This window comes from Lolium perenne, chromosome 5, assembly GCF_019359855.2.
Source record: "Lolium perenne isolate Kyuss_39 chromosome 5, Kyuss_2.0, whole genome shotgun sequence".
NCBI classification, from domain to species: domain Eukaryota; kingdom Viridiplantae; phylum Streptophyta; class Magnoliopsida; order Poales; family Poaceae; genus Lolium; species Lolium perenne.
The window spans coordinates 9,698,232-9,770,320 of record NC_067248.2 but is presented as its reverse complement, the minus strand read 5'-3'; the positions used below and the strand labels follow the sequence as shown (position 1 = coordinate 9,770,320).

General features: G+C 45.2%; 1 protein-coding gene and 1 long non-coding RNA gene across 3 annotated transcripts; both read left to right on the top strand.

The window, feature by feature from the left end:
* The first annotated feature begins 34,476 nt into the window (after positions 1-34,476).
* LOC139831397 (uncharacterized) lies at positions 34,477-37,563 on the top strand. Its single transcript, XM_071820664.1, has 10 exons — positions 34,477-34,965; positions 35,051-35,185; positions 35,268-35,498; positions 35,590-35,897; positions 36,432-36,522; positions 36,614-36,811; positions 36,896-37,024; positions 37,101-37,216; positions 37,291-37,366; positions 37,447-37,563. Exons 1-10 carry the CDS (start codon positions 34,477-34,479, stop codon positions 37,561-37,563), a joined length of 1,890 nt encoding a protein of 629 aa, XP_071676765.1.
* A 14,829-nt stretch (positions 37,564-52,392) lies between these two features.
* LOC139831206 (uncharacterized) lies at positions 52,393-54,354 on the top strand. 2 transcript variants are annotated; one of them, XR_011745878.1, is made up of 5 exons: positions 52,393-52,500; positions 52,941-53,042; positions 53,452-53,542; positions 53,780-53,836; positions 54,287-54,354. It is a non-coding gene; the product is annotated as an uncharacterized lncRNA (long non-coding RNA). The 2 variants fall into 2 exon arrangements; XR_011745877.1 differs by lacking the exon at positions 54,287-54,354 and having other exon boundaries at positions 53,780-54,065.
* The last annotated feature ends 17,735 nt before the right edge of the window (positions 54,355-72,089 follow it).

Here is a 72,089-nt window from a genome sequence, read left to right as displayed (position 1 = left end):
CCAGAATATTACAATTTCCTTGGAAAACAAGAGTGTCCTAAATTTGTGTACCTCTTACGATATGCTTTTTGTTCTTCCTCACAGCAGCACCGCAACGCCGTGGGCTAACACGTTGTGCCACCTAGCAAAGTGTACAACACATATAACTGATGAGTTCTTGTGTGGAATACTCAAGCTTCCCGGATATAGAGATCTAACTAGTGGCGATTAGTGCAAATCTTTGTGATAAAATAAGGAGGGGACAATCGATTATTTACCCAAACGTTAATCTGCCCTGGATGATCTAACCATAGTTGTAGATTACGCATTAAGGACATGGCGGCCTAAGGACATTATATATACTTGTGTTTATGATCTACCCGAAAGGGGTTTTCGGAGAACTAGAATCTGTTAAGTACGTATAATCTAATAAGTATGAAGCGCCGACTCTATCCAATGAGATTTTGGATGTGTTGATCTGGTCGATTGCCATGGCGGCCTCCCATACCTAATTTGCGATCTATCTCGACGACAAGTCAAATAATATTACGACAGGTGAAAGTCTTGACATACCTGATCCATGGCAAAGGGGTGCCGTCGATGATCAATACTAGTTCTCTCAGATGAACAGGTGAAAGATGTTGCTTGGTCGGCCTCCCAGACGTCGCTGAGATGAAACGGTGTGAAAAGACGACGATGATATAGTTCGTGGGGGTGTGGGTTACCCGTGATGGGTAGTACGTGTTGCCGCAAATTACGCCCTGCACAATTAAAGTTGTTAACTAATATGTTGGGTGAGTGGGCTTGATCGTTTCGTGCCGGAAATTCGTTTCGTGGGCCGGATCATCGTCCAAGCAAGGCAGCCTTTGTTTAATTTTTTTTCTTTTTTATATTTGAGAGGGAAAATATAGGGTTTTAGGCCAAAACATGCACTTTTGGGGCAAATCAAGTGGTTGGGGATGCCAGGGTGAGGCCACACTTGGCACATGGGTGCACCAATGCATGCCCCACACTTCTACCCTTGGAATTTACATGAATAATATGGGGTAGACCATGGTGAGTTGCACCCAGACACCCCAAATATAGGGTTTTAGGCCAAAACATGCACTTTTGGGGCAAATCAAGTGGCTGGGGATGCCAGGGTGAGGCCACACTTGGCACATGGGTGCACCAATGCATGCCCCACACTGCTACCTTTGGAATTTACATGAATAATATGGGGTAGACCATGGTGAGTTGCACCCAGACACCCCAAATATAGGGTTTTAGGCCAAAACATGCACTTTTGGGCAAATCAAGTGGCTGGGGATGCCAGGGTGAGGCCACACTTGGCACATGGGTGCACCAATGCATGCCCCACACTGCCACCCTTGGAATTTACATGAATAATATGGGGTAGACCATGGTGGGTTGCACCCAGACACCCCAAATATAGGGTTTTAGGCCAAAACATGCACTTTTGGGGCAAATCAAGTGGCTGGGGATGCCAGGGTGAGGCCACACTTGGCACATGGGTGCACCAATGCATGCCTCACACTGCTACCCTTGGAATTTACATGAATAATATGGGGTAGACCATGGTGGGTTGCACCCAGACACCCCAAATATAGGGTTTTAGGCCAAAACATGCACTTTTGGGGCAAATCAAGTGGCTGGGGATGCCAGGGTGAGGCCACACTTGGCACATGGGTGCACCAATGCATGCCCCACACTTCTACCCTTGGAATTTACATGAATAATATGGGGTAGACCATGGTGAGTTGCACCCAGACACCCCAAATATAGGGTTTTAGGCCAAAACATGCACTTTTGGGGAAAATCAAGTGGCTTGGGATGCCAGGGTGAGGCCACACTTGGCACATGGGTGCACCATTGCATGCCCCACACTGCTACCCTTAGAGTTTACATGAATAATATGGGGTAGACCATGGTGGGTTGCACCCAGACACCCCAAATATAGGGTTTTAGGCCAAAACAAGCACTTTTGGGGCAAATCAAGTGGATGGGGATGCCAGGGTGAGGCCACACTTAGGACATGGGTGCACCAATGCATGCCCCACACTTCTACCCTTGGAATTTACATGAATAATATGGGGTAGACCATGGTGAGTTGCACCCAGACACCCCAAATATAGGGTTTTAGGCCAAAACATGCACTTTTGGGGCAAATCAAGTGGTAGGGGATGCCAGGGTGAGGCCACACTTGGCACATGGGTGCACCAATGCATGCCCCACACTGCCACCCTTGGAATTTACATGAATAATATGGGGTAGACCATGGTGGGTTGCACCCAGACACCCCAAATATAGGGTTTTAGGCCAAAACATGCACTTTTGGGGCAAATCACGAGTCAGGCGATGCCAGGGTGAGGCCACACTTGGCACATGGGTGCACCAATGCATGCCCCACACTGCTACCCTTGGAATTTACATGAATAATATGGGGTAGACCATGGTGGGTTGCACCCAGACACCCCAAATATAGGGTTTTAGGCCAAAACATGCACTTTTGGGGCAAATCAAGTGGCTGGGGATGTCAGGGTGAGGCCACACTTGGCACATGGGTGCACCAATGCATGCCTCACACTTCTACCCTTGGAATTTACATGAATAATATGGGGTAGACCATGGTGAGTTGCACCCAGACACCCCAAATATAGGGTTTTAGGCCAAAACATGCACTTTTGGGGCAAATCAAGTGGCTGGGGATGGGTGAGGCCACACTTGGCACATGGGTGCACCAATGCATGCCCCACACTGCTACCCTTGGAATTTACATGAATAATATGGGGTAGACCATGTTGAGTTGCACCCAGACACCCCAAATATAGGGTTTTAGGCCAAAACATGCACTTTTGGGGCAAATCAAGTGGCTGGGGATGCCAGGGTGAGGCCACACTTGGCACATGGGTGCACCAATGCATGCCCCACACTGCCACACTTGGAATTTACATGAATAATATGGGGTAGACCATGGTGGGTTGCACCCAGACACCCCAAATATAGGGTTTTAGGCCAAAACATGCACTTTTGGGGCAAATCAAGTGGCTGGGGATGCCAGGGTGAGGCCACACTTGGCACATGGGTGCACCAATGCATGCCCCACACTGCTACCCTTGGAATTTACATGAATAATATGGGGTAGACCATGGTGGGTTGCACCCAGACACCCAAAATATAGGGTTTTAGGCCAAAACATGCACTTTTGGGGCAAATCAAGTGGCTGGGGATGCCAGGGTGAGGCCACACTTGGCACATGGGTGCACCAATGCATGCCCCACACTGCCACCCTTAGAATTTACATGAATAATATGGGGTATACCATGGTGGGTTGCACCCAGACACCCCAAATATAGGGTTTTAGGCCAAAACATGCACTTTTGGGGCAAATCAAGTGGCTGGGGATGCCAGGGTGAGGCCACACTTGGCACATGGGTGCACCAATGCATGCTCCACACTGCTACCCTTGGAATTTACATGAATAATATGGGGTAGACCATGGTGGGTTGCACCCAGACACCCCAAATATAGGGTTTTAGGCCAAAAAAACATGCACTTTTGGGGCAAATCAAGTGGCTGGGGATGTCAGGATGAGGCCACACTTGGCACATGGGTGCCCCAATGCATGCCCCACACTTCTACCCTTGGAATTTACATGAATAATATGGGGTAGACCATGGTGAGTTGCACCCAGACACCCCAAATATAGGGTTTTAGGCCAAAACATGCACTTTTGGGGCAAATCAAGTGGCTAGGGATGCTAGGGTGAGGCCACACTTGGCACATGGGTGCACCATTGCATGCCCCACACTGCTACCCTTAGAGTTTACATGAATAATATGGGGTAGACCATGGTGGGTTGCACCCAGACACCCCAAATATAGGGTTTTAGGCCAAAACATGCACTTTTGGGGCAAATCAAGTGGATGGGGATGCCAGGTTGAGGCCACACTTGGGACATGGGTGCACCAATGCATGCCCCACACTTCTACCCTTGGAATTTACATGAATAATATGGGGTAGACCATGGTGAGTTGCACCCAGACACCCCAAATATAGGGTTTTAGGCCAAAACATGCACTTTTGGGGCAAATCAAGTGGCTGGGGATGCCAGGGTGAGGCCACACTTGGCACATGGGTGCATCAATGCATGCCCCACACTTCCACCCTTGGAATTTACATGAATAATATGGGGTAGACCATGGTGGGTTGCACCCAGACACCCCAAATATAGGGTTTTAGGCCAAAACATGCACTTTTGGGGCAAATCAAGTGGCTGGGGATGCCAGGGTGAGGCCACACTTGGCACATGGGTGCACCAATGCATGCCCCACACTGCTACCCTTGGAATTTACATGAATAATATGGGGTAGACCATGGTGGGTTGCACCCAGACACCCCAAATATAGGGTTTTAGGCCAAAACATGCACTTTTGGGGCAAATCAAGTGGCTGGGGATGCCAGGGTGAGGCCACACTTGGCACATGGTTTGGATAGCTAACAAGAGATAGTTTTTTCTGTTTATTTTTTTAGCACAAGGATTGTCGTGCACACAATTATTAACTTAATGCATATTTACATCATCTACTAGCAACAAAGTCACAATAAAAATAGAAATAGCTAATAAAACAAAACATTTAGTTGATAGCACACTCCTCCGCTAAAACATGAGAGAGGTCTGGAAAACAAAACGTCGACCGTCCATCTTAGTGCATCTAACGCTACGGTGCTGAACTGCATCCGTTGGATCGGTCTTCTAGAAGGAATCAACGGGCTATCCGCGAGAGCGACGATTTGGCGACGTGATTGGCTAGCGTTTTTTTTTCTTCCAGCGTCTCGCGATTTGGCAGGAGACGTCGAAATATCCGTTGGGCTCTGGCTCGCGCCTCCACGCATGCAATCGTCGAACGAGCCCGTCTAGGCCTGCCATGCATGCGCAGCGATCCACCACGTTGCGTGTTGCCATGCATGCGCTCGTTGCAGACGTCGCTCCGTCGCACAAACGCTGAAACTCTGAGACGCGGCGTGCAGATGTGTCGCATGGCAGTGGTAACAGCTTCACGCGGGCGTGTCGGTCGTCGGTCCGTTTTTTCCGTCACGCTGAAAAAGGTTTCGGTTCACACGCGCAGTTCTGTATCCACGCGCCTAATTAATTGACACACTAAACACCGTGCGCCGCTTTGGATGCCGTGTCCTGCGTTTCAATGTGCAGTTAGTGGATAACACGAAAGCAGCTCACAAGCCCCCTCACCTCACCCATCCACGCCTATTTAACGCCACCATTGTGCTCACTCTGTCTCACACTCATCAAATCTATCTCCCATCCCATCTAACCGCCTCCAAATCCAATACACGTGTCACGCCCCGAAACCGGGCCTAGTCGTGACAACGCCACATATTTATAACCTTCCGATTATAAATATGTAAGGCTCAAACTAAGACATATTATAAAGTTAAAAAAAACACTTTATTCAATATCTTTTCGATTACACAAGTCCAGATACAATATTTATTTTCCCATCCCGCGGAACTACGCTACGCTTCTGCATCATCTCCAAACATGCTAACTTCTGTAAAAAAAATGAGGAAGCAAGGGTGAGTATATAAAGTTATACTCAGCAAGTAGATATAGCGGAAGAAAAGATGATCGATAGATTAACAGGAATCAAAAGAATATCAACGAGATAATTAACGGAACTGAACTGAAGGAAATGAGGAACAACGATAAATTTCACAGAGATTGACACGGAAATGATTGGCATCACACATGACAGCAAGCTTCCCAACCCGGGAGTCACAGGGGTTAATATTAACACTTTTACACTCTGCAGAGGGGTACTCCGACATCAACAGTCTTGACTAGGTTGCGCTAGTCAAGCAGTGCTCTTTTACCCGCTAAGACCCGGACACTCTGACCTACTGATGTCGGTCGCTCCTACGGATCCATCACCGACACGTTCCCGAACAGAGGCCGTCCCCAGCGGAGAACACAGACAGTCCCATACCTGAACTGTGACCGGTACAATACGTTTGCCGTCGTGATACCAATACGACAAGATCAGGATATTCGCAGGTAAGTGATACAATCACTGTCATGAGGTCAACAACCTCACGGCTCCACATGAGCTCCCGCAGATTAGACGATTCCAACAAGCCGGAGATAACTACCCGTCTCTTCCGACAACACAATGATCAAACATGACCAAGGATCGAGGTGCCACAATATATTCAACAGATAATCAACGGATCAAAGGAAGTGGATCATGGAAGATATTAATAGAGTGAAATATGGTCCAGTACGTAGCATTCATAGATCAAAGGATTAGGAATGTATCCACTTGCCTCGGTAATAAGATCATAACCATGTTAGCACTACTCTTATCTATCAACTACTCGGCTCCGCTCTCCACGGTATATGGATTAATTTTCTCTGTACAGCAGTATGCATTTGTGCCGTCATGCACGTAGCTCCTCGTCGGACTTCCTCTCACTCTCTGAATATTAGTGGTCTCACTCTCTTTCTCTACGTTCGCTCTTGGTCGATGCAGGGGTAACAACCAGAAACGCTGGTATTTATAGGACTTGAGCACCGTGGGAACTCCAGCTAAATATCTAAGCCAGACTGCCGACTTGCCGCTTAAGGCTTGACCCTTCGACGCTGCTAAGTAAAATATCTGCCGACGGAAAAACGTCTGGGTACCGCCCCTCAACGTGAGTCAAAGATTAGTCACTGTCCACGTGTTGTTCAGTCATAGGATGACAACCATGCACAACCCCACGTAGGCCTTGGCTAGTCGGCTGTTGCATCCAGCAAGAAAGCCACGTCCCATGTCAATGAATATTAAGAACCATGGCCGACCTGATCAATCCAAGGCAAAACTTCATTGCTTTTCCTGTCTCGTCTAGGTACATCTAGTCTAGTACTAATACACAACTAGCTAGCTACTTCAGTTAGTTAGCTCCATCAACATGTATTAGTATTTCTAGTGATCATGTATAAACAATTCAGATACGTGGCATGCAAAGATGAGCAGCTGATTAAACATTAGAGATTTGGTAAAACAGTAATTGGTAACGAATTTTTTTTTTACTCAACTAATTAATAATCTCAAAATTTGGGTTGTCACATCCTCCCCACCTTATTAGAATTTCGTCCCGAAATTCCAAAACAAACTGACAATTTTTAACACTAAGATGCATGATTTTATATAACAACTATGGCAAAAACTACCCATGGTTTTGAACAAGAAACATGCGTCATGCTACGGAGCAAAGTCAAGCTAATGCATATTATACTAGTGTACTATTCTAGCCGAACATAACATCATGGCACTCGATAGCATGGTATTACAATCAAAGGCATTCAGCATGAATAAAAACAAGTAGATTGAATCGTTTCTAACTTACGTGTTAAAACTACCCATTAGTTAAACCCACATTAGTTTCAAAATTTTAATTGTTGTTTAGCCTAAGCTCTGATACCACTAAATTGTCACGCCCCGAAACCGGGCCTAGTCGTGACAACGCCACATATTTATAACCTTCCGATTATAAATATGTAAGGCTCAAACTAAGACATATTATAAAGTTAAAAAAAACACTTTATTCAAAAAAATACTAACATATTTACAAGCTAAAACAAAAGGGAACACTTTTATTCATTATGTTTTCTACTACACATATTCAACTACATACAAACTTCTTTATTTATTTCCCTCCTGTAATACTACTTCTACGCTTCTCCGTCAAGTTCAACAATGCTCACTTCTGCAAAAAGGATAATGAGGAAGCAAGGGTGAGTATATAAAGTTATACTCAGCAAGTAGATATAGCGGAAGAAAAGATGATCGATAGATTAACAGGAATCAAAAGAATATCAACGAGATAATTAACGGAACTGAACTGAAGGAAATGAGGAACAACGATAAATTTCACAGAGATTGACACGGAAATGATTGGCATCACACATGACAGCAAGCTTCCCAACCCGGGAGTCACAGGGGTTAATATTAACACTTTTACACTCTGCAGAGGGGTACTCCGACATCAACAGTCTTGACTAGGTTGCGCTAGTCAAGCAGTGCTCTTTTACCCGCTAAGACCCGGACACTCTGACCTACTGATGTCGGTCGCTCCTACGGATCCATCACCGACACGTTCCCGAACAGAGGCCGTCCCCAGCGGAGAACACAGACAGTCCCATACCTGAACTGTGACCGGTACAATACGTTTGCCGTCGTGATACCAATACGACAAGATCAGGATATTCGCAGGTAAGTGATACAATCACTGTCATGAGGTCAACAACCTCACGGCTCCACATGAGCTCCCGCAGATTAGACGATTCCAACAAGCCGGAGATAACTACCCGTCTCTTCCGACAACACAATGATCAAACATGACCAAGGATCGAGGTGCCACAATATATTCAACAGATAATCAACGGATCAAAGGAAGTGGATCATGGAAGATATTAATAGAGTGAAATATGGTCCAGTACGTAGCATTCATAGATCAAAGGATTAGGAATGTATCCACTTGCCTCGGTAATAAGATCATAACCATGTTAGCACTACTCTTATCTATCAACTACTCGGCTCCGCTTTCCACGGTATATGGATTAATTTTCTCTGTACAGCAGTATGCATTTGTGCCGTCATGCACGTAGCTCCTCGTCGGACTTCCTCTCACTCTCTGAATATTAGTGGTCTCACTCTCTTTCTCTACGTTCGCTCTTGGTCGATGCAGGGGTAACAACCAGAAACGCTGGTATTTATAGGACTTGAGCACCGTGGGAACTCCAGCTAAATATCTAAGCCAGACTGCCGACTTGCCGCTTAAGGCTTGACCCTTCGACGCTGCTAAGTAAAATATCTGCCGACGGAAAAACGTCTGGGTACCGCCCCTCAACGTGAGTCAAAGATTAGTCACTGTCCACGTGTTGTTCAGTCATAGGATGACAACCATGCACAACCCCACGTAGGCCTTGGCTAGTCGGCTGTTGCATCCAGCAAGAAAGCCACGTCCCATGTCAATGAATATTAAGAACCATGGCCGACCTGATCAATCCAAGGCAAAACTTCATTGCTTTTCCTGTCTCGTCTAGGTACATCTAGTCTAGTACTAATACACAACTAGCTAGCTACTTCAGTTAGTTAGCTCCATCAACATGTATTAGTATTTCTAGTGATCATGTATAAACAATTCAGATACGTGGCATGCAAAGATGAGCAGCTGATTAAACATTAGAGATTTGGTAAAACAGTAATTGGTAACGAATTTTTTTTTTTACTCAACTAATTAATAATCTCAAAATTTGGGTTGTCACATCCTCCCCACCTTATTAGAATTTCGTCCCGAAATTCCAAAACAAACTGACAATTTTTAACACTAAGATGCATGATTTTATATAACAACTATGGCAAAAACTACCCATGGTTTTGAACAAGAAACATGCGTCATGCTACGGAGCAAAGTCAAGCTAATGCATATTATACTAGTGTACTATTCTAGCCGAACATAACATCATGGCACTCGATAGCATGGTATTACAATCAAAGGCATTCAGCATGAATAAAAACAAGTAGATTGAATCGTTTCTAACTTACGTGTTAAAACTACCCATTAGTTAAACCCACATTAGTTTCAAAATTTTAATTGTTGTTTAGCCTAAGCTCTGATACCACTAAATTGTCACGCCCCGAAACCGGGCCTAGTCGTGACAACGCCACATATTTATAACCTTCCGATTATAAATATGTAAGGCTCAAACTAAGACATATTATAAAGTTAAAAAAAACACTTTATTCAATATCTTTTCGATTACACAAGTCCAGATACAATATTTATTTTCCCATCCCGCGGAACTACGCTACGCTTCTGCATCATCTCCAAACATGCTAACTTCTGTAAAAAAAAATGAGGAAGCAAGGGTGAGTATATAAAGTTATACTCAGCAAGTAGATATAGCGGAAGAAAAGATGATCGATAGATTAACAGGAATCAAAAGAATATCAACGAGATAATTAACGGAACTGAACTGAAGGAAATGAGGAACAACGATAAATTTCACAGAGATTGACACGGAAATGATTGGCATCACACATGACAGCAAGCTTCCCAACCCGGGAGTCACAGGGGTTAATATTAACACTTTTACACTCTGCAGAGGGGTACTCCGACATCAACAGTCTTGACTAGGTTGCGCTAGTCAAGCAGTGCTCTTTTACCCGCTAAGACCCGGACACTCTGACCTACTGATGTCGGTCGCTCCTACGGATCCATCACCGACACGTTCCCGAACAGAGGCCGTCCCCAGCGGAGAACACAGACAGTCCCATACCTGAACTGTGACCGGTACAATACGTTTGCCGTCGTGATACCAATACGACAAGATCAGGATATTCGCAGGTAAGTGATACAATCACTGTCATGAGGTCAACAACCTCACGGCTCCACATGAGCTCCCGCAGATTAGACGATTCCAACAAGCCGGAGATAACTACCCGTCTCTTCCGACAACACAATGATCAAACATGACCAAGGATCGAGGTGCCACAATATATTCAACAGATAATCAACGGATCAAAGGAAGTGGATCATGGAAGATATTAATAGAGTGAAATATGGTCCAGTACGTAGCATTCATAGATCAAAGGATTAGGAATGTATCCACTTGCCTCGGTAATAAGATCATAACCATGTTAGCACTACTCTTATCTATCAACTACTCGGCTCCGCTCTCCACGGTATATGGATTAATTTTCTCTGTACAGCAGTATGCATTTGTGCCGTCATGCACGTAGCTCCTCGTCGGACTTCCTCTCACTCTCTGAATATTAGTGGTCTCACTCTCTTTCTCTACGTTCGCTCTTGGTCGATGCAGGGGTAACAACCAGAAACGCTGGTATTTATAGGACTTGAGCACCGTGGGAACTCCAGCTAAATATCTAAGCCAGACTGCCAACTTGCCGCTTAAGGCTTGACCCTTCGACGCTGCTAAGTAAAATATCTGCCGACGGAAAAACGTCTGGGTACCGCCCCTCAACGTGAGTCAAAGATTAGTCACTGTCCACGTGTTGTTCAGTCATAGGATGACAACCATGCACAACCCCACGTAGGCCTTGGCTAGTCGGCTGTTGCATCCAGCAAGAAAGCCACGTCCCATGTCAATGAATATTAAGAACCATGGCCGACCTGATCAATCCAAGGCAAAACTTCATTGCTTTTCCTGTCTCGTCTAGGTACATCTAGTCTAGTACTAATACACAACTAGCTAGCTACTTCAGTTAGTTAGCTCCATCAACATGTATTAGTATTTCTAGTGATCATGTATAAACAATTCAGATACGTGGCATGCAAAGATGAGCAGCTGATTAAACATTAGAGATTTGGTAAAACAGTAATTGGTAACGAATTTTTTTTTTTACTCAACTAATTAATAATCTCAAAATTTGGGTTGTCACAACACGCCACATCTCAAGGAGATCGCTACAATGCAGTTCAACGGCCCTATGTTCTGCCGCCCTGGAACCGTGCCGGAGAGACAGTACCCGGCCGGAGTCGTCTGCGAGAACCAGCTACGCGTGTGGGCCATATCGAGGTGGAGGGGCCCAACGGAGCTAGCTTCATGCTTCCTCTCTTCCGGCTACCGCCACCTCCCTCCGGACTCGCCAAGCATGTTCGATCTTGAGAAGTACTACGACGGCAACTCCGACAACGTCATCGGCCTCTTCGTAACTTTCACCAACAGGTTCGACGCTCACCATCTGCTCGGGCAGGTGTTTTGGTGCGGGTGCGAGTTCATCGCATTCACCAACTACAACATCTTCACCAACTTCTACGCCATCTTCCCCACCCCGGGCAACATGCACTGCCTCCCCTACATCATGCCGGAGGACGAGCAAGCGAGACTTGCGTCTGTGAGGGGGCAGCGTCGCCGGCAAGCTCCACCAACGCCAGCGGCCATGCTCCACCGGCGGATGCGCGAAGCTAGGGCGGAGAGGAGGGCAATAAGGCAGGCGTCAAACGGGAGGGACGAAAACGAGGCAGGCCCATCGAGTGCCCCAACCGGCGGCCTGGCCAATTGGGTGTTTCTTTGATGTTTCGTCAGTTGCGCCAACTGACGGCCAGTACATTGCGCCAACTGATGTTGAAACTATATTTTGGGTGTCTATTTGATGTTGGCGCGCCTTTGATGTTTACTGTTCTGTGCAAGTGCTCCAAATTTAAATGCTCCATGAATAAGACTTTACTTTTACTTCTGCTGGCAGCATTAGGGATAACGTGGCTCATGGTGAATCCCTTCGAAAAGTACTGCATAAAGAAATTAAACACATTAACAACAGTTACTTCCTCCGTCTCAAAGGATAAGGCGTAAATATTTTTCCAAAATTTCGTCATAGCATAAGGCGCACGATGCGGTGTATACGTTTTCTCCCAAAACTACCCTTCGATATTATTTATATCGCCTTAAACATCGGAAGTGGAGCAGTAAATTGTGTGGTTGTCATTGGCCTTCCACGACGCATGCGGGAAGCCGAGCCAAAAAATCCGGAAAGGAGCACAATAGATGCTTCATAAACAAACAGATGATAGAAGCAAAGTTTCTTGACAAGCAAATACGTACAAATAATTAACTAGGCATGGATCTTTGGAGAAGTCGTCAGTAATTGCCTGGCTTCGTCAGCCACGGATTATCACTCTTCGGGCTCTGCTGATCACTCATCTCCGTCATCCACGGATCATCACTCTTCTGCTCATCACCAGTCCACGACTTCCTCAGGTTCTGCCAATAATCACTACTCTTCGTCGCATCACTACTCTCCAGCCACTGCTCATCATTCATCTTCCTCCGCTTGCCATGAGGGGGACTTGTCTGCTGGGTGTTGTCGCTGGAAGCTGCTGCCTTCAAGCTTGCTAGTTCAGCCTGCACGCTTGCAAGTTCAGCATTTAACCTTGCTATTTCAGCTGCAGCATTTTTCTGTGCACGTTCAACTTCGATCTCTGCTTTATTGCATTTGTCACACAAATGTCCCCTCAGCGTGTCTTCCTTCTTGCAACCGGGGCAAAAGACAAGGTAACGCAGGAAGAACCATATCTTAACGTAGAGCTGGTAGCTCACGTAAGCATCTTTAGCTGCATACTCCAGGTTTAAATCAGACAACGGCCGCTCTTCCCAGTAATCGTGCCTCTCTGGAGGGAATTTGTCCTTCATCTGGCTGTACGACTCGTCGATGATGCTAGTTGCAAGACTAGCCATTCCATCCCTCATTAATTTTCCTCTCTCGTTGAGACCTTTGATGTTGACAAATTTCTGGATATCGATCCAGTTCTCCCTAGAAATTATAATCTTCTCGTAATATAACTTTATAAAATCGGCTCTATTGTCAACGGTGCAGAACACAATTCCTTGATTTTGAAGGAATGAGCGCAGCGCCGGACATTCCCCGTTGGTCCTGAAAGCAAAAAATTATTACTTGCGAGATCAACACTTGAATAAAATTTGGGACTACGAAGCTAGTCTATATGCAATCTCATAGCTTGAATATAAAATTTGAAACTACATAAGTTTAGTAAGTTCATGATCAACAGTCTGAAAATTATCTAGTCATAATTCATTTGGTACTAATAGAATGCATGAACAACACTTTTATGAAATGTGTAAGTGCAATTGTTTAGTCATTGAAATTTCATTTTGCATCATATAATTTTGAAACTAACAAAAGTCTATTAAATGCAAGATCAAGACTCCGAAAATTTGCTTGTGATAATTAATTTAGTATAATGAAATCCAGTACATGCTAGATGAGCATATGGATAGATTCAATTTGATGCAAAAATTTAGTACTTGCGAGATCAATACTTGAATAAAATTTGGGAATACGAATGTTTAGTCTATGCAATCTCATAACTTGAATAAAATTGACATAAGTTTAGTAAGTGCATGATCAAGAGTCTGAAAATTATCTAGTCATAATCCATTTGATACTAAAAGAATGCATGACCAACACTTTTATGAAATGTGTAAGTGCAATTTTTTAGTCATTGAAATATCATTTTGCATCATTAATTTTGAAACTAACAAAAGTCTATCAAATGCAAGATCAGGACTCCGGAAATTTGCTTTGTGATAATTAATTTGGTATAATGAAATCCAGTAAATGCTAGATGAGCATATGGATAGATTCAATCTGCAAGATCAGGACACCATGCATGCTTTGTGGCTTTTGTTACACAAAACACAGAAACAAAACTAGTTTTGCAGCTAGCACAGTTTGTAGTTTAATTTGTTGCACCTAGCCCAAATGAACCAATTTGTAACTTGCTGTTGCACGAATTCCCAGTTAGAAAACACAGAAATATGACTCGGTCTGAAACTAAATTCACAATTCAACATCATATAGCTAAATACACGGTTCATTAACACAAGAATTATGGATAATCCCCTCTCCACAATTTCTTTCAATAAAATGCACTATCCCATATTCTTGAAACTGCCTTGCGAATTATGGTGCATGTGAGTTGCAATTTTCTCTCAAACAGAGAAAACAGAGCACTTGAGATTAACTAAAACAGAGCAAGATTAACTAAAACAGAGCACTCGAGGGTGACTTGGTTCATGCACTAGCGATTAACTAAAATCTGAGCAAGATTAACTAAATCAGAGCAAGATTAAGTAAATCAGAGCAAGATTAAGGTCTACAAACCAAGAATAGTGGCAGACGAGGACGTGGTTCCTCATGGACAGTTGAACGACGGCGAGGTAGTTGTCTTCTTCGTGGTTGGGGTCCTCCGGAGTGTACTCGAGATCCAATCCTACAAATTTGTTCTCTTCTTCTTCCGCATACCACTGCGCGTACATCTTCAGGTACTTGCTCATCGTCTCCTCCTCGTTTGTGTAGACAACATCGATCTCCTTGCCGCCATGGACGGTGAAGGTCCTGATCTGAGTAAAGGCCTGCATGGCTGACGGCGGAGGAGGCAGAAGCGGTTGTGGAACAGAGGAAGAGGAAGAAGAAGCGTCCATGGCGCGGAGGAGGCAGAAGCGGAGGAGGAGGGTTTTTCGTCTAGTGGGGTGGAACCGGCAAGAAGCGGAGATAAATGAGTGGGAGGAGGAGTGGAACCGTCAAGAAGCGGAGAGGCGGAGGAGGGTTTTTCGTCTGTGAATTTCTGATTTATTAAAATTAGTAAAATCCACGAATGAGGGTTCCATTTTACCTGCTGGCCCCTAATCCACATAAAATTACCGGAAATGGCCCAACCCAGTGGTATCTACGGCTAGATGGCCCCACACGTCAGTGGGTGCCATTTTGCCCCACCCACCCCAAAATGTCCTATACCAAAAGCAACTTTCTCCCCTGTCTCACTCTCTCTCTCCCAACCCAGCCGCCACAGCCGCCTCTTACATGAATAATATGGGGTAGACCACGGTGAGTTGCACCCAGACACCCCAAATATAGGGTTTTAGGCCAAAACATGCACTTTTGGGGCAAATCAAGTGGCTGGGGATGCCAGGGTGAGGCCACACTTGGCACATGGTTTGGATAGCTAACAAGAGATAGTTTTTTCTGTTTATTTTTTTAGCACAAGGATTGTCGTGCACACAATTATTAACTTAATGCATATTTACATCATCTACTAGCAACAAAGTCACAATAAAAATAGAAATAGCTAATAATAAATATAGGGTTTTAGGCCAAAACATGCACTTTTGGGGCAAATCAAGTGGCTGGGGATGCCAGGGTGAGGCCACACTTGGCACATGGGTGCACCAATGCATGCCCCACACTGCTACCCTTGGAATTTACATGAATAATATGGGGTAGACCATGGTGGGTTGCACCCAGACACCCAAAATATAGGGTTTTAGGCCAAAACATGCACTTTTGGGGCAAATCAAGTGGCTGGGGATGCCAGGGTGAGGCCACACTTGGCACATGGGTGCACCAATGCATGCCCCACACTGCCACCCTTGGAATTTACATGAATAATATGGGGTAGACCATGGTGGGTTGCACCCAGACACCCCAAATATAGGGTTTTAGGCCAAAACATGCACTTTTGGGGCAAATCAAGTGGCTGGGGATGCCAGGGTGAGGCCACACTTGGCACATGGGTGCACCAATGCATGCCCCACACTGCTACCCTTGGAATTTACATGAATAATATGGGTAGACCATGGTGGGTTGCACCCAGACACCCCAAATATAGGGTTTTAGGCCAAAACATGCACTTTTGGGGCAAATCAAGTGGCTGGGGATGCCAGGGTGAGGCCACACTTGGAACATGGGTGCACCAATGCATGCCCCACACTGCTACCCTTGGAATTTACATGAATAATATGGGCTAGACCATGGTGAGTTGCACCCAGACACCACAAATATAGGGTTTTAGGCCAAAACATGCACTTTTGGGGCAAATCAAGTGGCTGGGGATGCCAGGGTGAGGCCACACTTGGGACATGGGTGCACAATTGCATGCCCCACACTGCCACCCTTGGAATTTACATGAATAATATGGGGTAGACCATGGTGAGTTGCACCCAGACACCCCAAATATAGGGTTTTAGGCCAAAACATGCACTTTTGGGGCAAATCAAGTGGCTGGGGATGCCAGGGTGAGGCCACACTTGGCACATGGGTGCACCAATGCATGCCCCACACTGCTACCCTTGGAATTTACATGAATAATATGGGTAGACCATGGTGGGTTGCACCCAGACACCCCAAATATAGGGTTTTAGGCCAAAACATGCACTTTTGGGGCAAATCAAGTGGTGGGGATGCCGGGGGTGAGGCCACACTTGGAACATGGGTGCACCATTGCATGCCCCACACTGCCACCCTTGGAATTTACATGAATAATATGGGGTAGACCATGGTGGGTTGCACCCAGACACCCCAAATATAGGGTTTTAGGCCAAAACATGCACTTTTGGGGCAAATCAAGTGGCTGGGGATGCCAGGGTGAGGCCACACTTGGCACATGGGTGCACCAATGCATTCCCCACACTGCCACCCTTGGAATTTACATGAATAATATGGGGTAGACCATGGTGAGTTGCACCCAGACACCCCAAATATAGGGTTTTAGGCCAAAGCATGCACTTTTGGGGCAAATCAAGTGGCTGGGGATGCCAGGGTGAGGCCACACTTGGCACATGGGTGCACCAATGCATGCCCCACACTGCCACCCTTGGAATTTACATGAATAATATGGGGTAGACCTTGGTGGGTTGCACCCAGACACCCCAAATATAGGGTTTTAGGCCAAAACATGCACTTTTGGGGCAAATCAAGTGGTGGGGATGCCAGGGTGAGGCCACACTTGGCACATGGGTGCACCAATGCATGCCCCAAACTGCTACCCTTGGAATTTACATGAATAATATGGGGTAGACCATGGTGGGTTGCACCCAGACACCCCAAATATAGGGTTTTAGGCCAAAACATGCACTTTTGGGGCAAATCAAGTGGCTGGGGATGCCAGGGTGAGGCCACACTTGGCACATGGGTGCACCAATGCATGCCCCAAACTGCTATCCTTGGAATTTACATGAATAATATGGGGTAGACCATGGTGGGTTGCACCCAGACACCCCAAATATAGGGTTTTAGGCCAAAACATGCACTTTTGGGGCAAATCAAGTGGCTGGGGATGCCAGGGTGAGGCCACACTTGGCACATGGGTGCACCAATGCATGCCCCACACTTCTACCCTTGGAATTTAGATGAATAATATGGGGTAGACCATGGTGAGTTGCACCCAGACACCCCAAATATAGGGTTTTAGGCCAAAACATGCACTTTTGGGGCAAATCAAATGGCTGGGGATGCCAGGGTGAGGCCACACTTGGCACATGGGTGCACCATTGCATGCCCCACACTGCTACCTTTGGAATTTACATGAATAATATGGGGTAGACCATGGTGAGTTGCACCCAGACACCCCAAATATAGGGTTTTAGGCCAAAACATGCACTTTTGGGCAAATCAAGTGGCTGGGGATGCCGGGGTGAGGCCACACTTGGCACATGGGTGCACCAATGCATGCCCCACACTGCCACCCTTGGAATTTACATGAATAATATGGGGTAGACCATGGTGGGTTGCACCCAGACACCCCAAATATAGGGTTTTAGGCCAAAACATGCACTTTTGGGCAAATCAAGTGGCTGGGGATGCCAGGGTGAGGTCACACTTGGCACATGGGTGCACCAATGCATGCCCCACACTGCCACCCTTGGAATTTACATGAATAATATGGGGTAGGCCATGGTGAGTTGCACCCAGACACCCCAAATATAGGGTTTTAGGCCAAAACATGCACTTTTGGGCAAATCAAGTGGCTGGGGATGCCAGGGTGAGGCCACACTTGGCACATGGGTGCACCAATGCATGCCCCACACTGCCACCCTTGGAATTTACATGAATAATATGGGGTAGACCATGGTGGGTTGCACCCAGACACCCCAAATATAGGGTTTTAGGCCAAAACATGCACTTTTGGGGCAAATCAAGTGGCTGGGGATGCCAGGGTGAGGTCACACTTGGCACATGGGTGCACCAATGCATGCCCCACACTGCCACCCTTGGAATTTACATGAATAATATGGGGTAGACCATGGTGATTTGCCCCCAGACACCCCAAATATAGGGTTTTAGGCCAAAACATGCACTTTTGGGGCAAATCAAATGGCTGGGGATGCCAGGGTGAGGCCACACTTGGCACATGGGTGCACCAATGCATGCCCAAAACTGCTACCCTTGGAATTTACATGAATAATATGGGGTAGACCATGGTGAGTTGCACCCAGACACCCCAAATATAGGGTTTTAGGCCAAAACATGCACTTTTGGGGCAAATCAAGTGGCTGGGGATGCCAGGGTGAGGCCACACTTGGCACATGGGTGCACCAATGCATGCCCCGCGCTGCTACCCTTGGAATTTACATGAATAATATGGGGTAGACCATGGTGAGTTGCACCCAGACACCCCAAATATAGGGTTTTAGGCCAAAACATGCACTTTTGGGCAAATCAAGTGGCTGGGGATGCCAGGGTGAGGCCACACTTGGCACATGGGTGCACCAATGCATACCCCACACTGGCACCCTTGGAATTTACATGAATAATATGGGGTAGACCATGGTGAGTTGCACCCAGACACCCCAAATATAGGGTTTTAGGCCAAAACATGCACTTTTGTGGCAAATCAAGTGGCTGGGGATGCAAGGGTGAGGCCACACTTGGCACATGGGTGCACCAATGCATGCCCCACACTGCCACCCTTGCAATTTACATTAATACTATGGGGTAGACCATGGTGAGTTGCACCCAGACACCCCAAATATAGGGTTTTAGGCCAAAGCATGCACTTCTGGGGCAAATCAAGTGGCTGGGGATGCCAGGGTGAGGCCACACTTGACACATGGGTGCACCAATACATGCCCCACACTGCCACCCTTGGAATTTACATGAATAATATGGGGTAAACCTTGGTGGGTTGCACCCAGACACCCCAAATATAGGGTTTTAGGCCAAAACATGCACTTTTGGGGCAAATCAAGTGGCTGGGGATGCCAGGGTGAGGCCACACTTGGCACATGGGTGCACCAATGCATGCCCCAAACTACTACCCTTGGAATTTACATGAATAATATGGGGTAGACCATGGTGGGTTGCACCCAGACACCCCAAATATAGGGTTTTAGGCCAAAACATGCACTTTTGGGGCAAATCAAGTGGCTGGGGATGCTAGGGTGAGGCCACACTTGGAACATGGGTGCACAAATGCATGCCCCACACTGCTACCCTTGGAATTTACATGAATAATATGGGGTAGACCATGGTGGGTTGCACCCAGACACCCCAAATATAGGGTTTTAGGCCAAAACATGCACTTTTGGGGCAACTGAGGTTCATTGGGATGCCAGGGTGAGGCCACACTTGGCACATGGGTGCACCAATGCATGCCCCACACTTCTACCCTTGGAATTTAGATGAATAATATGGGGTAGACCATGGTGAGTTGCACCCAGACACCCCAAATATTGGGTTTTAGGCCAAAACATGCACTTTTGGGGCAAATCAAGTGGCTGGGGATGCCAGGGTGAGGCCACACTTGGCACATGGGTGCACCATTGCATGCCCCACACTGCTACCTTTGGAATTTACATGAATAATATGGGGTAGACCATGGTGAGTTGCACCCAGACACCCCAAATATAGGGTTTTAGGCCAAAACATGCACTTTTGTTATTCAGTAGATGGGAGAGATCAAGTGGTAGAAAATCTAGAACATGAACTTAAAGTGATGGGAGAGGAGAAAAGTAGATTCATCTGTGCAGTTTTATTAGGTGTCATCCCTGTCCTAGCAGTTATGTGGTTCTGGTAGACGATTTAGTATAGAATTGTTATTCAGTAGATGGCTCTAACCACTGTATTTTGTTGTGGCTCTAAGCACTGTATTTTGGTGTACAATTTCCTACTTGTGCTACGTAATGCGCACGATAATTTTAGAATGCATGAACATTTTATAAAAGTGAAGGGATCCCAAAAGTGAAAGCATGTACCAGCCTCCGGATCAAATACATATCAATATCTTCCCAATCAAGTTGGGATAGAATTCAAATCATACATACGGATGTACATGGACACATCAAGAACGTGGAGAAGCTTTTTTGAGACGGAGGTAGTAGTTCGAACAATTTTATCCCATTTGGAAATTGAAAAATACAAATTTATCATAATTTATCCCAATTTGCGGCGTCGAACACGGTCATCTGCGCCATCAAACGTTGAAGCGATGTTATCGGCGATGGCTTCAATGTTCGTGGCATCGATGACCAGTGTCAGAACCGCCGCTGTCTTGGTGTACTTCATCAGCGACGGATCTGCGGAGGGCTGGATCGGCGGCTTTGCAGCGCGGTTGTAGACGATGGCTTCAATCGTCTTGGCATCGATTCGCACTCTCGGCACCGGAAGTGAGACATCAACAGGCTCCGACATTGAAGTCTGGGTCTGCGCCGTCGAAGCGATGTTGTAGGCGATGGCTTCAATGTTCGTGGCATCGATGACCACTGTCGGCACGGCCGCCGTCTTGGTGTTCTTCATCATTCAACAGATCTGAGAATAGAATCCTCACCGGTTAGAGACAAAGAGAGACAAAGAGAGACATTTGAACTATTTCTGACGGTTAGAACCTCACCGGCACTCTTAGATCCACGGCGCACGCACGGTTAGATCCGCGCCGCTGCACGCCGCCGCACGCACGGTTAGATCCGCGCCGCCGCACGCACGGTTAGATCCGCGCCGCCGCGACCGCCGTAGTAAGAGAGGAAATACGAGAGAGGAGGATGCGACTGGAATATGCGACTGCCAGGGTTGTAAAATAATAAACGGACTAAGGGAAATTGAAGCTTTTGGCATAAAAATTGTAAAATTGTGTTATTTGAAAAATATATTACATTTTGGCCGAGTAGATATTGTTTGCAACTCAAAGATACACAAGTGTGACGAATTTGGACTCATTTGGACAAAGTTTGTAAGCATAGTGGGTATTTGGGAGGTGTATTGAGCAGAAAGCCCTACATCTTCATATCTAGTAGCTCATGGACTAGGAAGTGGTTTTGAAGCTTTTGGCATAAAAACTTCATATCTCTATATTTCCTTTTCCATTATTATTTCACTAAGTTGTAGGTAACATAACAAGGCTCCATGGGAAGGTTCCACCATGTTTTGAATTATTTTGAATTGAACCCTAAAACCCTAAAACCCTAAAACCCTAAAACCCTAAAATGATAAATGTGGCTTAAATGTGGCATACACTTGGGTGAGGCCACACTTGGCATATGGGTGCACCAATGCATGCCCCACACTGCTACCCTTGGAATTTACATGAATAATATGGGGTAGACCATGGTGCGTTGCACCCAGACACACCAAATATAGGGTTTTAGGCCAAAGCATGCACTTTTGGGGCAAATAAAGTGGCTGGGGATGCCAGGGTGAGGCCACACTTGGCACATGGGTGCACCAATGCATGCCCCACACTGCCACCCTTGTAATTTACATGAATAATATGGGGTAGACCTTGGTGGGTTGCACCCAGACACCCCAAATATAGGGTTTTAGGCCAAAACATGCACTTTTGGGGCAAATCAAGTGGCTGGGGATGCCAGGGTGAGGCCACACTTGGCACATGGGTGCACCAATGCATGCCCCACACTGCCACCCTTGTAATTTACATGAATAATATGGGGTAGACCTTGGTGGGTTGCACCCAGACACCCCAAATATAGGGTTTTAGGCCAAAACATGCACTTTTGGGGCAAATCAAGTGGCTGGGGATGCCAGGGTGAGGCCACACTTGGCACATGGGTGCACCAATGCATGCCCCACACTGCTACCCTTGGAATTTACATGAATAATATGGGTAGACCATGGTGGGTTGCACCCAGACACCCCAAATATAGGGTTTTAGGCCAAAACATGCACTTTTGGGGCAAATCAAGTGGCTGGGGATGCCAGGGTGAGGCCACACTTGGCACATGGGTGCACCATTGCATGCCCCACACTGCCACCCTTGGAATTTACATGAATAATATGGGGTAGACCATGGTGGGTTGCACCCAGACACCCCAAATATAGGGTTTTAGGCCAAAACATGCACTTTTGGGGCAAATCAAGTGGCTGGGGATGCCAGGGTGAGGCCACACTTGGCACATGGGTGCACCAATGCATTCCCCACACTGCCACCCTTGGAATTTACATGAATAATATGGGGTAGACCATGGTGAGTTGCACCCAGACACCCCAAATATAGGGTTTTAGGCCAAAGCATGCACTTTTGGGGCAAATCAAGTGGCTGGGGATGCCAGGGTGAGGCCACACTTGGCACATGGGTGCACCAATGCATGCCCCACACTGCCACCCTTGGAATTTACATGAATAATATGGGGTAGACCTTGGTGGGTTGCACCCAGACACCCCAAATATAGGGTTTTAGGCCAAAACATGCACTTTTGGGGCAAATCAAGTGGCTGGGGATGCCAGGGTGAGGCCACACTTGGCACATGGGTGCACCAATGCATGCCCCAAACTGCTACCCTTGGAATTTACATGAATAATATGGGGTAGACCATGGTGGGTTGCACCCAGACACCCCAAATATAGGGTTTTAGGCCAAAACATGCACTTTTGGGGCAAATCAAGTGGTGGGGATGCCGGTGAGGCCACACTTGGCACATGGGTGCACCAATGCATGCCCCAAACTGCTATCCTTGGAATTTACATGAATAATATGGGGTAGACCATGGTGGGTTGCACCCAGACACCCCAAATATAGGGTTTTAGGCCAAAACATGCACTTTTGGGGCAAATCAAGTGGCTGGGGATGCCAGGGTGAGGCCACACTTGGCACATGGGTGCACCAATGCATGCCCCACACTTCTACCCTTGGAATTTAGATGAATAATATGGGGTAGACCATGGTGAGTTGCACCCAGACACCCCAAATATAGGGTTTTAGGCCAAAACATGCACTTTTGGGGCAAATCAAATGGCTGGGGATGCCAGGGTGAGGCCACACTTGGCACATGGGTGCACCATTGCATGACCCACACTGCTACCTTTGGAATTTACATGAATAATATGGGGTAGACCATGGTGAGTTGCACCCAGACACCCCAAATATAGGGTTTTAGGCCAAAACATGCACTTTTGGGCAAATCAAGTGGCTGGGGATGCCAGGGTGAGGCCACACTTGGCACATGGGTGCACCAATGCATGCCCCACACTGCCACCCTTGGAATTTACATGAATAATATGGGGTAGACCATGGTGGGTTGCACCCAGACACCCCAAATATAGGGTTTTAGGCCAAAACATGCACTTTTGGGCAAATCAAGTGGCTGGGGATGCCAGGGTGAGGTCACACTTGGCACATGGGTGCACCAATGCATGCCCCACACTGCCACCCTTGGAATTTACATGAATAATATGGGGTAGGCCATGGTGAGTTGCACCCAGACACCCCAAATATAGGGTTTTAGGCCAAAACATGCACTTTTGGGCAAATCAAGTGGCTGGGGATGCCAGGGTGAGGCCACACTTGGCACATGGGTGCACCAATGCATGCCCCACACTGCCACCCTTGGAATTTACATGAATAATATGGGGTAGACCATGGTGGGTTGCACCCAGACACCCCAAATATAGGGTTTTAGGCCAAAACATGCACTTTTGGGGCAAATCAAGTGGCTGGGGATGCCAGGGTGAGGTCACACTTGGCACATGGGTGCACCAATGCATGCCCCACACCGCCACCCTTGGAATTTACATGAATAATATGGGGTAGACCATGGTGAGTTGCACCCAGACACCCCAAATATAGGGTTTTAGGCCAAAACATGCACTTTTGGGGCAAATCAAATGGCTGGGGATGCCAGGGTGAGGCCACACTTGGCACATGGGTGCACCAATGCATGCCCAAAACTGCTACCCTTGGAATTTACATGAATAATATGGGGTAGACCATGGTGAGTTGCACCCAGACACCCCAAATATAGGGTTTTAGGCCAAAACATGCACTTTTGGGGCAAATCAAGTGGCTGGGGATGCCAGGGTGAGGCCACACTTGGCACATGGGTGCACCAATGCATGCCCCGCGCTGCTACCCTTGGAATTTACATGAATAATATGGGGTAGACCATGGTGAGTTGCACCCAGACACCCCAAATATAGGGTTTTAGGCCAAAACATGCACTTTTGGGCAAATCAAGTGGCTGGGGATGCCAGGGTGAGGCCACACTTGGCACATGGGTGCACCAATGCATACCCCACACTGGCACCCTTGGAATTTACATGAATAATATGGGGTAGACCATGGTGAGTTGCACCCAGACACCCCAAATATAGGGTTTTAGGCCAAAACATGCACTTTTGTGGCAAATCAAGTGGCTGGGGATGCAAGGGTGAGGCCACACTTGGCACATGGGTGCACCAATGCATGCCCCACACTGCCACCCTTGGAATTTACATTAATACTATGGGGTAGACCATGGTGAGTTGCACCCAGACACCCCAAATATAGGGTTTTAGGCCAAAGCATGCACTTCTGGGGCAAATCAAGTGGCTGGGAATGCCAGGGTGAGGCCACACTTGACACATGGGTGCACCAATACATGCCCCACACTGCCACCCTTGGAATTTACATGAATAATATGGGGTAAACCTTGGTGGGTTGCACCCAGACACCCCAAATATAGGGTTTTAGGCCAAAACATGCACTTTTGGGGCAAATCAAGTGGCTGGGGATGCCAGGGTGAGGCCACACTTGGCACATGGGTGCACCAATGCATGCCCCAAACTACTACCCTTGGAATTTACATGAATAATATGGGGTAGACCATGGTGGGTTGCACCCAGACACCCCAAATATAGGGTTTTAGGCCAAAACATGCACTTTTGGGGCAAATCAAGTGGCTGGGGATGCTAGGGTGAGGCCACACTTGGAACATGGGTGCACAAATGCATGCCCCACACTGCTACCCTTGGAATTTACATGAATAATATGGGGTAGACCATGGTGGGTTGCACCCAGACACCCCAAATATAGGGTTTTAGGCCAAAACATGCACTTTTGGGGCAAATCAAGTGGCTGGGGATGCCAGGGTGAGGCCACACTTGGCACATGGGTGCACCAATGCATGCCCCACACTTCTACCCTTGGAATTTAGATGAATAATATGGGGTAGACCATGGTGAGTTGCACCCAGACACCCCAAATATTGGGTTTTAGGCCAAAACATGCACTTTTGGGGCAAATCAAGTGGCTGGGGATGCCAGGGTGAGGCCACACTTGGCACATGGGTGCACCATTGCATGCCCCACACTACTACCTTTGGAATTTACATGAATAATATGGGGTAGACCATGGTGAGTTGCACCCAGACACCCCAAATATAGGGTTTTAGGCCAAAACATGCACTTTTGTTATTCAGTAGATGGGAGAGATCAAGTGGTAGAAAATCTAGAACATGAACTTAAAGTGATGGGAGAGGAGAAAAGTAGATTCATCTGTGCAGTTTTATTAGGTGTCATCCCTGTCCTAGCAGTTATGTGGTTCTGGTAGACGATTTAGTATAGAATTGTTATTCAGTAGATGGCTCTAACCACTGTATTTTGTTGTGGCTCTAAGCACTATATTTTGGTGTACAATTTCCTACTTGTGCTACGTAATGCGCACGATAATTTTAGAATGCATGAACATTTTATAAAAGTGAAGGGATCCCAAAAGTGAAAGCATGTACCAGCCTCCGGATCAAATACATATCAATATCTTCCCAATCAAGTTGGGATAGAATTCAAATCATACATACGGATGTACATGGACACATCAAGAACGTGGAGAAGCTTTTTTGAGACGGAGGTAGTAGTTCGAACAATTTTATCCCATTTGAAAATTGAAAAATACAAATTTATCATAATTTATCCCAATTTGCGGCGTCGAACACGGTCATCTGCGCCATTAAACGTTGAAGCGATGTTATCGGCGATGGCTTCAATGTTCGTGGCATCGATGACCAGTGTCAGAACCGCCGCTGTCTTGGTGTACTTCATCAGCGACGGATCTGCGGAGGGCTGGATCGGCGGCTTTGCAGCGCGGTTGTAGACGATGGCTTCAATCGTCTTGGCATCGATTCGCACTCTCGGCACCGGAAGTGAGACATCAACGAGCTCGACATTGAAGTGCGGGCTCTGCGCCGTCGAAGCGATGTTGTAGGCGATGGCTTCAATGTTCGTGGCATCGATGACCACTGTCGGCACGGCCGCCGTCTTGGTGTTCTTCATCATTCAACAGATCTGAGAATAGAATCCTCACCGGTTAGAGACAAAGAGAGACAAAGAGAGACATTTGAACTATTTCTGACGGTTAGAACCTCACCGGCACTCTTAGATCCACGGCGCACGCACGGTTAGATCCGCGCCGCTGCACGCCGCCGCACGCACGGTTAGATCCGCGCCGCCGCACGCACGGTTAGATCCGCGCCGCCGCGACCGCCGTAGTAAGAGAGGAAATACGAGAGAGGAGGATGCGACTGGAATATGCGACTGCCAGGGTTGTAAAATAATAAACGGACTAAGGGAAATTGAAGCTTTTGGCATAAAAATTGTAAAATTGTGTTATTTGAAAAATATATTACATTTTGGCCGAGTAGATATTGTTTGCAACTCAAAGATACACAAGTGTGACGAATTTGGACTCATTTGGACAAAGTTTGTAAGCATAGTGGGTATTTGGGAGGTGTATTGAGCAGAAAGCCCTACATCTTCATATCTAGTAGCTCATGGACTAGGAAGTGGTTTTGAAGCTTTTGGCATAAAAACTTCATATCTCTATATTTCCTTTTCCATTATTATTTCTCTAAGTTGTAGGTAACATAACAAGGCTCCATGGGAAGGTTCCACCATGTTTTGAATTATTTTGAATTGAACCCTAAAACCCTAAAACCCTAAAACCCTAAAACCCTAAAATGATAAATGTGGCTTAAATGTGGCATACACTTGGGTGAGGCCACACTTGGCATATGGGTGCACCAATGCATGCCCCACACTGCTACCCTTGGAATTTACATGAATAATATGGGGTAGACCATGGTGCGTTGCACCCAGACACACCAAATATAGGGTTTTAGGCCAAAGCATGCACTTTTGGGGCAAATCAAGTGGCTGGGGATGCCAGGGTGAGGCCACACTTGGCACATGGGTGCACCAATGCATGCCCCACACTGCCACCCTTGTAATTTACATGAATAATATGGGGTAGACCTTGGTGGGTTGCACCCAGACACCCCAAATATAGGGTTTTAGGCCAAAACATGCACTTTTGGGGCAAATCAAGTGGCTGGGGATGCCAGGGTGAGGCCACACTTGGCACATGGGTGCACCAATGCATGCCCCACACTTCTACCCTTGGAATTTAGATGAATAATATGGGGTAGACCATGGTGAGTTGCACCCAGACACCCCAAATATAGGGTTTTAGGCCAAAACATGCACTTTTGGGGCAAATCAAATGGCTGGGGATGCCAGGGTGAGGCCACACTTGGCACATGGGTGCACCATTGCATGCCCCACACTGCTACCTTTGGAATTTACATGAATAATATGGGGTAGACCATGGTGAGTTGCACCCAGACACCCCAAATATAGGGTTTTAGGCCAAAACATGCACTTTTGGGCAAATCAAGTGGCTGGGGATGCCAGGGTGAGGCCACACTTGGCACATGGGTGCACCAATGCATGCCCCACACTTCTACCCTTGTAATTTACATGAATAATATGGGGTAGACCATGGTGAGTTGCACCCAGACACCCCAAATATAGGGTTTTAGGCCAAAACATGCACTTTTGGGGCAAATCAAATGGCTGGGGATGCCAGGGTGAGGCCACACTTGGCACATGGGTGCACCATTGCATGCCCCACACTGCTACCTTTGGAATTTACATGAATAATATGGGGTAGACCATGGTGAGTTGCACCCAGACACCCCAAATATAGGGTTTTAGGCCAAAACATGCACTTTTGGGCAAATCAAGTGGCTGGGGATGCCAGGGTGAGGCCACACTTGGCACATGGGTGCACCAATGCATGCCCCACACTGCCACCCTTGGAATTTACATGAATAATATGGGGTAGACCATGGTGGGTTGCACCCAGACACCCCAAATATAGGGTTTTAGGCCAAAACATGCACTTTTGGGGCAAATCAAGTGGCTGGGGATGCCAGGGTGAGGCCACACTTGGCACATGGGTGCACCAATGCATGCCCCAAACTGCTACCCTTGGAATTGACATGAATAATATGGGGTAGACCATGGTGGGTTGCACCCAGACACCACAAATATAGGGTTTTAGGCCAAAACATGCACTTTTGGGGCAAATCAAGTGGCTGGGGATGCCAGGGTGAGACCACACTTGGCACATGGGTGCACCAATGCATGCCCCACACTGCTATCCTTGGAATTTACATGAATAATATGGGGTAGACCATGATGGGTTGCACCCAGACACCCCAAATATAGGGTTTTAGGCCAAAACATGCACTTTTGGGGCAAATCAAGTGGCTGGGGATGCCAGGGTGAGGCCACACTTGGCACATGGGTGCACCAATGCATGCCCCACACTTCTACCCTTGGAATTTAGATGAATAATATGGGGTAGACCATGGTGAGTTGCACCCAGACACCCCAAATATAGGGTTTTAGGCCAAAACATGCACTTTTGGGGCAAATCAAATGGCTGGGGATGCCAGGGTGAGGCCACACTTGGCACATGGGTGCACCATTGCATGCCCCACACTGCTACCTTTGGAATTTACATGAATAATATGGGGTAGACCATGGTGAGTTGCACCCAGACACCCCAAATATAGGGTTTTAGGCCAAAACATGCACTTTTGGGCAAATCAAGTGGCTGGGGATGCCAGGGTGAGGCCACACTTGGCACATGGGTGCACCAATGCATGCCCCACACTTCTACCCTTGTAATTTACATGAATAATATGGGGTAGACCATGGTGAGTTGCACCCAGACACCCCAAATATAGGGTTTTAGGCCAAAACATGCACTTTTGGGGCAAATCAAGTGGCTGGGGATGCCAGGGTGAGGCCACACTCGGCACATGGGTGCACCAATGCATGCCCCACACTGCTACCCTTGGAATTTACATGAATAATATGGGGTAGACCTTGGTGGGTTGCACCTAGACACCCCAAATATAGGGTTTTAGGCCAAAACATGCACTTTTGGGGCAAATCAAGTGGCTGGGGATGCCAGGGTGAGGCCACACTTGGCACATGGGTGCACCAATGCATGCCCCACACTGCTACCCTTGTAATTTACATGAATAATATGGGGTAGACCATGGTGGGTTGCACCCAGACACCCCAAATATAGGGTTTTAGGCCAAAACATGCACTTTTGGGGCAAATCAAGTGGCTGGGGATGCCAGGGTGAGGCCACACTTGGCACATGGGTGCACCAATGCATGCCACACACTGCTACCCTTGTAATTTACATGAATAATATGGGGTAGACCATGGTGGGTTGCACCCAGACACCCCAAATATAGGGTTTTAGGCCAAAACATGCACTTTTGGGGCAAATCAAGTGGCTGGGGATGCCAGGGTGAGGCCACACTTGGCACATGGGTGCACCAATGCATGCCCCACACTGCCACCCTTGGAATTTACATGAATAATATGGGGTAGACCTTGGTGGGTTGCACCCAGACACCCCAAATATAGGGTTTTAGGCCAAAACATGCACTTTTGGGGCAAATCAAGTGGCTGGGGATGCCAGGGTGCACCCAAACATGCATGCCCCACACTGCCACCCTTGGAATTTAGATGAATAATCTGGGGTAGACCATGGTGAGTTGCACCCAGACACCCAAATATAGGGTTTTAGGCCAAAACATGCACTTTTGGGGCAAATCAAGTGGCTGGGGATGCCAGGGTGAGGCCACACTTGGCACATGGGTGCACCATTTCATGCCCCACACTGCCACCCTTGGAATTTACATGAATAATATGGGGTAGACCATGGTGAGTTGCACCCTAACACCCCAAATATAGGGTTTTAGGCCAAAACATGCACTTTTGGGCAAATCAAGTGGCTGGGGATGCCAGGGTGAGGCCACACTTAGCACATGGGTGCACCAATGCATGCCCCACACTGCCACCCTTGGAATTTAGATGAATAATCTGGGGTAGACCATGGTGAGTTGCACCCAGACACCCCAAATATAGGGTTTTAGGCCAAAACATGCACTTTTGGGGCAAATCAAGTGGCTGGGGATGCCAGGGTGAGGCCACACTTGGCATATGGGTGCACCAATGCATGCCCCACACTTCTACCCTTGGAATTTACATGAATAATATGGGGTAGACCATGGTGAGTTGCACCCAGACACCCCAAATATAGGGTTTTAGGCCAAAACATGCACTTTTGGGGCAAATCAAGTGGCTGGAGATGGGTGAGGCCACACTTGGCACATGGGTGCACCAATGCATGCCCCACACTGCTACCCTTGGAATTTACATGAATAATATGGGGTAGACCATGTTGAGTTGCACCCAGACACCCCAAATATAGGGTTTTAGGCCAAAACATGCACTTTTGGGGCAAATCAAGTGGTTGGGGATGCCAGGGTGAGGCCACACTTGGCACATGGGTGCACCAATGCATGCCCCACACTTCTACCCTTGGAATTTACATGAATAATATGGGGTAGACCATGGTGAGTTGCACCCAGACACCCCAAATATAGGGTTTTAGGCCAAAACATGCACTTTTGGGGCAAATCAAGTGGCTGCGGATGCCAGGGTGAGGCCACACTTGGCACATGGTTTGGATAGCTAACAAGAGATAGTTTTTTCTGTTTATTTTTTTAGCACAAGGATTGTCGTGCACACAATTATTAACTTAATGCATATTTACATCATCTACTAGCAACAAAGTCACAATAAAAATAGAAATAGCTAATAAAACAAAACATTTAGTTGATAGCACACTCCTCCGCTAAAACATGAGAGAGGTCTGGAAAACAAAACGTCGACCGTCCATCTAAGTGCATCTAACGCTACGGTGCTGAACTGCATCCGTTGGATCAGTCTTCTAGAAGGAATCAACGGGCTATCCGCGAGAGCGACGATTTGGCGACGTGATTGGCTAGCGTTTTTTTTCTTCCAGCGTCTCGCGGTTTGGCAGGAGACGTCGAAATATCCGTTGGGCTCTGGCTCGCGCGTCCACGCATGCCATCGTCGAACGAGCCCGTCTAGGCCTGCCATGCATGCGCAGCGATCCACCACGTTGCGTGTGTTGCCATGCATGCGAGGTGCTCGCCTCGTGCATGCGCTCATTGCAGTCGTCGCTCCGTCGCAGAAACGCTGAAACGCTGAGACGCGGAGTGCAGATGTGTCGCATAGTAGTGGTAACAGCTCCACGCGCGGGCGTGTCGGTCGGTCGGGTTTTTCCGTCATGCTAAAAAAGGTAGGGTTCACACGCGCAGTTCTGTATCCACGCGCCGAATTAATTGACACACTAAAAACCGTGCGCCGCTTTGGATGCCGTCCTGCTTTTCAATGTGCAGTTAGTGGATAAGGAAACCAGCTCACAAGCCCCGTCACCTCACCCATCCACGCGACCACGCCTATTTAAAGCCACCATTGTGCTCACTCTTCCTCACACTCATTCAAATCCATCTCCCATCCCATCTAACGCGCGGCCTCCAAATCCAATGCACGCCACATCTCAAGGGGATCGCCACAATGCAGTTCAACGGCCCTACGTTCCACCGCCCTGCAACCGTGCCAGAGAGACAGTACCCGGCCGGAGTCGTCTGCGACAACCAGCTGCGCGTGTGGGCCATATCGAGGTGGAGGGACCCAACGGAGCTAGCTTCAGTCTTCCTCTCTGCCGGCTACCGCCACCTCCCTCCGGGCTCGCCACGCATGTTCGAGCTTGAGGAGTACTACGATGGCAACACCGGCCACGTCATCGGCCTCTTCGTAACTTTCGCCAACAGGTTCGACGCTCACCGTCTGCTCGGGCAGGTGTTTTGGTGCGGGTGCGAGTTCATCGCATTCACCAACTACAACATCTTCACCAACTTCTACGCCATCTTCCCCAACCCGGGCAACATGCACTGCCTCCCCTACATCATGCCGGAGGACGACGAGTGATCCTTACAAGGAGGAGCCAAGGAGGATGATATGACGGCGTTGTCACTCTTGTTTTTCTAGTTTTTATGTGTTTTATTATCTAAGTCTTGTAAGGCAGCTATCGTGTCCCTGTCGTGCTAGTGGATGTGTTTTGTAAACATGCATGATCCTGTTAAGTAATGATGAACTGTGTTGGCCAGTTAATCACAGAAAAATGCATGGTTAATCATGTGATCCACAAACTAAGTAAAAAACAAACAATGCAGTACAAATTTGTAGCAATATATCTTGCTGAGAGTACACTACTTCTAAATCCTTTATTTCATATTACAAATTTAGTTCTTATAACCCAAGAGTACAATTACAATACCCAGAAGAATCGCTATAATCTGAAGCATTGACACAATTTCGTTCAGCTTCATTACAATTATTTTCTTCAGGTGCTTCATGTCCTTGTTTAGTGCATCTTGCTTCTGTAGTTCTCCATCTCCTCCGTTTTCTTCAACCACTTCTCCTTCTAGGGGAATCAGCATAGGTGAGTTTGGTGGAACAATACCCTTCTTCACGAGCAGATCTGCGTACTTTTCAATCCAATACCAAAAGTTGCATCCTCCTCTAACCGGCTAGAAATAACGAACATTAATCATACTTACAATTTTGGCATAAGTCCTGATGACAATAGACGGATATTGAATAACATTAAAAACATCTTACATTGTGATTATTGCACCTGACGAAATCGCCGGCGTTGGATGTTGTGGAGGCTGTTTTCCTCTCCACGACGCGCCACCGGCAGCTCGTGCACTTGATCATAGGGAGAGGACCATAACTTGGGTGCCGGATTATAGTGGCCGAGCTCGAGGAAGACATGACTTTGCCGGCGGCACGACGTTCGATCTAGAGTAGATGAAGTCGTAGGTAGAGGCGTAGAAGGGGAATTGTAGCTAGGGTTTCTACCTTGCTCTCGTTCTTAATAAAGCGTCCTTTACTTCTGGGCCTGGGCCGCACGGCTAATCTAATGGCCCATCTGTTAATGGTCAACGCACCGCGCGCGCAATTACCCCACGTCCTTCGTGCGATGAAGGAAACTACCATAACTTGACGCACGATAATCACGAAGATTGGCAGGGTAAGCTCGTCTTCCACATTTTTTAGGCGCCAGCACTCTCGCCCAACGCCGCCGCCATCCGTGAGATCTGACTACCGCCGCCTCCCTCCCCATCCCTTATCGGCGAGAAAGCCTCCTCTAGCTGCTCACAAGACATGCAAACATCGAGGTATTGCCTTGCCTTATTGCTTGTATGCAGTACGTGTTCTTTGTTTGGGATGTTTCTGTACGTATGATATCCTTATAGCTTTTGTGATTATGGTGAGATCATAGGCAGTAATCGATGTCAATATAATTGTTCTTTGAATTTTAGATCTTAACACTTTAGTGGAAATTTTTGTTCAACGCAAATCATCGCTTTGATAAAGATAGCGGATAGAATTATGATCTAAGAAAAAATATCCGGCCCTTTCATACGTAACATAAATATGACTTTAGAAATTATGTTGCATGGCATTATACTTGCACACAAATTTTGACATTTATCTACTCGTTTTTATGAACAGTAAGTTGAAAATTGGTGTGTGCGATGTGGTTCGTTGGGTGGGCTTTGTAACAAGAATGACACAAGCTCAGCGATGTAAACTCGCTGAAGCTGATTTACAAAGCTTGATTCACATGAAGAGTATAAGTCCACGATCGTCTATACTTAGACTCATGTTTAAGGCATTTGACGCAGAGTCAGAAACATTCAACTTGCAAAAAGATCAACCCTCGATTACTATAAAAGGAGTCGATGTGGAGGAAATTTTTGGTCTCAAGGACAAAGCAGCAGATGGGCTGGATATTGACACCATCCTTTATAAGGATGGGGAATATGCAGAAAATGATATACCATCTCGTTTTCTGAACAAGTCCACCGGCAGTCTGAGTATTGATGGATTGATCTCGGACGCAATCAAGAGCGGATTAGCCGACGATGACTTCCTTCGAAGAGCTGTTCTTGTGGCCCTTGGTACAGTTCTTGCACCACAGTCCAGCTCAACAGTTCCGTTGGAGTATTGGACAATTGTTAAGTACGTGTCACGATTGAAGAAAATGAACTTCAATGGTTTCACACGTTCTTATTTAATTAACAATATAAAGAAACTGCGAAGTGAACATGAGATGGTGCAATGGCCCCGCGGCAACCTAGCCCTGCTTCAGGTATATTTCTCCTCACCACGTCCATTCTCTTAAAAAAAATCCAACAATGTATAAAGGTGTTTAACTGTTGTGCCAACATATGCAGTATATTTACTATGAAAAAGTGCACCCAACTGGTTCACAATTGACGTCATCAAAGCCGTTGATGAGGAACTGGACAGAAGAAGAGGCGAGTAAGAGAGACAACATTGAATACCAACATGGACGAGGAACAGGCTTGGTAAGTTTTCTCTTACTCATGTACTATTATCTTCATCATTTCATGTGGACTTACATCATCACTTCATGTGCATTCCTTCTAGATTGACGACGACATATCTGCTAACCACAGAAGGGAGGTGATCCACACACCTGACGTTCCTCCAAGATCAAAGAGGAAGCAAAGTAAAAGAGCTAAAGCTTCAGGTTCTAGCATGAAAACGCCAGGTTCAAGAATGGGGGTCATGGTTGAGCAGATTCTGATTAAACTGACCAATCACATAGACACATCACTAAGCAAACATATGGACAAAGTTGCAGACGTATCTGCTCAGGTGACATGGACTATTTTTTGTATGCTTCTATCTGCTGAAATGCATCTCTACACAGCATGACATTAATTACCTTCTGAATTTTGTTCTGCAGAAAGTCCTAAAAATGCTTAATGCGAAAGGAGTTGCGTACAGGGCAGGCAAGGCTGACATGTCTGCTGACGAAGATCAGGAGGTGGAAGACAAAAAAGAAGGAGCGGCCTCCACACCTAGCCATGGCGTCCTTCCGCCTAAAGATTTCATGGACTTTGACGACATCAAGTCAGACGGCACTGCATCATTTTTGAATTCAGTTAAGGATCAACATGACGATGAATTGGAAGATGCAAGTAAGAAGAGTGAGCCGATGGATGATTCAAACTTCGTGACACCCACCGACAAGAAGAAGACTGCTAATGCTGGGTACACGACACCAGCGCCTAAGCACGGAGACACCCCTGAAGTACCCATAATCATCAGCTGACAAGGCTACACCTGAATCGTCCTGCTCGGCAACTATTGATTTAACTCTTCCAGATGCATTAGAAGAATTTGATAGCTTGAACACGATCTGCCGGAAAGCGATAGAAAGTGGGAAGAAGGAGGAGAAAAAAGATGATGTATGTGGCAAAAAGGAGGAGAAAAAGGAAGATGTCTCTGGGAAGCGCAAACGCAAAGCTCCTCGCAAATTAAGTTCCCCAAGCATTGTGATGACCGAGAACTGTCCTAAACGGTTTCCACGCGCAGTCAGAAAAGGTATATTTTCTGAAATATTTTGCACTATATCAAGGAATCTTGTTCACATAATTAACTATATATGGTTGTTGTCGATAGGTCCTGATGCTTTGTTCAACAACGAATAGGCCACGGACGGATCAAATCCGCTGACACCGGAGATAATTGACGCGGCTGCCGAGTATATTCGGATAATATGCAAATCTACAAAAAAAACCAAAGAAGTAAGACTGTGTACGAGAATGAAGACGGGGCTGTGGCGAGGGCTGATTTTCTTAAACCTATCCTTGACCGTGGATGGCTGTGCGGCACTGTAAGTCCAACAACCGATGTCATCCTTCTATTTCTCCTAGGCTTGAATATATATGTGCTCTGGAGTGATCACCTGTTTGAATTATATGCAGGTCATTGAGTGTTACTTGGCTGAGCTGAGATTAAAATTGAAGGATAGGACAATATGCCCTGCATGGAGGGCAAATTCTATAGTCGAAAATCGACCGAGAAGGCAGCGATGGAAAAAGAAAAACCTTGACACGACGGATATTGCAGAAATGTCAAGTTGCTACGAAAGATGCGAGCTGGAATATTTTGGCACTAACAAGGTAATGATTGCTTGTACATTATTAAGTGAGAGGTTTCAAAATTAACTATTAATGCATTAATTATTAACTATGTATTTTTGGTAGGCTTATTTCTCGGTTAACATTTCCAAATGCCACTGGGTCACCGTCGTCATGCACAGTGACAAGAAGGAATTTCAGGTGCTAGACTCGTTATGGCGCCTTGAGCAGAGCAAGGATTTTGTGGAAAAGCTGGTATGACTTTTGATCACGGAATGTAAGACCACCTTTTGGTACTCAGTGCACTGTACTTAAATTTTATGCTTCACAGAGAGAAGAAATCTTGAAGGACGTCGAGTTTGCGAACAATGAGATATCAACAAAGAAGTATCCAGACGTTTCGAAATGGGAAATTAAAAGATACCCAATACCTATGCAAAGTGATACGTGAGTCCACCGTTAATCTTACGCCATTACTATTGATGCCTATTGCAGATAGTTTACCTCTGATCTATATGCAGGAACTCATGTGGACTGTTCCTGTTAGCATGTATGGAGCACTGGGATGGAGATAAACTAACGGCCGAATTTTCGCAGGTTACCTCTTATCTATAGTATCTTTGTTACACACATGTTTATCTCTCCCGGTAATCTAAACTACATAATAATTGTTGCAGGAAACGATAAACAAGAACAGGAATATGACTGCCGCCAAAATTATAATGGCAGAATCAAACATGCACGAGAAGGCGAAGAAGGATGTCCTTGACATCGCGGCGAAAGCACGTGCGTAAAAAACATTATCAGATATTATTTCCACTAGTTGTAATGCTAGGGTGGATTTGTGTCCGGAAGGTCTCATAGACCTGTAGAACTTTTTTACTTTGGGTGTTGAACTTATTTGGGGTTGATGTTATTTGTTCCACAATGAGATAAGTACTTTTTTGCACGATAAAAAGTACAGATAAGTAATTCAACCTTTCGCACGTACATAATTCAAACGAGTAGCACACGACATGACATAGAAAAAGCGGGAAACATAACAAACACATGTTAAAACTAATGAAACTAAACATGACCATCCTCAAGTAGCCCCGGCAGCTTCACCGCCATCGTGAACTTCACTCCTCCTCCTCCTCCTCCTCCTCCACTTCGTCGGAGTTGTAGGGAAGGGTGTGCATCATGTTGCGCGTGGGAAAGTGGCACTCAAAGTTGGTGTAGATGTTGAACGTAGTGAATGCTATGAACTCGCAGCCGCACCAAAAGACTTTGCCGAGGAGCTCGTACGCGTCGTAGCGGTTGGTGAAGGTGACCGTGAGGAACAAGAGGAAGGCGCGCGTGTGGTCACGGGCCTCGTCGAGGCGAAACATCACCGGCGCGTCCGAAGGGAGGTGGGCAAAGCCGGCGGTGAGGAACGCGCGGGCGAGCTCGACCGATCCCCTCCACCTGGAGATGGCCCACACGCGGAGTGTGTTCTCCATGACGACGCCCGCCGGGTAGCGTCGCTCGGGCACGGTAGGAGGCCGACGGAAGACCGGTGCGTTGAACTGCATCCTACCGGTGCGTTGCAAGGTCTTGGGTGGGGATTAGCTTCAAGTGGAGAATATATGGATTGTGTGTCGCGCCGAGTGGAGAGGGAAAGAGGGGGTATAAATAGGGCGCCAAATCGATCAATTACAATGAAACGTCGCGCGTGTGTGTATCCGTGTCAATGCGGTGCGCCTGATTCAGTCTTCCTTTATTGCTCTGAATCGTCGACCATAAATGGCTCTGAATCGTCGTCTGCCTCGCTGAGCGCTCGAGTTGGTGCGGCGCATGCATGGCGAAGTCTGCGACGGACAAAACCGTGCAACGGTCCGAACCACGTCTCCTCCCTAGAATAATCATACTGCGGAGTGAGCCTCTCGCGGATTGCCGTCGCTCAGCAGATCGCAGCCGTGCACGGCCTCCATCCAACGGCGTAGAGCTAGGTATTGTAGGGCCCGCCCGGAGTCGCTTCGACCGCCACGTGAGAATGGCCATTCCTCAGCTCCCGAGCGGCCGCCGCCCACCTCTGCCAATGAAGTTATTGGCGACGCCACGCGTGCCCATCAGCCGCCGCCCACCTCTGCCAATGAAGCTATTGGCGACGCCACGCCTGCCAATCAGCCGCCCACCTCTGCCAATGAATTTATTGGCGACGCCACGCGTGCACAGCGGCCGCCGCCGACCACGGTTGCCTGGGGCATTATATAGCGGCGCTCGTTCGGCTGCCTCATCTACTCCCGCACAAACCCTAGCCGCCGCACAACCTGCACCGTAGCGCAGCCCACCCACAAGCCCGCGAAGGAATCCATGGCTGGTTTTGGTGGGCGGCGAGGCGGTCGAGGCCGTCGAGGCCGAGGGCGCGGTCGCCGTGCTGGAGCAGCATCACCCAGCCGCTCGTCGTCGCCAGCACCGTCATTGTCTTCGGAGGAGGCGACGTGCTTCGAATTCATCCTACGCATCGACCAGGACCCTCTCGGCATCAAGCGGCTTCCGGACAAGTTCGCCGAGTTCGTCGATGGCGTCGAGCCGGCAGAGTTGCAGCTACGGGAGGCGAGCTGCAACTTTCGTCGATGGCGTGTCGAGGTATTGTTCGACGGCCAGGGCAAGATGTACCTGCACACCGGGTGGGACAAGTTCGCCCGCTACCTCGATCTCGAACCCAGCTGCCAGCTTATCTTCTGCTACGACGGGGATGGCGACATGGTCGTCAAAGTATTCGACGACACATCCTGCCGGAGATACTACCACATCAGCGAGTCAAGCTCGAGCACCGACAGTTAGATATTTTCGAGTGTTCTTTCTTTGCAGCGAAAATGGCCACCGGCCAATAGAACCACTAGTGTACGTTTCCAGTCTGGGTGCCTGGGAGTGTTCTTTCTTGGCAGCGAACACAGGAAACACCCGAGGACGACACTAGTTAGGTTTCCTCATTTTTCAATGTTCTAATCTTGTTTTAAACTATGTAATGGTTTGTGTAATGTTCGTATCTGTGTTTAAATGAAAAAGAGAAAAAAAATTAGGTAAAAGTTATTGGTTTCCAAAATTTGTGAAGTTTTTTATTTATTTCAATTTTTGTGATAGTAAACCTATAAATTTCTGTTAAATTCAGGCGAAAAAAAGTTGACAGATAAAGCCATGGCCCATGAGTTCCCTCCCCGCGTGCATTGGCCCGTTACATGTCTGACAGCCTAGTTTTTTAATTTTTCTTTAAATCTGCAGCACATCCGGTTAAATTCAAAAAATTCAAAAAAGTTTTAACCAACGGATTATGTTCACAAAAACGTGTGACATATTGGGTAAAAAAATTGGATTTTTTTTGGAAGGTCGAAAAATCGACTAGCTTAGAAAAACTGGTTTGATGTAACCCAAACGGTTCCGTTTCTAAAAATGTGGATTTTTCGACCTTCGAGAAACGCTCCAGAAATATTTGCACACACTCTGATATCCATCCTAAGACGAATTGTTAAGTTTTTTTCATTTTTTGAATTTCTGTGAAAATAAACTATTAAATTTCAGTTAAATTCGAGTTGGGAAAAAACAGAAGAAAACTAGAGAACCCTGCTGGATGGGCCATGAGTATACCTTCCCCGCGTCCATGCTCCACGTTAATGGGCTTAGTTCAAACCGTGTTACATGTCTGACGGCCTAACTGAAAAGTTTTTTAGTTTTGATTTGAATAAATCAGCACCACATGTGGTTAAATTCAAAAAATTCAAAAAAAGTTTTAACCAACGGATTATGTTCACAAAAACGTGTGACATATTAGGTAAAAAAAACTGGATTTTTTTTCAAAGGTCGAAAAATCGACTAGCTTAGAAAAAGTGGTTTGATGTAACCCAAACGTTTCCGTTTCTAAAACTGTGGATTTTTCGACCTTCGAGAAACGCTCCAGAAATTTTTGCACACACTCTGATATCCATCCTAAGACGAAGTGTTAAGTTTTTTTCATTTTTTGAATTTCTATGAAAATAAACTATTAAATTTCAGTTAAATTCGAGTTGGGAAAAAAACAGAAGAAAACTAGAGAACCCTGCTGGATGGGCCATGAGTATTGCTTCCCCGCGTCCATGCTCCACGTTAATGGGCTTAGTTCAAACCGCGTTACATGTCTGACGGCCTAACTGAAAAGTTTTTTAGTTTTGATTTGAATAAATCAGCACCACATCTTGTTAAATTCAAAAAATTCAAAAAAAGTTTTAACCAACGGATTATGTTCACAAAAACGTGTGACATATTGGGTAAAAAAAACTGGATTTTTTTTCAAAGGTCGAAAAATCGACTAGCTTAGAAAAAGTGGTTTGATGTAACCCAAACGGTTCCATTTCTAAGAATGTGGATTTTTCGACCTTCGAGAAACGCTCCAGAAATTTTTGCACACACTCTCGTATCCATTCTAAGACGAACTGTGAAGGTTTTTTCATTTTTTGAATTTCTGTAAAAATAAACTACTAAATTTCAGTTAAATTCGAATTGGAAAAAAAGACAGAAGAAACTAGAGAACCCAGCTGGATGGGCCATGAGTGTTCCCTACCCACCGCTCCATCGCCTCCCTAAGGACTATAAAAAGGGCCGCCTCTCATCGTCCCTTTCACATACAAACCCTAGAGGCTCTCTCCCCAACCCTTGCCGCCACCGTCTCAACAAGAGTTGACGCCATGGCTGGGAGAGGCGGAGGCCGACGTGGTCGTGGCCGTGGCCGCGGCAGAGCTGCACGCTCGCCGTCGCCTGCCACACCGTCGGCTTCATCGCCGGAGATGGACGTGGAGGGGCCCGTGCTGTTCGAGTTCGTCCTCGTACTCAAGGGCGACCCACGCGGCATCCAGAGACTTCCTGACCCCTTCGCCGTCTATGTCGCCGGCGACGATCGACCGGGCACGCTGCATCTGCGGGAGGCTTCGTCCGGCTTCTACCGGTGGATCGTCGACGTGATATACGACGGGCGCGGCAAGATGTACCTCCACATCGGCTGGGAGAAGTTCGCGCGCCACCGCAGACTCGAAGCCGGCTTCATCCTCCTGATCACGTACTATGGCGACAGGGACTTGAGCGTCAAGGTTTTCGACGAGACGCGCTGCCGCCGGGACAACAACGACAACCACGGCGACAGCACTGACGAGGAGGACGACTGATGAAGAGTGTTGTTTCTTCGCAGCGAATACGTGCACGGAAGTTTCTGGGTGTTCGCCTCATCCTCCCGCTGGATTTTCCAGTTTGGGTGACTGGGGATTGTTAGCAGTGAACACAGGAAACCTTGGATGCACGGTCTAGTTAGGTTTAGTTTTTTTGCAAAATTTTATATTTGTGTCCACCATGGTTCAAAATATGTATTAGTTTGTGGAAAACCATGTCCCAATTATGTATTAGTTTGTGGAAAACCATGTCCCAATTATGTATTAGTTTGTGGAAATTGAAATGAAAATACCAAAAAAAGTATTTTAAATGTTTCGTGTGTTCACACGAAACCTTCGATGCCAAATCAAGTGGATGGATGTGGATGTGGATGTGGATGGGGTTGCCAGGGTGAGTCCAACTGAGTGCATGGTTATTTCATGTGAGAAACCTAGGAGACTTAACACGGAATGGTGCATGGTCTATTTAGTCAACGTCGAAATAATCACAAGTACACAAATATGTGACTATTTTTTACCTCAAACTCATATGTGACTATTTTTTACTCCTTTCTTACTTGTACCTTCTATGGTAATCAAACTTGTTGATTTTAGATAACATCTCTACGTGGCAATGACTTTGTTATCGAGGGATCGAACAAGTTTGGCTACGGAGACTGAGCAGTCTATGTGAAAAACAATCTATGCATGAGAATAACAAACAAGGCATTCATGCATAACAGTTATAACTAGCATTTATCTAGATAAAAGAGTAACAGTTATAACTAGCATTTATCTAAACAAGGCATTCATGCTTAAAAGTTATAACTAGCATTTATCTAAACAAGGCATTCATGCATAACTGTCATAACTAGCATTTATCTAAGGCGCCTTTATCTAAACAAGCAGGCATTCATGCATAACAGTCATAACTAGCATTTATCTAAACAAGCAGGCATTCATGCATAACACTGGAGATATAAGTTCTTAATTAGTACTAAGAAATTCCATAAGTAGAACTTAAGGTTCTACGTACACACATTAAACCTAAAAGTTCTTAGTTATCCATTACAACCAGACAGAAATAAGCTCCAAGGACATAACATATATACGGGGGCGAGCATCGGGCTGAGGCATGCATGGTAGGTTCAGATGTTGCGACGCCTCTTGAGGATCCTGCCGGAACGGGGAAGGCGAGGACCCAGCAGAAACCTTGCAAGTGCCTCGTGGTCAGCCTTGCCCTGCCACTCGCGGGCGCTGTTGCGAGTGTCCATAGCATGCATCTCAAGGGAAGCCAGCGCGCCGTCCTTCACCTTGCAGGGACAGAAGGGGCAAGCATGCTTTCCCCTCCGCACTGTCTTCAGAATCCGAGACTCGAATCCCTTGACCTGCCTTTGCACGTAGGACTCAAAGTTGTCCTCGTCGACGTCGTCATCTGTGTTGTACCGCAAATAAAGGGGCACATGTGAGGAAGCGGCTAAAGGATGCAGAACATGGTATGGTATTCACAAAGTTCATATCTTCTTAATATTAACTGCTAAATTTAATGAGTAATTCTTACAATTCATACTTGAGGAACATAGAGAGCAAACTTTAACCATGGGAGTTTGGATACACGATTTACAAACTGTTAAAGATAATGTATTTATGCTTTCTATCTTGGTACAAGATTTACATACCGCCAAGAAAGGACTTTCCACACATTCGGCAAACCTGAAGAGTCACTACTAAGCATGAATAATTTCAAAAATAATAGCTTACTAAGAGTTTCTACGACATCCAAAAACAAATCAACTGTAGGTAGGCATTCTTCAACCACCTAAAATTTCTAGGTTTGCAGGTTGTCAAAAGGCAATCCATTTTTGGTTACCTTGTCACATATGTTGCTGATTTTGTTTCCTATAGTACTTTTTTCATGAAGAAAGCAGTAGCTTTCATTTGAACATATCTTTTATTTTTCTTAGTGGAAGTCCAATTACTATTTTTCTGTTCTGTTTATAATTTGAGCATAAGTTTGAATTTCCTTAGGACTTTATGTTCTTATGCAAGCGGCAGACATAAAGCAGTAGCTGATATAATAAATATTATTTCTGGTTTGTTTGATACATACATCAGGATGTAAATGATGAGTTTTCCATCTGACATACTCTTTATTTTCCATATGTTGGCATAGAACAATATAGTGTTGATCTACATAAAAAAGCTTTCCCATAATTCACTGAATCTACAGGGAAACGGGGCAAGGACCTGATCCACAATCAAGGTCTGAAATACCAATACTTTTTCCTTGTTTAACACTTGTCAGCACATATGTTTAGTATTTATGTCTGTAAAAATTTAGATGTGCCTTATATTGCTTTTCTACACGGTTCAACACTCTGTTAACTATGTTTTTCTTGTTTAAAAATTCAAATGAGAGGTCTGTATTAAAAAGTGGTTCTCAAGTCGTTTATCATACATTCTTGCGTATCCAAATCATGGTAAACAGCAAACCTTCAGCTCTTGACCCATTTCAATCCCCAACGGCAAATAGGCTCATTTCTATATGAAGAAGCTCCAAACCAACTTAGTATGACTGCAACTTTCATTTATATTAGGCAAGTGGCTTATTTAGTAGTTGTATCTTATTTGTTGTTTGAGAATAATTTAGCTGAATCCACAATAGTTTGAATGATATCGTCTTCTTATAGTGGTACACAGTAATGATTTTAATACAAAGTTTATTGCTTTGGATACAAGATCACAATGGTAGAAGAAGTGCAAGAAAAATAAATGTTTGTTGCTTTGGATACAAGATCACAACGGGCATTCAACTAGTAATATTAACTCGCCAATGTTTGTTGCTTTTAATACAAGATCCACTTATTTCTGGACGGAGGGAGTAGATCTAACTCGCAGGGCTCGATGTACTCGAGGACATAGCTGCAGTTACCAGATCGACATAGCATCCACGCGCATCTACTACATCTACTTTGCAGGGGTTACCAGATCTGAGAGGGGAGACATAGATTTACCTCGCAGGGCTGGACGTACTGGCTGGCCTCGTACATGGCGTCGATTTCCTTGTACGCCGCCTCCCTATCGGCAGCGGCGCGAGCAGCAGCAGCAGCCACCGCATCAGCGATGCCGCCCAGATCAGCACCAGCAGCTCCCGCGCCGATGTCCGCCGCCGCACCAGAAGGCGCAGCCGCTCCCGCTCCCGCTCCCGCTCCCGCAACCTCTCCCGCGGCCGCCCCCGCAGCCGCAGCCGCAGCCGCTCCCTCTCCGCCCTCCAAACCAGCAGCAGCCGCGGCTAGGTTCATGTCCATTGCCGGATCTGTGCTTCGCCGAAGAAATGGGAGTGTAGGGAGAGAGGCTTCGTTCGCCGAAGAACTAGGGTTAGGGTTTTCTCTCCTCTGCTTTTTGCCGGAAATGGGGATGGTGGGGAGGGGATGCGGCCGACTGGGGATAAAGTAGTGGACTCTTTTGGACTGTGCGCGTGTGCGTGGACCCGTGTGTGGACCCGTGGGCATTGACGGGCGTGTACGCGGAAGGGGCGTGTACGCAGAAGGGGTACGGGCGTGTACGCGGAAGGGGTACGGGCGTGTACGCGGAAGAGTGTACGGGCGTGTATGTATTCTCGCGGTGATACGCGTACCTCCTCGGGCTAACGGGTCCTGCGGGTTTTGGAGCGGGCATTTCTATACCCGAATCGAAGTTGAAAAGACGATCCTGCCCCTCGCCGCGGAGTAATCTGGATCGTCCTTGTGTTCCGCTCAACATACCCGTTCGACGTTGGGGGTCTATGGAAGCACACGCCTAATTTTCGTCCGTCAAAAAAACCGTGACTCCCAGTGCCTTCCGTGATTTGGTCCGTCCTATTTCCTTGTTCCGTTCGTCCGTCGTCGTCCCTTCGTTTGTCTTGAATCGATCCGTTCGTATTGGTAAAGGAGTCCAAGGTATGCACGACTCCTCCCCAAGTCCTACGTATTCCCGGTTATTTTTCTTGACAATCTATCTATAGAAAAGCAAGTACTTGCAGACAAACCAAGCCACGCACGATTCCTTACCGGGGCCAACTCCATCGTTGTGCGATCAAATCTTGGTACGTCAAAGAAAAGCTAAAACCAAGCCTCTCTGGTTCCATATATATAAGCAGGCTACCAGCCAACGTGAGATCGATGAGACACGGCGAAAACTCCCAATATACCAACGTATGCAGAGCTGCCGGGGGAACTTGAAAATCGGCCCGATCCGACGAAACATAGTCGCCATCGGCTGTCTTTCCGTGGGAAGAACATGGTGTACGCGGTCGTTAGACGCAGGAGCTCGCCGCTGAATACGGGAACGGAATCGATGCTAGCGACGCAGGAGGTCGCCGCTGAAGATGGAACAGAGTGCTGGCACAACTGTGCCTGGCCATATCAACGCCGAACGCTACGCTCATGAGTTTCACCATCGCCCATCGGGTACAGACGTGACGTGTCTGATATCATCCGATGTTAGTCCCCGTAGAAGCTACGTCGACGGCGCCTGTAGGCTGCAGCTACTATTCCCCGATGCTGCTGGAGGCCATCTGGTATAGATGTGTCTGCTCCATCACAAGTCCACGTCCAAGAGGCTGCAGCTACTACTCCCCAATGTGGATCGAACCCCATATAACAGCATGCATCGGAAGTCTAACAAGTAGGGCTTCTACACCGCCGTGCTGATGCGTTAGCCGTAGCCTCAACTTCGACCACCTATTCGACATGTTTCTGCGAGTGCCGCAAAAGATACCGTCCAGCGTTGCGGCACGTCGCCGAGTACTGGACAGCGAGCGAGAGGTTGCCGGAGTTTCTGCAGATACGAAGAGATCATGCATAATCCGGCGAAGAACGTTTGGAAGCGAACCTATTACTTGGGTCAGCCGGAGTCCGACATGGCTGACGCGGTCGTGGAGCCTGGAGGGGGACATAGAGGGTGCGGACTGCGTTGGATGCACTGGACAATGCCTCCAAAGAGTAACCACATGACGCCAAAGATGGTGGCGAGGCTCCAGGACTGCGAGTACATGTTTTTCGTCCTCCAAACTGAGGACACCGGTAGAGACACCGAGACGGTGCCAACCGGAAAACCAACACCTTACCATGCACATGATGCGGTGTCCGTTGGTATCTAGATTGAAGCAACCAGAATTAATGAACATGAGTGTAATGTAATACTCGCTAAACTGATCATCTGGGTGATCTTCTTGTTGCTATTATATATTCATTCATACAGGTATTTCATGATTCAAATATTCAGATTATTACTTTAACTATTTGTTGCTTCTTCGGCATGAATACTGAGTCAACCTATATAGTGTGCATAATATACCTGGTTCAGCAAAGGAGTATAACTGCTTGAGTCATCATCATTGATCAAGCACGATAAGTTGCACCAGCTCTACAGATCAGGGTAGGAGCAACACGAGCAGATGTGATAGCTTTCAAGAAAAGTCCACCCCCGCCCCCTCTATAATGCAAAAGGAGACCTCCTGTTTTTCATCAAAAATGAAAAATATACATGTAACATTTACATTTTTTTATACGATGCCGTAGCAACGCACGGGTATTCAGCTAGTGTTATTAATATACTTAAATTAGTATCTTTAGAATTTCTACCTAGTGTTGATATGGTTGCTGATCCCCTGACTAAGCCTCTTAGTCAGGTGGTGTTTGGTAAGCATGTTAAGGCTATGGGTTTACAGATTTTTGAATAATCGTTTTGGACAAGTGGGAGATGTAGGAAATATGTGTCCTACAACTATATTCAATTTATTTGGAACTTCATATATTATGTTACCTCACGGCGGGTAGAGAGCGAGGTGGGAGCCCGATTCTTCCAAACTGCCTCCGGCATATAAGAGCATGCCATGCCTTCGAATTGTGCCTTGTACGCCGATGCCGCCGAGTATATCCCTGAAGATTTTGATTTCCAAATGATGTCATCATTCGTGCCTTGAACAAGATTCACCACACCAATATGTGTCCAAAGGTCTACAAACTCAAAGATGTTTTGCAAGGACAACCCATTGAAGGTGTTGATTTTGGCAATCCAAATGTTTGTTGGTAATGCTCTTATGGGCCGTGAAGTTTTTGTGGGCTAAAAGATTGTAAATGGATGGGGCAATATCTTTAAGCATAAGGCCACCCAACCAAGGTGCATGACAAAAATTGGCGCCCATATAACCGTGTGTGAAAATTAATTTGAAGATGTGGCACCATTGAAAATTCTAATTTTACATGGGTTTCCTACTTGTGAAATTCCCCTATGAAAGCATCCAAACAAAACAACTTATATTCAGTATGGGTTGTCAAATTTCATGAAACAAGCGAAACATGGTAACACCACAGATATTTGCTGAACAAACTTGTGCCTTGGATGATCGTCCTACAAATTAAGCAATGACACCATCCTAGCTCCAAGAGATGACAATCACTGGGTGCCCCTGATCACTTGGACTTGCACCAGCTGATCGCCGGTACCGTCGGCTAGGAGGAGCGGCCTGAAGACGCAGGCGTCCGAGACCCGGAGGCCGTTGTCCTGCGCGAACCCTGCCCACCCTGCCATGATCATGCCGCCCTTGTCGCCCACCTTGACGCGCACCTCCCACCGCCGCTCGCCGCCGCCGCCTGCCACGCTCAGCTCGGCGGCGCGCGACGTGGTCCACCCCATGCGGTCGCACAGGGCCTTTTGGTGACATGGCATGACAATGAATGAAGAAAGAGAATGAGGTGGTAACTAGCTATGTTACCATAACATCACACTTCTCAAGATAAAATGAGTCTACAATCTAATAAATGTAACATGCATGACACCACATATATGTAACTAACCACTATGAAGGTAGTAACATAGGGTAGTAACATGCACCATGTTACTACTCTATGTTACTTCCCACTATGACTAGTCTTACTGCTACGTACTGCTCCATACGGCATCATTTATTTATTTTCTAGCTAGTGCAGACTGCTGACACGAAACCCAAAGAAAGAAATTTTTGATCAAACTTTTAGAGCAATATATAAACAAAACGTGGTATTTCGTACATACCGTATAAATATATATATATTCCATTATCTATTTCTAATTTTACTGAAAATGAACTAAACATCACGACACTTGCTGTGAATCTACTGCTTTGCCCGCCCTGCAGCCCAACGACGCTTTCCTCGCAGTTTTTTGAGCTTTAGACCCTAATTAACAACATCCACCTAGAATCCGGGGTGGAAGATGATATCATTTAGAGGCTCATGCCAAATGGCCAATACTCGGACACGCCAAATGGAAAAAATTGTGGTTTTTGCCCCTCTACGCATGCAAGCACCGCACCGAAACCGTCGATCACCTCTTCATCCATTGCCGCTTCGCGGCATGTCTTGGCGGACCTCCGTCAAGGATTGATTGGGAATACCCGACCTCAACCCATCGCATTGGGTCAACCTCACGATCTCCGAGTGGCGGAACATGACGGTGGGCTGCCAAACTTCGAACATTCACTGCCTCCGAGTGAGAGTTTTGCAATGCAAGTCCGAAATCTTCCCGCGAGCCCTTGAACACGGAGAATTGGGGACACATGGCATCACGACGAAAACTGCTAAAAATCCGAGATCGTCACTTGGCCGAACGTTGCCCCACACAAAGTTGGCTAGCCACGCGTCTTTGGGGTGGCGTCGGCTTCTGACCGTGGCGATGACACCTTGGTGCCACATGGTATGGATCATGTGTTGTCTTTAGACGCTTCACTGATAATACACAAATGTCGATGCGTGCTCTTTTCTATTGAATGCATTTTGATTGTGTTTGAGACACTACCGGGTGTTATTGTGTTTGGTGTATGTAATACCCCCTCGATTAATTCGGCGTCGTGAGGTTCCGAATGAAGCATGCACCTGGCTAGCTATAGCCTTTCGTCTTGGCTTGACGTTTCTATCGGCGCCGTCTCGGTTTGCGTTTGACTCCAGATAGCCTATCGGCGACGCGAAATTTACATCACACCGATGCATGTGTCGTGGTCTCGACTCCGCCGCCATAGGTCCCTAGCCATCGTCAACCCATTGCCGCTTCAGTCAAGGAACGCACGCGTACACTATAATCCTTGTCATATCAGAACTCGTCACGCCTCAACGACGAGATTCTCGTCCGCTAGACATATCCGAGAAAACTCTCTCTAAGTTGAAAAAATGTTGGAAACCCTATATTACTTCTACTAGGTGTTTTTTTATGTAGTCCCATGCAAAGTTGGTCGGGTGGCGCCTGCCGCTTCTGACCATGCATGGTGATGACACCTGGATGCCTCCTGATAGTATCGGTCATGTGTTGTGTTTCGGCTTCACCGACAATGCACAGTGATGCCACGTATACTCTCACACACTAAACAAACGCCTTCGTGTACCCCCCCAAAGTTCATGCGGTGGCGGTATTCCCGCCTTTGGTGCCACGAGAGGTTGTGCAGAGAACATGCACCTAGCTAGCTAGATTCTATCATTTGGGATGGAAGTTTCTCTAGCTAGGTATGGGCGTTGCCTTCTGAGCTCGCGCGCATTTGACTCCGCATAGCCCGTTGGCGGGCTAAATTGATGCAACACTGATGCATGTGCCATTGGCGCTTCATTCGAGGTATGCACAATGCCTACAGTAAAATCCTTGTCATCCCAAGACTCGTCGCCGCCTCGACGGAATCTACCCCCCCACGAACCTTTCCGAGAACAATCTTTTAAAGATTAAAGCTATCTCCAATGACAAGCATAATATAGATGACGCAGGTGGATGTATGGCCACATTGCAATTCATCACATGGTTACGATAGACACGTGTTCACCTTGGATGTTGTGGTAGGTAGGTAGAGGACGAGATCAAATGTGGTAGACGAATATTTGGCCCCAAGGGTAGGGTGCCACTCATCCCGAATCCGTCGAGCCAATTAGATGCCACTGATTGCGTTTGCGTGGATCGCCCCCTGTTAAACTCGATTCGAGCCGTAGATCCATCTGGGCTAAATCTAAATCTAAATCTAACGGCCATGCAGAGGCCCAGCTCCCGAGGAGTCACAGTAATTGCGTTGCTGAACCCAAGCAGCACCTAATAAGTACGTATATGCCGCCCACAATTCCCCACCCTCAAACTAATTGCGTTGCTGAACCCAACCACCTCTGCTTTCTGCTATCCCTGATCGATCTCGCCGTCCCTCCGCCGCCTTCCCCTCGCCGCGGCACCTCCCTCCCTCCCTCGCCGGCCGCCCTCCCTCCACAGCAACGGGGACAACAAGGGCGGGCAGACCGTAGCTCTCGGCGCCGCGCGCAGGAACGCCGGCAAGGGGATCGACCCGGTGGTGGCCTGACCAGGATGCTGCAGCCGGCGACCACCTCCCCGACCGACCTTCTCCTCTTTACGGTTGGACCTGCTGCATGCTCCTGACGCCACTCCGCCCCGACCACGCCAGGTGAAAATCCCATCGCTACCTAGTATCACCTTGACTGAAAATACTCTTTCTGTGTGTGTCTCTACTCACGTTGCTTCCCACGGATGTATGTACTCACATCCGCCTCACAACATGCGAGGTAATTGATCTCTGCACTTTCATGCACGCTCAACAACTGATTTGGGGACACATCCTGCACAGTTGCTTGCTTGTGATTCACGCTGGGATGGACGATCTTGCATTTATCTCACTATTTCTCATCAGCAGCCCATCTAATTCTTCACCTGATATATATGCCACAGCAGACCCGGCTTTTGGCTAGATGCATAACAATCCTCCAAATTAACGACAGATATTCTATTGAATTTTTGTACATGTACCTCACGACTATAGTTTCGCACCGCTAATCTTGTATCTTTATCAAGTCATCCCACTGCACCCAGTAATATGCATCTATGTCACTCGCCCGGGTTATGCAAGGGGAAGGCCTTATTTAGCAGATGAATTTACATCATTTTAACCAGCCATCTCCAACGTTAACAGCAAAGGAAGCACTACAGTTTTTTAGAATTTCAACTTACCATCGCAGTTCAAGCCTTGTCATCTCCATGAATATCCATCCAATGGCCTTTTTAAAAGTGATGATTGTATTGTATGCACCCTGTTTTGCTTATAATGAAGTAGATCTGTGACCTTTTTTTTTGTTCCTCGTCGAATGGGTTACTTGTCTAACCACAACGTTTTAACCATGGGCAGCGAGATTTTTCCAGAAAATTCAATGGCTCAGCATCGACATTGGCGCTGGATGCACCCCTGGAGCCAGTCTTCCACTTGTCTGTCACGCCCAAGTAGACCGCTGGGTGGTGATCTCTCTTGGCACAGAGAACACTCCCGTCCCCGAGTCCTGATGCTTGGCATCAACACTATGGGGATGAGGTAGTCCTACTCTCTTCAACCCTACTGCTTTCTTACGAATTTAAGCTTCATTACAGACTTTACTCTTCCACTTCATATCTTTACACCGCAATTGCCTCAACTTGTCTCAGGTTCCTGCTGCGGTACTTGTGGTGGTGCTGCTGCTGTACATCCGACCTCCTGATGGCCGCACCGTCCGTGGGGCCGAGATGCACCTGTTTTATTATTCTACTAGAACCACGACCACCATACGAAAGGTCTCTCTTTCTCTCTCAGTTAGCATCTCTTTTTTTTTGCACTGTCACATGTATGCTTGCATGGATACGAGTTTCCAGTTTTCTTCACTACAAATGCTGGGATGTAAAGGTGTTCCATCATCCAAGTGTGTTCTGCATGCATCATTGTAAATTAAACGTTTTTCATTAATTAGCCGCTCTAGATTTTCTGCAATTACTTGCTTCTCTTATAATTTCTATCTTTCTTTGCCATCACAGATCAATATGGAGCGTGCCTTGCATCAGATATTATTCGATATTTTATTTTTGCTACCCACCCAACAAAAAGTTGATTTGATATGATACTAAATTAACCTTCAAACGTAGAGTTTGATAGGCCACTCTACTCATTCATGACCCGTTCTAGATTTTCTGTAATTACTTGCTTCTCTTCTAATGGCTCTCTTTGTTTATCATCACAGATGAATATGCGGTGTGCCTTATAAGTTATAACTGAATAATTGCCTTGCGGGTTGAGGAGAGTGACCTGGACAACGCCGGAGACAAGAACGACTCGTAGTAAGGTGCATCCCGCTGCCTTCTCTGATCAATCTGTGATATTCTGGCTGCCACGCAATTGTTGCTGCACAGAAAGGTTCGAGCTAGCTTCAACCTGACCATTGCTAATTTAGTTTTCTGGCTTAGTGCACAGTTGCTAAAATGGTGTAACCTCAAGTTCACAACTGTCTTATGACACTCTTATAAAGCGGGTTCTACAAATGTCATATTCATATGCTGATGGCCTGATTTTAAATAGATGAGACATGAGATGTTTGTATTTAAGCTTTGCTGGCATATATTGCAACTCATATAAGAATTGAATTACATTGTATATTGCAATTATAGACCAAACGGAATGGATGAGCATCTCTTATGTTATTTTTTTGGTGCTGCTTATGAATCAACATAACTGACAACTTTTATTGCTTTCAGGTTCAGATCATACCGGGGTTGAATAGCACCAAGCCGAGCGTACCAGGAGGCGGTGTTGGAGGGTGGACCAGTACCCCACTTGTGCTTTCAGGTCTCCGATTTTTCTGCATGCATAGGGCTGCTCTTATGATTCCTCTCCTCTCCTTTTATTTTTAAATGTATAGTCTGTTGTATGCATAGTCTCTGGAAGTATATACAAGATTGCTCAAATTTGTATATTTATTGGCTTCTTTGTTCATGGAGAATGACATCTTAACAAATGTTTCTCGACGCTTTGATTAAATTAGTAGTATTGAGTTCTAATCATCCTCTTCATTTTTTATCACAGAATTTCTTGTGGCCACTTTTCCTTACTATTGGAGCGTGCCTTGGAGGTGCAAACTAGGTGGGTTCAGGATGACTTCCTTCACTAGGATGCAGCTGGGGACAAGAACGACCCAGTGCCTCCTGCCTGCCTTTTACCTTGTAAACAGCACACAAGGTTGAGTATTTGATTTAGGTGTTCTTGAGTTCATTCATCTCTTTTGGTGAATAAATGGGACTGTTTCTGCTTAGGTTTATGTGCTACTTTAGCAAAAAATTATCTAACTAGCAAACGAGGATCCGGAAAAACTGATAAACGTGTAGTAATTTTGTAGATTATATTCTTAGGTTTCTCAATTAATGGCAACACCTAGATTGATGTCCTCGTGTTGATAATATATCTACACTCTTTGTTAGTTTATCATGAATCAAATGGTTTCAACCGCAACACAAGGAAGTAGCATGAGTGTTTCTAGATACATCAACACTCCGAGTTTTCTCTTCTAATTATTCTCTTCATTCGTGATTACAGATTTTCTTGCCGCCACTTATCCTGAATGTGGATGGTGCCTTGAAGCTGGAAAATGGGTGGCTTGGCTGCTGCTATTGTTGCTTAGGCTCTCATACGATGGACTTAGACTGCTGACTGCCGGCACATGGCGGTGAGCCTCACATCCTCCTAGACCTGTTCGGATCCCTTTTGCTGATTAAGAGGTTGTGGCTTCTTCATTTTCTTTGTGGCGAAATTTAACCCTAGCTTCACTTGTCTGCTCTCTGTAGAAAGTTCATGATTGGGTGTAGTTGTGCTGGTAGACCCAAGTGTCGGCGGCAGCATTGATGGCGCCGTGCATGAAGGTTCAGTAGGGCGCCTGGGTACATGATGGTAACTTCCTCCTCTACTAGACCGCATGCCGCCGCCTGGGATAAGAACGAACTACTAGGTGCCTCCTGCTGCCTGCCTTGCACTAATTGATTATTCCTTGGTTGCATGTTGTGCAACACAATCATTTGGTTGTGAATTTACCTTGTTGTTTGCAGGTTCTGTTGACTGTATGGTTTTGGTATACAGTTTTGGCGAGCAATTTTAGCAAGAAGTAGATTGAGAGTAATTGTGTTGGATGCTACAATCTCTTTCCCCTCAAGTGTGTAAAGAGCGTTCTTGTTGCATATGTTTTTGAGGTTGTAAGAAATGGAATCCTGAGATATGTTCTGCACCATTTTAATTTCGTGTTGGCTGCAATATTATCTCTAAAGAAACAATCTACTTCAGCTGGGCATGCTCAACTAGTTTGTCATGTTGGTAGTTTTGGCCAAAAGAAAACATAAACACCTTCTAATCTTGCGAAAATTAATATCATGTACCTTCTTTCTTGATGATTGAGTGTAGCAGTAGTCAACTAGCAGCAAGGTTTCAATTGTCGACATTCCATGAAATGAACTTTGTGGTTGAGCCTTCGTTTTTAAGATGACGTGTATTTGAGCTACGATTCCCAAGTGAGACAATATCCATGTTATATTTAGTGTTGATTATTAAGAAACAACATTGTTATTTTATTTCATAGTGTCCTTTTCACCATTGTGGTAGTCCTAGACTTCACCATTATGTTTGTTGAGTGCGACCTGGAGAAGCTGAACGACTTTGTATTGTGGCGGCCAAGTACTTACAGCCCATTAGATACTACAATGATCGTACGAGAGTACCTCAAATGTACTGGGCTTATTTCCCTGTGACTTGTTCTCATTTTTTTCGTACATGTGCTCATTTGAGTTGTGGTAATTTTCTTCCACGCCTTTGTGCGGCGTGGTTCACAACTCTACTCCCAGGTTATTTTGATGCTGTAAAAAATTAAACCATAATATCTGTTCGGCTGCATTTTAGTTTTCTTTTGGTTTCATTATCTCTGTAGAATTTTGTGTAGCTGGGCATGCTCAACTCGTTTGTCATGTTTCTGGGTTTGGTCACACCATAACAGAATCACCTTCTAATCATGTCAAAATTAATTATGTACCCTGTTTCTTGATGATTGAGTGTAGCACTGCTCCACTAGCACTTGCATATACATTACATAAAATGGACTTGTGGTTGAGCACTTGCGCTTTCATCTTTAGGATGACTTGTATTTGAGGTACGATTTTCAATTAAGAGAATATCCATCTTTCTAGTGAGATAATATCTTGCTATAGATTTTGCTGGTTTTTAAGAAACAATATTGTTACTTATTTCATGTTGTCATTTCACCATTGAGCTAGTCCTAGACTTATAGAAATATCCTTTATATCGTACTGGTTTGTGATAAATTGCTACCCATTCTCTTAAGATCTTATTATGACCATTTCATTTTTGTGACAGCGAGTAGTCATGAGCACGGAGGGGCTATAGCTGGGCGAAGGGAGCAACGTCACTGTCTTGAGGCTGTACTTGGTTGAGTGTGACCTGAAAAATCAGGGCAAGTCTGGCATTGTGGCGGCCAAGTGCTTACCTGCGCTTAAACGTTATGATGAGCTTACAGGAGCACCGCCAAGGTACTAGGTTTATTTGGTTGTACTTATGATTAATTGGTATGGTATATGTTTCCCTGAAATTGAGATGGTAAATTTGTGGTACTCCTATGTATGCTTCCCGGATCTGCAGCTGCGGTGCTTATGCCGCTAGTTGGGCATTGTGGCAGCCAAGTACTCATGGCTGCTTAGATACTACAATGATCCTACACAAGAGGACCACCTAGGTAGTTGGTTTATTCCCCTTTGACTTATGCTCTTTTATTCGCGCTTATGCTCAAGTAGTTTATACTTATGAAATTAGATCCTTTACAAAGATCCAATTCAAATTCGTAACACCTATTGGTGATTTTTTAGGTCAATGAAGCACCATAGAACCCACCACCGGTCTCCTACGCTAACGACGTTGTCGTTAATGGGCGTTGGTCTCAGACAATGCATGTCCACGCAGCATGGAGCTGCTGCCAGCGTCTTCCACCGGGGGATCCGGCATTGCTGTTGGGCTGGCTGTGGCCCACCATGCTTCGTGTTCGGTAGTAGGCTTGGCTAGCTCTGGGCTTCACTAAGCTAATCATTGTGTTGCTACTGTGGTGGTGGTGTTGTCTTGGCCTTGCCTACACCCCTCTCCGGTGAGCTCCTCGTAATCCTTTTGTTGCTTTATTGGGCATCGAGCCGCGGCTATTCTGTCCCCTGCCAATGTGTGGAGGGGTTCGTCTTTTTGCTCCATGCAATTTTATTTCTGTATAAAATGAATCTTGTGTCGTGTCGCGATTCTTCATCATTTTAATTTTGTGTTGGCAGCATGATTTATCTCTAAAAAATCTAGTGCAATTAGGCATGCTCAGCTAATATTAGTCCATCTTTTTGGTTTTAGGCACACCAAAACATAACCGCCTTCTAATCTTGTGTAAATTAGGGATTTATTATGTCCCTGTTTCTTGATGATTGATTCATGCACTAGTCAACTAGCTTTAAGTTTTTTTTGTTTTCTACTTGCCAAGCATTGTGGTTGTTCTTTCACTTTTAGGGTGACCTTATTTTGAGTTATGATTTCAAGTGAATACTCATATGCTATATCTTGCTTGTTACTTTGAGATGACATTGTTATTTAATTCATGTTGTCTTGTTCACAATTGTGATAGAGAGTATCTGCTATATCGTACCGGTTTGTGATAAATTTCTACCCGTCTTCATAAGTTTTCATTATGACCATATCATTTATGTGACAGGGAATAGTCCTGAGGATGGAGCGGCTGTTGCTGGCAAAGGGTGGAGTGTCACTCTCTTGAGGCTGGACTTGGTTGAGTGTGACCTGGAGAATCAGGGCGAGTCAGGCATTGTGGTGGGCTGGTGGCCAAGTGCTTACATGCACTTAAACACTATGATGAGCTTATGAGAGCACCACCAAGGTACTGGTTTTATTTGGTTATACTTATGCTTTTTGGTCTGCTATGTCTTCCTGTAATTGAGATGGTAAATTTGTGGTACTCCTATGTATGCTTCCATATCTGCCTATGGTGGTTAATGCTGCTAGTTAGCAACTCTATTAGTCTAAATTCCCAAAAAGTTTGTGCTGCAATCGTCTTATACCAATTCTGGTACTATGTGATCTCTTGGTATAATTCCCAAAAAGTTTATGCAAAAATATTTTAGAATTGCAGTTTTCCATAATAATTCACATAATAACATGATAAATTAGTGAGCAGCTGAGCACCTATTTTTTGACTTTACCATGTCTGAGGCAGCCAAGTATATACACACATGTATGCAATTTTGCATGCAAAGAAAAACATAGTAAGTAGTAAAATGCTTATTTTCGTTTTTGAGGGGAAGCAACGAAACAGCTAACACACAATGTATGCCATGGAGTGCAAAGCTGGAACACGAAGCCCATCACGTGTACCGGTGATACGTCTCCGACGTATCGATAATTTCTTATGTTCCATGCCACATTATTGATGTTATCTACATGTTTTATGCACACTTTATGTCATATTCGTGCATTTTCTGGAACTAACCTATTAACAAGATGCCGAAGTGCCAGTTCCTGTTTTCTGCTGTTTCTGGTTTCAGAAATCCTAGTAACGAAATATTCTCGGAATCGGACGAAATCAACGCCAAAGATCTTAGAATCCCCGGAAGCATCCAGAACACACGAGAGGGACCAGAGGGGGGGCACAGGCCCACCACACCATACCCTGGCGCGGCCTAGGGGGGGCCGGCGCCCCCCTATGGTTTGGCCAGCCCTTCAGCCCCCCTGCGCCGCCTCTTGGCCTATAAAATCCCTTTCGACCTAAAAATGCAGTACCAATTGACGAAACTCCAGAAAGACTCCAGGGGCGCCGCCGCCATCACGAAACTCCAATTCGGGGGACAGAACTCTGTTTCGGCACCCTGCGGGGACGGGGAATTGCCCCCGGAGCCATCTCCACCGCCGTCTTCACCGCCATCTTCACCGCCATCGCTGCCTCCATGATGAGGAGGGATTAATCCACCCCCGAGGCTGAGGGCTCCGCTGTAGGTATGTGGTTCATCTCTCTCCCATGTACCTCAATACAATAATCTCATGAGCTGCTTTACATGATTGAGATTCATATGAGTTTGTATCACAATTTATCTATGTGCTACTCTAGCAAAGTTATTAAAGTAGTTCTATTCCTCCTGCACGTGTGTAAAGGTGACAGTGTGTGCACCATGTTAGTACTTGGTTTATGCTATGATCATGATCTCTTGTAGATTGCGAAGTTAACTATTGCTATGATAATATTGATGTGATCTATTCCTCCTACATATGCATGAAGGTGACAGTGTGCATGCTATGCTAGTACTTGGTTTAGTCTTTTTGATCTATCTTACACTATAAGGTTACTTAAATATGAACAAATTGTGGAGCTTGTTAACTCCGGCATTGAGGGTTCGTGTAATCCTACGGAATGCGTTCATCATCCAACAAGAGTGTAGAGTATGCATTTATACGTTACATTATGTGATCAATGTTGAGAGTGTCCGCTAGTGAAAGTGTAATCCCTAGGCCTTGTTCCTAAATATCGCTATCGCTGCTTGTTTACTTGTTTTCTTGCGTTACTACTGCTGCAATACTACCACCATCAACTACACGCCAGCAAGCTATTTTCTGGCACCGTTGCTACTGCTCATATATATTCATACCACCTGTATTTCACTATCTCTTCGCCGAACTAGTGCACCTATTAGGTGTGTTGGGGACACAAGAGACTTCTTGCTTTGTGGTTGCAGGGTTGCATGAGAGGGATATCTTTGACCTCTTCCTCCCTGAGTTCGATAAACCTTGGGTGATCCACTTAAGGGAAACTTGCTGCTGTTCTACAAACCTCTGCTCTTGGAGGCCCAACACTGTCTACAGGAAAAGGAGGGGGCGTAGACATCAAGCACTTTTCTGGCGCCGTTGCCGGGGAGGAAAGGTAAAAGGCACTCATACTTCGGTTCCAGGTAAAGTACTTTTCTGGCGCCATTGTGTTTGTGCTCGAAGCTATTTCCTTTAGATCCTGCAATTGCATCTTTTTGTTTCTTGTTTACACTAGTAAGGCATAATGGAAAACATCTGTGAGCTTTTTATTCTATTTCCTGAGTCAAGACATGAATGGTTTAATGCGAAAATTAAAAAACCCATGAAACATGTTAGTATGAACACTTTGAATACCATTGTTGCTAATGATATGGAAAATTCTAAGCTTGGGGAAGCTGGCTTTGATGAGCATGATATTTTTAGTCCCCCAAGAATTGAGGAGGAAATTTACTTTGATGATTCTTTACCTCCTATTTATGATGATTATAATAATAGTGGTCTTTTGGTGCCACCTACTATGGAGAGTGAATTTGATTATGATTAGAATATGCCTCCTATATTTGATGATGAGAATAATAATGATAGCTACTTTGTTGAATTTGCTCCCACTACAACTAATAAAATTGATTATGCCTATGTGGAGAGTAATAATTTTATGCATGAGACTCATGATAAGAATGCTTTATGTGATAGTTATATTGTTGAGTTTGCTAATGTTGCTACTGAAAGTTATTATGAGAGAGGAAAATATGGTTGTAGAAATTTTCATGTTACTAAAACACCTCTCTATGTGCTGAAATTTTTGAAGCTACACTTGTTCTATCTTCCTATGCTCGTTACTTTGCTCTTCATGAACTTGTTTATTTACAAGATTCCTTTTCATAGGAAGCATGTTAGACTTAAATGTGTTTTGTATTTTCCTCTTGATGCTCTCTTTTGCTTCAACTACTATTTCTTATGAGTGCATCATTAAAACTGCTGAGCCCATCTTAATGGCTATAAAGAAAAGAACTTCTTGGGAGATAACCCATGTGTTATTTTGCTACAGTACTTTGTTTTTATTTTGTGTCTTGGAAGTTGTTTACTACTGTAGCAACCTCTCCTTATCTTAGTTTTGTGTTTTGTTGTGCCAAGTAAAGCCGTTGATAGAAAAGTAAGTACTAGATTTGGATTACTGCGCAGTTCCAGATTTCTTTGCTGTCACGAATCTGAGTCCACCTCCCTGTAGGTAGCTCAGAAAATTAAGCCAATTTACGTGCATGATCCTCAGATATGTACGCAACTTTCATTCAATTTGAGCATTTTCATTTGAGCAAGTCTGGTGCCATTTTAAAATTCGTCAATACGAACTGTTCTGTTTTGACAGATTCTGCCTTTTATTTCGCATTGCCTCTTTTGCTATGTTGGATGAATTTCTTTGATCCACTAATGTCCAGTAGCATTATGCAACGTCCAGAAGTGTTAAGAATGATTGTGTCACCTCTGAATATGTTAATTTTTATTGTGCACTAACCCTCTAATGAGTTGTTTCGAGTTTGGTGTGAAGGAAGTTTTCAAGGGTCAAGAGAGGAGGATGATATACTATGATCAAGAAGAGTCAAAGCTCTAAGCTTGGGGATGCCCCCGTGGTTCATCCCTGCATATTTCAAGAAGACTCAAGCATCTAAGCTTGGGGATGCCCAAGGCATCCCCTTCTTCATCGACAAATTATCAGGTTCCTTCTCTTGAAACTATATTTTTATTCGGTCACATCTTATGTACTTTACTTGGAGCGTCTGTGTGCTTTTGTTTTTGTTTGTGTTTGAATAAATTGGATTACATCATGCTTGTGTGGGAGAGAGACACGCTCCGCTGGTTCGTATGAACACATGTGTTCTTAGCTTATAATATTCATGGCGAAGTTTCCTCTTCGTTAAATTGTTATATGGTTGGAATTGGAAAATGATACATGTAGTAATTGCTATAAATGTCTTGGGTAATGTGATACTTGGCAATTGTTGTGCTCATGTTTAAGCTCTTGCATCATATGCTTTGCACCCATTAATGAAGAAATACAAAGAGCATGCTAAAATTTGGTTTGCATAATTGGTCTCTCTAAGGTCTAGATAATTTCTAGTAAGGTGTTTGAACAACAAGGAAGACGATGTATAGTCTTATAATGCTTGTAATATGTCTTTTATGTGAGTTTTGCTGTACTGGTTCATCCTTGTGTTTGTTTCAAATAGCCTTGCTAGCCTAAGCCTTGTATCGAGAGGGAATACTTCTCATGCATCCAAATCCTTGAGCCAAACAACACTATGCCATTTGTGTCCACCATACCTACCTACTACATGGTATTTCCTGCCATTCCAAAGTAAATTGCTTGAGTGCTACCTTTAAACAATTCAAAATTTATCACCTCTGATTTGTGTCAATGTTTTATAGCTCATGAGGAAGTATGTGGTGTTTATCTTTCAATCTTGTTGGGCAATTTTCACCAATGGACTAGTGGCTTCATCCGCTTATCCAATAATTTTGCAAAAAGAGCTGGCAATGGGATTCCCAGTCCCAAATTAATTAACAAAAATAGACACTCCTCCATGGTATGTGATTGTTGGACGGCACCCGAAGGATTCGGTTAGCCATGGCTTGTGTAAGCAAAGGTTGGGAGGAGTGTCATCATAATAAAACTAAAATAAAAAGGCACTCCTTCATGGTATGAGATTGTTGGCAGGCACCCGAGGATTCGGTTAGCCATGGTTTATGAAAGAAAGGTTGGAAGGAGTGCCACCCAAAAATAAAATAAAATGGGAGCCGCTCTTTGAAGGTTTGTCTGGCAAGGGGGTTAGAGTACCCGCTACCATTCGTTGACAACAACAAACACCTCTCAAACTTTATTTTTATGCTCTCTTTATGTTTTCAAAATAAAAGCTCTAGCACAAATATAGCAATCGATGCTTTCCTCTTTGAAGGACCATTCTTTTACCTTTATTGTTGAGTCAGTTCACCTATTTCTCTCCATCTCAAGAAGCAAACACTTGTGTGAACTGTGCATTGATTCCTACATACTTGCCTATTGCACTTATTATATTACTCTATGTTGACAATATCCATGAGATATACATGTTACAAGTTGAAAGCAACCGCTGAAACTTAATCTTCTTTTGTGTTGCTTCAATACCTCTACTTTGAATTATTGCTTTATGAGTTAACTTTTATGCAAGACTTATTGATGCTTGTCTTGAAGTACTATTCATGAAAAGTCTTTGCTTTATGATTCACTTGTTTACTCATGTCATATACATTGTTTTGATCGCTGCATTCACTACATATGCTTTACAAATAGTATGATCAAGGTTATGATGGCATGTGATGGCGTGTATTTCACACGTTCGTTGGGCAACCCCAAGAGGAAGGTATGATGCGCACAGCAGCAAGTTTTCCCTCAGAAAGAAACCAAGGTTTATCGAACCAGGAGGAGCCAAGAAGCACGTTGAAGGTCGATGGCGGCGATATATAGTGCGGCGCAACACCAGGGATTCCGGCGCCAACGTGGAACCTGCACAACACAACCAAAGTACTTTGCCCCAACGAAACAGTGAGGTTGTCAATCTCACCGGCTTGCTGTAACAAAGAGTTAACCGTATTGTGTGGAAGATGATTGTTTGCAGAAAACAGTAGAACAAGTATTGCAGTAGATTGTATTTCAGTAAAGAGAATTGGACCGGGGTCCACAGTTCACTAGAGGTGTCTCTCCCATAAGACGAACAGCATGTTGGGTGAACAAATTACAGTTGGGCAATTGACAAATAAAGAGAGCATGACAATGCACATACATATCATGATGAGTATAGTGAGATTTAATTGGGCATTACGACAAAGTACATAGACCGCCATCCAACTGCATCTATGCCTAAAAAGTCCACCTTCAGGTTATCATCCGAACCCCCTCCAGTATTAAGTTGCAAGCAACAGACAATTGCATTAAGTATGGTGCGTAATGTAATCAACAACTACATCCTTAGACATAGCATCAATGTTTTATCCCTAGTGGCAACAGCACAACACAACCTTAGAACTTTCTGTCACTGTCCCAGGTGTCAATGCAGGCATGAACCCACTATCGAGCATAAGTACTCCCTCTTGGAGTTACAAGCATCTACTTGGCCAGAGCATCTACTAGTAACGGAGAGCATGCAAGATCATAAACAACACATAAGCATAACTTTGATAATCAACATAACAAGTATTCTCTATTCATCGGATCCCAACAAACGCAACATATAGAATTACAGATAGATGATCTTGATCATGTTAGGCAGCTCACAAGATCCGACAATGATAGCACAATGGGGAGAAGACAACCATCTAGCTACTGCTATGGACCCATAGTCCAGGGGTAGACTACTCACACATCACACCGGAGGCGACCATGGCGGCGTAGAGTCCTCCGGGAGATGATTCCCCTCTCCGGCAGGGTGCCGGAGGCGATCTCCTGGATCCCCCGAGATGGGATCGGCGGCGGCGGCGTCTCTGGAAGGTTTTCCGTATCGTGGTTCTCGGTACTGGGGTTTTCGTCACGGAGGCTATTTGTAGGCGGAAGGGCAGAGTCGGGGGCCAGACGAGGGGGCCACACCATAGGGCGGCGCGGGCCCCCCCTGGGCCGCGCCGCCACGTGGTGTCGCCACCTCGTGGCCCCACTTCGTGTGTTCTTCGGTCTTCTGGAAGCTCCGTGGAAAAATAGGCCCTGGGCTTTGATTTCGTCCAATTCCGAGAATATTTCCTTACTAGGATTTCTGAAACCAAAAACAGCAGAAACAAGAATCGGCACTTCGGCATCTTGTTAATAGGTTAGTTCCAGAAAATGCACGAATATGACATAAAGTGTGCATAAAACATGTAGATAACATCAATAATGTGGCATGGAACATAAGAAATTATCGATACGTCGGAGACGTATCAGCATCCCCAAGCTTAGTTCTGCTCGTCCCGAGCAGGTAAAACGATAACACAGATAATTTCGGGAGTGACATGCCATCATAATCTTGATCATACTATTTGTAAAGCATATGTAGTGAATGCAGCGATCAAAACAATGTGTATGACATGAGTAAACAAGTGAATCATATAGCAAAGACTTTTCATGAATGGCACTTCAAGACAAGCATCAATAAGTCTTGCATAAGAGTTAACTCATAAAGCAATAATTCAAAGTAAAGGCATTGAAGCAACACAAAAGAAGATTAAGTTTCAGCGGTTGCTTTCAACTTGTAACATGTATATCTCATGGATATTGTCAACATAGAGTAATATAATAAGTGCAATAAGCAAGTATGTAGGAATCAATGCATAGTTCACACAAGTGTTTGCTTCTTGAGGTGGAGAGAAATAGGTGAACTGACTCAACATTGAAAGTAAAAGAATGTTCCTCATAGAGGAAAAGCATCGATTGCTATATTTGTGCTAGAGCTTTGATTTTGAAAACATGAAACAATTTTGTCAACGGTAGTAATAAAGCATATGCATCATGTAAATTATATCTTATAAGTTGCAAGCCTCATGCATAGTGTACTAATAGTGCCCGCACCTTGTCCTAATTAGCTTGGACTACCTGGATTATCACCGCAATACATATGCTTTAACCAAGTATCACAAAGGGGTACCTCTATGCCGCCTGTACAAAGGTCTAAGGAGAAAGCTCGCATTTGGATTTCTCGCTTTTGATTATTCTCAACTTAGACATCCATACCGGGACAACATAGACAACAGATAATGGACTCCTCTTTTAATGCTTAAAGCATTCAACAACAATTAATTCTTTTCTCATTAGAGATTTGAGGATGTTTGTCCAAAACTGAAACTTCCACCATGGAACATGGCTTCGGTTAGCGGCCCAATGTTCTTCTCTCACAATATGCATGCTCAAACCATTCAACTCAGAGTAGATCGCCCTTACTTCAGACAAGACGAACATGCATAGCAACTCACATGAAATTCAACAATGAGTTGATGGCGTTCCCCGATAAACATGGTTATCGCACAACAAGCAACTTAATAAGAGATAAAGTGCATAATTACATATTCAATACCACAATAGTTTTTAAGCTATTTGTCCCATGAGCTATATATTGCAAAGGTGAATGATGGAATTTTAAAGGTAGCACTCAAGCAATTTACTTTGGAATGGCGGAAAATACCATGTAGTATAGGTAGGTATGGTGGACACAAATGGCATAGTGGTTGGCTCAAGTATTTTGGATGCATGAGAAGTATTCCCTCTCGATACAAGGTTTAGGCTAGCAAGGCTTATTTGAAACAAACACAAGGATGAACCGGTGCAGCAAAACTCACATAAAAGACATATTGAAAACATTATAAGACTCTACACCGTCTTCCTTGTTGTTCAAACTCAATACTAGAAATTATCTAGACCTTAGAGAAACCAAATATGCAAACCAATTTTAGCATGCTCTATGTATTTCTTCATTAATGGGTGCAAAGTATATGATGCAAGAGCTTAATCATGAGCACAACAATTGCCAAGTATCACATTACCCAAGACATTTATAGCAATTACTACATGTATCATTTTCCAATTCCAACCATATAACAATTTAACGAAGGAGAAACTTCGCCATGAATACTATGAGTAGAAACCAAGGACATACTTGTCCATATGCTACAGCGGAGCGTGTATCTCTCCCATAAAGTGAATGCTAGGATCCATTTTATTCAAACAAAACAAAAAACAAAAACAAACCGACGCTCCAAGAAAAAGCACATAAGATGTGATGGAATAAAAATATAGTTTCAGGGGAGGAACCTGATAATGTTGTCGATGAAGAAGGGGATGCCTTGGGCATCCCCAAGCTTAGACGCTTGAGTCTTCTTGATATATGCAGGGGTGAACCACCGGGTGCATCCCCAAGCTTAGAGCTTTCACTCTCCTTGATCATGTTGCATCATACTCCTCTCTTGATCCTTGAAAACTTCCTCCACACCAAACTCGAAACAACTCATTAGAGGGTTAGTGCACAATATAAATTGACATATTCAGAGGTGACACAATCATTCTTAACACTTCTGGACATTGCATAATGCTACTGGACATTAGTGGATCAAAGAAATTCATCCAACATAGCGAAAGAGGCAATGCGAAATAAAAGGCAGAATCTGTCAAAACAGAACAGTTCGTATTGACGAATTTTAAAATGGCACCAGACTTGCTCAAATGAAAATGCTCAAATTGAATGAAAGTTGCATACATATCTGAGGATCATGCACGTAAATTGGCTTAATTTTCTGAGCTACCTACAGGGAGGTGGACCCAGATTCGTGACAGCAAAGAAATCTGGAACTGTGCAGTAATCCAAATCTAGTACTTACTTTTCTATCAACGGCTTAACTTGGCACAACAAAACACAAAACTAAGATAAGGAGAGGTTGCTACAGTAGTAAACAACTTCCAAGACACAAAATAAAAACAAAGTACTGTAGGTAAAAACATGGGTTGTCTCCCATAAGCGCTTTTCTTTAACGCCTTTCAGCTAGGCGCAGAAAGTGTGTATCAAGTATTATCAAGAGATGAAGTGTCAACATCATAATTTGTTCTCATAATAGAATCAAAAGGTACCTTCATTCTCTTTCTAGGGAAGTGTTCCATACCTTTCTTGAGAGGAAATTGATATTTTATATTACCTTCCTTCATATCAATGGTAGCACCAACAGTTCGAAGAAAAGGTCTTCCCAATATAATGGGACAAGATGCATTGCATTCAATATCCAAGACAACAAAATCAACGGGAACCAGGTTATTGTTAACGGTAATGCGAACATTATCAACTTTACCCAAAGGTTTCTTTGTAGAATGATCAGCAAGATTAACATCCAAATAACAATTTTTCAGCGGTGGCAAGTCAAGCATATTATAAATTTTCTTAGGCATAACAGAAATACTTGCACCAAGATCACATAAAGCATTACAATCAAAATCTTTAACCTTCATCTTAATGATGGGCTCCCAACCATCCTCTAGCTTTTTAGGAATAGAGGCTTCACGCTCTAGTTTCTCTTCTCTAGCTTTTATGAGAGCATTTGTAATATGATGCGTGAAAGCCAAATTTATAGCACTAGCATTAGGACTTTTAGCAAGTTTTTGCAAGAACTTTATAACTTCAGAGATGTGGCAATCATCAAAATTCAAACCATTATAATCTAAAGCAATGGGATCATCATCCCCAATGTTGGAAAAAATTTCAGCAGCTTTATCACAGGCAGTTTCAGGCAGTTTTTCGCGCTTTGCATTAGAAGTGGAAACATTGCTAACACCAATTCTTTTATTAGTATGAGTAGAAGGTGCAGCAACATGTGTAGCATTAGCATTACTAGTGGTGGTAATAGTCCAAACTTTAGCTATATTCTTCTCTTTAGCTAGTTTTTCGTTTTCTTCTCTATCCCACCTAGCACGCAGTTCAGCCATTAATCTTATATTCTCATTAATTCTAACTTGAATGGCATTTGCTGTAGTAGTAATTTTATTATGATGATTCTCATTAGGCAAAACTTTTGATTTCAAAAGATCAACATCAGCAGCAAGACTATCGACTTTAGAAGCAAGTATATCAATTTTCCCAAGCTTTTCTTCAACAGATTTGTTAAAAGCAGTTTGTGTACTAATAAATTCTTTAAGCATGGCTTCAAGTCCAGGGTGAACTCCTATTATTGTTGTAAGAATTCCCATAAGAATTACCATAGCCGTTGCCATTATTATAAGGATATGGCCTATAGTTGTTACTAGAATTGTTCCGGTAAGCATTGTTGTTGAAATTATTATTTTTAATGAAGTTTACATCAACATGTTCTTCTTGTGCAACCAATGAAGCTAATGGAACATTATTAGGATCAATATTAGTCCTATCATTCACAAGCATAGACATAATAGCATCAATCTTATCACTCAAGGAAGAGGTTTCTTCGACAGAATTTACCTTCTTACCTTGTGGAGCTCTCTCCGTGTGCCATTCAGAGTAGTTGATCATCATATTATCAAGAAGCTTTGTTGCTTCACCAAGAGTGATGGACATAAAGGTACCTCCAGCAGCTGAATCCAATAAATTCCGTGAAGAAAAATTTAGTCCTGCATAGAAGGTTTGGATGATCATCCAAGTAGTCAGTCCATGGGTTGGGCAATTTTTAACCAGAGATTTCATTCTTTCCCAAGCTTGAGCAACATGTTCAGTATCTAATTGTTTAAAATTCATTATGCTACTCCTCAAAGATATAATTTTAGCAGGGGGATAATATCTACCAATAAAAGCATCCTTGCATTTAGTCCATGAATCAATACTATTCTTAGGCAGAGATAGCAACCAATCTTTAGCTCTTCCTCTTAATGAGAAAGGGAACAATTTTAGTTTAATAATATCACCATCTACATCTTTATATTTTTGCATTTCACATAGTTCAACAAAATTATTAAGATGGGCAGCAGCATCATCAGAACTAATTCCAGAAAATTGATCTTTCATGACAAGATTCAGTAAAGCAGGTTTAATTTCAAAGAATTCTGCTGTAGTAGCAGGTGGAGCAATAGGTGTGCATAAGAAATCATTATTATTTGTGGTTGTGAAGTCACACAACTTAGTATTTTCAGCGTTGGCCATTTTAGCAACAGTAAATAAAGCAAACTAGATAAAGTAAATGCAAGTAACTAATTTTTTTGTGTTTTTGATATAGCAAACAAGATAACAAATAATGTAAAACTAGCAACTAATTTTTTTGTATTTTGATTTAGTGCAGCAAACAAAGTAGTAAATAAAACTAAGCAAGACAAAAACAAAGTAAAAAGATTGAGAAGTGGAGACTCCCCTTGCAGCGTGTCTTGATCTCCCCGGCAACGGCGCCAGAAAAAGAGCTTGATGGCGTGTATTTCACACGTTCGTTGGGCAACCCCAAGAGGAAGGTATGATGCGCACAGCAGCAAGTTTTCCCTCAGAAAGAAACCAAGGTTTATCGAACCAGGAGGAGCCAAGAAGCACGTTGAAGGTCGATGGCGGCGAGATGTAGTGCGGCGCAACACCAGGGATTCCGGCGCCAACGTGGAACCTGCACAACACAACCAAAGTACTTTGCCCCAACGAAACAGTGAGGTTGTCAATCTCACCGGCTTGCTGTAACAAAGAGTTAACCGTATTGTGTGGAAGATGATTATTTGCAGAAAACAGTAGAACAAGTATTGCAGTAGATTGTATTTCAGTAAAGAGAATTGGACCGGGGTCCACAGTTCACTAGAGGTGTCTCTCCCATAAGACGAACAGCATGTTGGGTGAACAAATTACAGTTGGGCAATTGACAAATAAAGAGAGCATGACAATGCACATACATATCATGATGAGTATAGTGAGATTTAATTGGGCATTACGACAAAGTACATAGACCGCCATCCAACTGCATCTATGCCTAAAAAGTCCACCTTCAGGTTATCATCCGAACCCCCTCCAGTATTAAGTTGCAAGCAACAGACAATTGCATTAAGTATGGTGCGTAATGTAATCAACAACTACATCCTTAGACATAGCATCAATGTTTTATCCCTAGTGGCAACAACACAACACAACCTTAGAACTTTACATCACTGTCCTGTGTGTCAATGCAGGCATGAACCCACTATCGAGCATAAGTACTCCCTCTTGGAGTTACAAGCATCTACTTGGCCAGAGCATCTACTAGTAACGGAGAGCATGCAAGATCATAAACAACACATAAGCATAACTTTGATAATCAACATAACAAGTATTCTCTATTCATCGGATCCCAACAAACGCAACATATAGAATTACAGATAGATGATCTTGATCATGTTAGGCAGCTCACAAGATCCGACAATGATAGCACAATGGGGAGAAGACAACCATCTAGCTACTGCTATGGACCCATAGTCCAGGGGTAGACTACTCACACATCACACCGGAGGCGACCATGGCGGCGTAGAGTCCTCCGGGAGATGATTCCCCTCTCCGGCAGGGTGCCGGAGGCGATCTCCTGGATCCCCCGAGATGGGATCGGCGGCGGCGGCGTCTCTGGAAGGTTTTCCGTATCGTGGTTCTCGATGCGGGGGTTTTCGTCACGGAGGCTATTTGTAGGCGGAAGGGCAGAGTCGGGGGCCGACGAGGGGCCACACCATAGGGCGGCGCGGGCCCCCCCGGGCCGCGCCGCCACGTGGTGTCGCCACCTCGTGGCCCCACTTCGTGTGTTCTTCGGTCTTCCGGAAGCTCCGTGGAAAAATAGGCCCCTCGGGCTTTGATTTCGTCCAATTCCGAGAATATTTCCTTACTAGGATTTACGAAACCAAAAACAGCAGAAACAAGAATCGGCACTTCGGCATCTTGTTAATAGGTTAGTTCCAGAAAATGCACGAATATGACATAAAGTGTGCATAAAACATGTAGATAACATCAATAATGTGGCATGGAACATAAGAAATTATCGATACGTCGGAGACGTATCAGCATGTCACTCCAGAAATTATCTGTGTTATCGTTTTACCTGCTCGGGACGAGCAGAACTAAGCTTGGGGATGCTGATACGTCTCCGACGTATCGATAATTTCTTATGTTCCATGCCACATTATTGATGTTATCTACATGTTTTATGCACACTTTATGTCATATTCGTGCATTTTCTGGAACTAACCTATTAACAAGATGCCGAAGTGCGCTTCTGTTTTCTGCTGTTTTTGGTTTCAGAAATCCTAGTAACGAAATATTCTCGGAATCGGACGAAATCAACGCCAAAGATCTTAGAATCCCCGGAAGCATCCAGAACACACGAGAGGGACCAGAGGGGGGGCACAGGCCCACCACACCATACCCTGGCGCGGCCTAGGGGGGGCCCGCGCCCCCCTATGGTTTGGCCAGCCCTTCAGCCCCCCTGCGCCGCCTCTTCGCCTATAAAATCCCTTTCGACCTAAAAACGCAGTACCGATTGACGAAACTCCAGAAAGACTCCAGGGGCGCCGCCGCCATCGCGAAACTCCAATTCGGGGGACAGAACTCTGTTTCGGCACCCTGCCGGGACGGGGAATTGCCCCCGGAGCCATCTCCACCGCCGTCTTCACCGCCATCTTCACCGCCATCGCTGCCTCCATGATGAGGAGGGAGTAATCCACCCCCGAGGCTGAGGGCTCCGCTGTAGCTATGTGGTTCATCTCTCTCCCATGTACCTCAATACAATAATCTCATGAGCTGCTTTACATGATTGAGATTCATATGAGTTTGTATCACAATTTATCTATGTGCTACTCTAGCAAAGTTATTAAAGTAGTTCTATTCCTCCTGCACGTGTGTAAAGGTGACAGTGTGTGCACCGTGTTAGTACTTGGTTTATGCTATGATCATGATCTCTTGTAGATTGCGAAGTTAACTATTGCTATGATAATATTGATGTGATCTATTCCTCCTACATATGCATGAAGGTGACAGTGTGCATGCTATGCTAGTACTTGGTTTAGTCTTTTTGATCTATCTTACACTAT

Bases quoted from the DNA above. Each gene is read 5' to 3' on its own strand.
- LOC139831397 (XM_071820664.1), top strand. From the start codon at position 34,477: ATGTTTAAGGCATTTGACGCAGAGTCAGAAACATTCAACTTGCAAAAA. The intron at 34,966-35,050 runs GTATATTTCTCC...CAACATATGCAG, and splicing joins GCAACCTAGCCCTGCTTCAG to TATATTTACTATGAAAAAGT. The intron at 37,025-37,100 runs GTATGACTTTTG...TATGCTTCACAG, and splicing joins AGGATTTTGTGGAAAAGCTG to AGAGAAGAAATCTTGAAGGA.